The 72,089-nt window shown below is 46.2% G+C and overlaps 1 protein-coding gene across 1 annotated transcript; it reads right to left on the minus strand.

Moving 5' to 3' along the window:
• Nucleotides 1-9,844: 9,844 nt before the first annotated feature.
• Nucleotides 9,845-34,549, minus strand: LOC309553080 (thialysine N-epsilon-acetyltransferase-like; the record flags this gene model as incomplete). Its single annotated transcript, XM_082253979.1, has 6 exons — nt 9,845-10,045; nt 14,093-14,133; nt 14,481-14,582; nt 16,833-16,919; nt 26,489-26,540; nt 34,484-34,549. The coding sequence occupies 6 exons, from the start codon at nt 34,547-34,549 to the stop codon at nt 9,845-9,847; spliced, it is 549 nt and encodes a 182-aa protein (XP_082110105.1).
• Nucleotides 34,550-72,089: the final 37,540 nt, after the last annotated feature.

The raw sequence follows: 72,089 nt of genomic DNA on the forward strand, positions 1-72,089 counted from the left end.
GATAAAAATCTGCCCGTATAGATGTCCTCACAGCGCCCTTAGCAAGGCAAACTTTCTTCCAACAGGTAACCAGGAATAGGACCAGGAGAGAATAGTAACTGTTGTCACTCGAGGTATGCTCCCATTGTACCATACAACAAAGAAGGGCTTGATAGTGTAATAAAGTCACACAGGTACTGTATAAGCTGTGGATAAGCCGGCTGGCTCACAATAGCCCGTCCTCTGGGCAGCGTGGTGACGTCAGCACGCCATACCCTACGCGCTTGTCTCAACAGACATAGCCATAGACACTGTCATGTAGCCATTATTTGGGAAATTATGTCACCAGCATCTCTGTCCCTTTGTTACACATGGCTGCGGGGCAGGGAGCTTCCTCAGTGCAGCTGATTGGTGACCTTCTATCATCTGACAGTTCCTTGTGTTCACCCCAAACCCTAGCTCCTTATGAATTTTAAACAATGTTTTCAGTACAACTAAACGTGTGATTATGGCTCCTCAAAACCACTGCCAGGTTATTCATGTTGTCTGTGTCCCCACTGGTGGAGATTCAACCTTTTTAATTGTTCTGGTGACCATTGTTACTGAGACAGGAAGTGATGAAAAAGCCAAAATTTTGCAGTTGCCACCAGATGAAGAGAAGTTGGGAATTTAAAAAACAAACTGGATGGCCGCAGCACCGATCCCATCTGCATCTGGGTTAATAATCTATAGAAATTATATTGAAAGCCATGGGAGGCTATCAGCTGACCCAGGGAGGAGGTGTAGATCGAGAATAGAAGAGGTCCGAGAACAGAACCTTGGGGGACCCCAACCGAGAAAGAAAGAGGAGAGGAGGAAGTAGAATTGTAAGTGACACTGAAGGTGCGGTGGGATAGGTAGGATGAGAGCCAACAAAGAGCACAGCCACGGAGGCCAAAGGAGTGGAGTTTTTTGAGGAGGAAGGGGTGGTAAATTGTATCAAAGGGGGCTAAAAGGTTAAGAAGTAAGAGTACAGAGTAGAATCCATTGTTTTTTGCTGTTAGTAAGTCGTTTGTGAGTTTTTAGGAGGGCAGTTTCTGCCAAGCCCGGGGTGGATGTAAAAGGAGGGTTTAGGGGTATGCTTCAGAAAGTGGTATATACGTATATAAAGAAAATAGTCTGATGGTGGTATATTAGAAGTTGCACTTAGATCTGAGGTTTTAGGTTTATTATCAGCTAGGAGAATTTCTACCCAACTTATTACTGCTTCAAGCCAGCTGTACCGTGTAATTGATGATGGCTGTATATCATGGGGCATTTTTTAAACTAATTTGGTAAAAAGTATATTTTTTATTTACTATTTACATATTATGTGAATGAGTGGGGAATACAAGTCTGACAGAGGATCCCAAGTTTCTCTAACCAAAAAAAAAAAAGTGGGTTTTGGTTGGAGTTGGGTTTTAGTCAGACACGGGACACGTGAATTCTTTCCAACATCTCTATCTATCCTCTACAGAGAAACAGAGTATGACCAGTTCCTCCAGCTCAGAGAGGTGTTTTGTTCTATTGCATTCATAGCATATTTCTTTATCTCCAATGCAGGATCCCTAGAAACTAGAAACTTCCTTGTGAGGGCTTCACTCAAAAAATATGTATCAAGGTCACCTGAAGGTCTTTCCCTCCCAACCTTACTTTCTGTTCATTTAACCACTTGCCGACTGCCGCACGACTATTTACGGCGACAGTCAGCCCCTCACAGGCAAAGTGATGTAGGGGTACGTCACTAGCCTGTGAGGCTCTAGGGGGCGAGCGCACGCCGCCGGAGGCGCGCTCCCATCCCCGCTCGCTCCCTAACTTCCCTGCGCGTGTGACCGGCGGACCCGATGTCTACCGGTCACTTGCTATCGTCCGTTACAGAGGGAGAAAGGCAGGCGGCTAATGTAAACAAAGCCGCCTGTCATTCTCCCCTGTGTAAGTGCAGAGATCATACGGTCCTGCTATGTAGGATCGTATATCTCTGTAGTTACACAAACAGTCACACCCCTTTACGGTTAGAAGCACGCCCCTAGGGACACACTTAACCCCTCCTTCTCCAATAAAGTTAACCCCTTCCCTGCCAGTGTCATTTTTACAGTAACAGTGCATATGTATAGCACTGATAACTGTAGAAATGTCACTGGTACCCCCAAAAGTGTCAAAAATGTCAGTCAGGGGTCCGATCTGTCTGCCCGAAATGTCGCAGTCCCGCAAAAAAAAAAAAAAAAATCGCAGATCACCACCATTACTCGTTAAAAAAAAACAATAAAAATGACAAAAATCTTTCCCTTAGTTAGTAAACGCAATAACTTTTGCACAAACCAATCAAAATACGCTTATTGCGATTTTTTTTTTTTACCAAACATATGTAGCATAAAACAAATTGGCCTAAAATGTTAAAAAAAAATTATTTTTACATTTTTTTGGGGGGGAATTTCATATAAAAAAATGTGAAAAATATTGTTATTTTTGCAAAATTGTCGCTCTTTTTTTTGTTTATAACGCATGATCAAAAAATCGCACAGGTGATCAAATACCACCAAAAGAAAGCTCTGTTTGTGGGAAAAAAGGACGTCAATTTCATTTGGGTACAGCGTCGCACGACCGCGCAATTGTCCATTAAAGTCACGCAGTGCCGAATCGCAAAATAGGGCCTGGTCAGGAAGGGGGTAAAATCTTCTGGGGCTTAAGTGGTTAACTACTTTCTGTTAATCTGCAGCAAATTTTGTATCCTAATTTATTTCTGTATTTTTTATTTTTCATCTACAGTATATTGTGCAAAACGTTACCTGTGGTGTGGAGTTCGGTGGATGTGCAGTGTCACCAGGGAGTTCAGCCAACTAACAGGCAGGACAGTTGAAAGAGAGGTCAGAGGAAACAGAAGAGAGTAGCAGTCAGCAGGCTGGTGGTCAGATGACACAAACCATTGTCAGAGTGATAACTGTTACAGTGGTAAAGATGTGGAACTCTCTTCCATTGTTACACTATTTTGCCAAAAGTATTGAGACACCTTTACACACACATGAACTTGAATGGCATCCCAGTCTTAGTTCGTAGGGTTCAATATTGAGTTGGCCCACCCTTTGCAGCTATAATGGAATGGAATAATTGGAAGGCTGTCCACAAGGTTTAGAAGTGTGTCTATCTAAAGTCGATGTCTTGTAATGCTTTATGATGTTTTATCTCAATAAAAAACTTTTTGTGGAAAAAAAAAAAAGCGTATCTATGGGAATGTTTGACCATTCTTCCAGAAGCACATTTGTGAGGTCAGGCACTGATGTTGGACAAGAAGGCCTGGTTCACAGTCTCCATTCTAATTCATCCCAAAGGTGTTTTGTTGGGTTGAGGTCAGAACTCTGTGCGGTCCAGTTAAGTTCCTCCACCCCAAACTTGCTCATCCATGTCTTTTTGGACCTTGCTTTGTGCACTGGTCCAAATAATTTGGTAGACGGGGGATTAGGGTGTGGGGGTGTTTTTCAGGGGTTGGGTTTGGCCCCTTAGTTCCAGTGAAGGGAACTCTTATGACGTCAGCATACCAAGACATTTTGGACAATTTCTTGCTCCCAACTTTGTGGGAACAGTTTGGAGATGACTCATTCCTGTTCCAACATGATTACGCAGCAGTGCAAAAAGCAAGGTCCAAGGTATAGGAGCCAAGCCCATCCCCTGAAAAACAACCCCACACCATAATCCCTCCTCCATCAAAAAAGGTGCTTTGGGGTGGGGAGGGGGCAGATCTGCAGACCAGCACAGGGGGCAGTAAGGAATCCAGGAGGATAATGGGAGTTGGACAGGACATCATCAGCATAATGGGACATCCTTTATGTTGTCCAAGCAGTAATAGTACAGTGAGCGGAGTTGGGAACACCTGTACTCTCCCCTTTCTTTTTAATATGCACCAGATGCATTTCAAAGTTTAATTTTCACCTTTGGCTGGAGTTAACACTTAAAACCATAAAAAAAGTCCATATAGAAAAATAACCAACCATTCATAAAGTGCAATTTTAGTAGTCTTTATCAAAGATTTAGAAACACCTACAGGGGGTGAATACCTACTACCTCTGCCCAGGGCCGGTTTTAGACAAAGTGTGGCCCTGGGCAAACCTAAAAGTGGGGCCCCAAATTTTTTTATATTCTTCCAAAAATATAGGTGCATTTAATCAATTTAGCCAAATAAAACATACAACTACATAAAAATATGCTTTAATTAAATAACATTAAATTAATTATAATCATAATTATAATCACATCAATTATAATATTCTATTATGTTTACTGCTCCTCACCGAGATCTATTATAAGTAGGCCTGGGTGAGGAGCAGCAGAGCCATATAAAGAACATACACAGCTCTGCACATAGCGCTACTCATTTACACTAAATAGAAAGCCCCAGGGCAACAAATATAGAATAAAAACTCTAATACTATCACCAATGATGGATTACACTGTAAAAAAATTGCGTGACCAAACAATCATTAGGTTGGTTCAAAAATGACCAGCATGTCCCCATTCAATGCTCAGTGACCAGCATGTCCCCATCAATGCCCAGTGACCAGCATGTCCCCCGTCAATGCACAGTGTCCAGCATGTCCCCCATCAATGCACAGTGTCCAGAATGCCCCCATCAATGCACAGTGACCAGCAAGTCCCCCATCAATGCACAGTGACCAGCATGTCCCCCATCAATGCAGTGACCTGACCAGCATGTCCCCCATCAATGCACAGTGACCAGCATGTCCCCATCAATGCACAGTGACCAGCATGTCCCCCATCAATGCACAGTGACCAGCATGTCCCCCATCAATGCACAGTGACCAGCAAGTCCCCCATCAATGCACATTGTCCAGAATGCCCCCATTCAATGCACAGTGTCCAGCATGTCCCCCATCAATGCACAGTGACCAGCATGTCCCCCATCAATGCACAGTGACCAGCATGTCCCCCATTCAATGCACAGTGTCCAGCATGTCCCCCATCAATGCACAGTGACCAGCATGTCCCCCATCAATGCACAGTGACCAGCATGTCCCCCATCAATGCAAAGTGTCCAGCATGTCCCCCACCAATGCACAGTGTCCAGAATTCCCCCATTCAATGCACAGTGTCCAGCATGTCCCCCATTAATGCACAGTGACCAGCATGTCCCCCATCAATGCACAGTGACCAGCATGTCCCCCATCAATGCACAGTGTCCAGAATGCCCCCATTCAATGCACAGTGTCCAGCATGTCCCCCATCAATGCACAGTGACCAGCATGTCCCCCATCAATGCACAGTGATCAGCATGTCCCCCACCAATGCACAGTGTCCAGAATGCCCCCATTCAATGCACAGTGTCCAGAATGCCCCCATTCAATGCACAGTGACCAGCATGTCCCCCATCAATGCACAGTGTCCAGCATGTCCCCCATCAATGCACAGTGACCAGCATGTCCCCCACCAATGCACAGTGTCCAGAATGCCCCCACCAATGCACAGTGTCCAGCATGTCCCCCATCAATGCAGTGACCTGACCAGCATGTCCCCCATCAATGCAGTGACCTGACCAGCATGTCCCCCATCAATGCATAGTGACCAGCATGTCCCCCATCAATGCACAGTGACCAGCATGTCCCCCATCAATGCACAGTGACCAGCATGTCCCCCATCAATGCACAGTGACCAGCATGTCCCCCATCAATGCACAGTGACCAGCATGTCCCCCACCAATGCACAGTGTCCAGAATTCCCCCATTCAATGCACAGTGTCCAGCATGTCCCCCATCAATGCACAGTGACCAGCATGTCCCCCATCAATGCACAGTGACCAGCATGTCCCCCATCAATGCACAGTGTCCAGAATGCCCCCATTCAATGCACAGTGTCCAGCATGTCCCCCATCAATGCACAGTGACCAGCAAGTCCCCCATCAATGCACAGTGTCCAGAATGCCCCCATTCAATGCACAGTGACCAGCATGTCCCCCACCAATGCACAGTGTCCAGAATGCCCCCATTCAATGCACAGTGACCAGCATGTCCCCCATCAATGCACAGTGACCAGCATGTCCCCCACCAATGCACAGTGACCAGCATGTCCCCCATCAATGCACAGTGACCAGCATGTCCCCCATCAATGCACAGTGACCAGCATGTCCCCCACCAATGCACAGTGTCCAGAATTCCCCCATTCAATGCACAGTGTCCAGCATGTCCCCCATCAATGCACAGTGACCAGCATGTCCCCCATCAATGCACAGTGACCAGCATGTCCCCCATCAATGCACAGTGTCCAGAATGCCCCCATTCAATGCACAGTGTCCAGCATGTCCCCCATCAATGCACAGTGACCAGCATGTCCCCCATCAATGCACAGTGACCAGCATGTCCCCCATCAATGCACAGTGACCAGCATGTCCCCCATCAATGCACAGTGACCAGCATGTCCCCCACCAATGCACAGTGTCCAGAATGCCCCCATTCAATGCACAGTGTCCAGAATGCCCCCATCAATGCACAGTGACCAGCATGTCCCCCATCAATGCACAGTGTCCAGCATGTCCCCCATCAATGCACAGTGACCAGCATGTCCCCCACCAATGCACAGTGTCCAGAATGCCCCCATCAATGCACAGTGACCAGCATGTCCCCCACCAATGCACAGTGTCCAGCATGCCCCCCATCAATGCACAGTGTCCAGCATGTCCCCCATCAATGCACAGTGACCTGACCAGCATGTTCCCATTCAATGCAAAGTGACCAGCACAGCATGTCCCCCATCAATGCACAGTGACCTGACCAGCATGTCCCCCATCAATGCACAGTGACCTGACCAGCATGTCCCCCATCAATGCATAGTGACCAGCATGTCCCCCATCAATGCACAGTGTCCAGAATTCCCCCATTCAATGCACAGTGACCAGCATGTCCCCCATTAATGCACAGTGACCAGCATGTCCCCCATCAATGCACAGTGACCAGCATGTCCCCCACCAATGCACAGTGTCCAGAATGCCCCCATTCAATGCACAGTGTCCAGCATGTCCCCCATCAATGCACAGTGTCCAGAATTCCCCCATTCAATGCACAGTGTCCAGCATGTCCCCCATCGATGCACAGTGTCCAGCATGTCCCCCATCAATGCACAGTGACCAGCATGTCCCCCATCAATGCACAGTGTCCAGCATGTCCCCCATCAATGCACAGTGACCAGCATGTCCCCCATCAATGCACAGTGTCCAGCATGTCCCCCATCAATGCACAGTGACCAGCATGTCCCCCACCAATGCACAGTGTCCAGAATGCCCCCATTCAATGCACAGTGTCCAGAATGCCCCCATCAATGCACAGTGACCAGCATGTCCCCCACCAATGCACAGTGTCCAGCATGTCCCCCATCAATGCACAGTGACCAGCATGTCCCCCATCAATGCACAGTGTCCGGCATGTCCCCCATCAATGCACAGTGACCAGCATGTCCCCCACCAATGCACAGTGACCAGCATGTCCCCCACCAATGCACAGTGTCCAGAATGCCCCCATTCAATGCACAGTGTCCAGAATGCCCCCATCAATGCACAGTGACCAGCATGTCCCCCACCAATGCACAGTGACCAGCATGTCCCCCATCAATGCACAGTGTCCAGCATGTCCCCCATCAATGCACAGTGACCTGACCAGCATGTTCCCATTCAATGCACAGTGACCTGACCAGCATGCCCCCCATCAATGCACAGTGACCTGACCAGCATGTCCCCCATCAATGCACAGTGACCTGACCAGCATGTCCCCCATCAATGCACAGTGACCTGACCAGCATGTCCCGACTCCCTGGTGACCATGCTGCTCGGGAGTCGACTTCTTCCTCCTCCATGGCGTCACGACTCGGTCGGACTGGTGTCCTTCGACTGGACACTGGACTATTCTTCCTCCATGCACGCCGCCCACTGCCTCTTCTCTGACGGCGGGTGGGAAGGTGACGTCGGGATGGGGGGGGGGGGGGGGATAGGTAGTAGTGAATGATCAGGTCTGAAGGGGATCGCATATTGGGATGGGGGGGATCACAGTGTTGTGTTGAATTTGGGGGGAGATCATATATTGGTGCGGGGGGGGGCAGTGCTGAATCATCAGCCCCGAGTGTCAGTGGTGAATTGTGTGTTGGGGAATGAGAGCAGTATTGAATTTGGGGGAGATCACATTTTGTGGGGTGTAAGGGGGGGGGTGACACAGCAGTGGTGAATTTGGTGGGGGATCACATATTAGGGTGGGGGGTGTCAGTGGTGAATTGTGTGGTTTTGGGGGGGCTACACCACCATTGTATCATACCCCCCCCCGCACACAATTCACCGCTGATCTCCTCACCAAATTCACCACTGCTTTGTCATTCCCTCCGAATGACAAAGCAGTGGTGAATTTGGTGAGGAGATCAGCGGTGAATTGTGTGTGGGGGGGTATGATACAATGGTAGTGATTGGTGAATTTGGTGGGGAGATCACATGTTGGGGTGGGGGGGGTGTCAGTGGTGAAATGTGTGGGGTATGACACAGCAGTGCTGAATTTGGTGAGATTACATATTGGTGGGGGTGTCAGTGGTGGTAAGGGGGGGGGGGGGGGAATGACACAGCAGTGGTGAATTTGGTGAGATTACATATTGGTGGGGGTGTCAGTGGTGGTAAGGGGGGAGGGGGGGGATGACACAGCAGTGGTGAATTTTGTGGGGAAATCACATATTGGTAGGGGGTTTGTGCCACAGACCCCCTACCAATATGTGATTTCCCCACAAAATTCACCACCGCTGTGTCATTCCCCCCCCCCCCCCCTTACCACCACTGACACCCCCACCAATATGTGATCTCCCCACCAAATTCAGCACCGCTGTGTCACCCCCCACCCCCGACACCACACAATTCACCACAGAGTCTGAGTCTAAAAAAAAAAGCAATTCCAGAGAGAGAGAGGTTGGAATTGCTTTGACAAAATTTGTTTCCCACCATATTAAGGGCTGCTTCCAAAGCCTATGTAGCACACTGACACCCCCCTCCCCTTGCTACTGTGCTTCAGAATCGGAACTTACACAGATAAGCACAGTAGCAGCCAGCAGACTCTTATCTCCATTCTCCTGCACGAACTTCACAAACTTCACAGATAAGCACAGTAGCAGCCAGCAGAGCAGACTGTAAATCTCCACCTACCTGTCACAACCTGTGGGTGGCTGCCGGCTGGGCTGGCTGAGAGATGTCTTCCGCTCTCTTCTCTCTCTGCACTCTGGCTGCCCCCCGCGGCGGGAACGTGTGGCCCCGCCCCTCAGCTGAGCAAGAGTGTGTAGGCACCTCCAGGGACAGACTGCTGTGGGCAGCCCCCCCCCCCTTAACCACGGGGCCTCGGGCAGTGCCCGACTGCCCGAATGATCAGTCTTCCCCTTGCCCGCCTGCATATAGTGTCACGCTGCCTCCGCTCCGCTGACAGGGGGCGGCTGGGGGCCCCTGGACACTCGGGGCCCTGGGCAGTTGCCCAGTTTGCCCCCCCCCCCCCTAACGCCGGCCCTGCCTCTGCCCATCATTGCCACTAGCCAGTTAGAGATTCTGAAGGAACATTCCACCCATAACTAATACATTTAGTCTTCAGTGGACTCCCCCAGTAGCTTTTGATTAGTTCCCATTGTAGTGGCGTCATGAGGTAGTTAGGCTGTACAGGTGAAGTTCCCGAGAGATAAAAGAAGCCAGCGAATCAACTCACCCTCATTTCCTTGTAATAGATAATAAGAGGCAAAGTGGGGGTGACCCCCAGCATCCATACTGTACTTGTAATGTCAGCTTTGGGTGGAGTGCTCCTAAATTCCTTGTGGGAAAACAAGGAAGGGGATCTGCATTAAATTAGGACAGTCCAGGATTTCTCGCCAGCTCAGCATTCTTGGAAATTATCTGTTGTAGGTCATCCGGTAGGAACCGGATGATGCGCCACCCTTCCTCAATGGATATGTTGCGTCCCCCATGGGACTGGTAGAATGAGATGGCCGGCTGGTTCCAGTCCAGGACAGCCAGCTGCAGGCGAGTGCAACCCAGAGATAGGCACAGCTGAGAAGAGAGGATAGACACAATGAGGACCAGCACAGCCACAATTATATTATAACATCAGCTAAATTCACAGTGGTCAGAAAATAGAAACCCCCCACTTAGTAGGGCCCTTACCACCACACTAAGTAGGGGGCCTCACCACCTCACAGAGAATGAAGGAAAATCTCCCTGTGGGATCCCCATGATCAAGATCCGAGGGGCAGAGCAAAACAAGTTGGGGGCGTGGCCTGGTTGGAGTCGAGGCTATGGTTGCCACATACTATTGGTGGACAGGACTGTTCAAATGTGTGACCACAGGGAGATTTTCCTTCATACTCATAAAGTGAGTGCAGGAGCCAGGATGACCTCCCCCCCAGACCAGCACTCACAGCGGTGGATGTTAAGGACTTGCACCCCTTCTGACAGTGTGAACCTAACCAAACACCTATTGGGTCTTTAGAGGCCTCACCACCACACTAAGTAGGGGTCTCATGTCCATCGAATTTTCACTGCATCCAATTTGCTTGACATGCGAGTGTGATCAGCTCTCAATGGAGCCGGTTCACACATGTCTGGGGCGGCCGCAGTGTGGATTCCAAAAGGATCCTGTGTGTTTATGGGTCCAATTCAGGTCCAAATTCAGGCAACATTTTGGACCTTAATCGCACCTGAACCGGTGAACAGGAACACACCGGATCCCAGGCTGGAAACCATGACCACACAAATGTGAACCCGGACTTACTCCTATGTCATTTTCAGCTCTTTGTGTAGAAGCCCAAGCTGGAACTTGGTGGAACTCAGTTCCCCCACCTTTGGCTCAGGCCCTCTGCTCCCTGCTCATCACTATCACTCATAAACACAGAGGTCTGTCTTCCTGTGTTTTCCAAGTGCAGAATGGGGACAAAGCAGATGCCGATGCCTGGGGTTCAGTGTGAATGCCGACACCCCCACTGGATGATCTCCCTGCAAGTGAGAGAGGCGAAGCCATCTACAGTGTGAGGGGAGGTACTAGAGAAGAAGAGGGGTAAAAGTGAGATGTGGATGGGGGATGCAGAACTAAGCAGCTGTGGAAGAAGGCTGAACTCTGTACTCTGTGTGTAGTGCACCCCTGAACTCTGTACGCAGCACACTCCTGAACTCTGCACTGTATACGCAGCACACTCCCGAACTCTGCACGTAGCACACCCCTGAACTCTGCACTCTGTGTGTAACCCCACCGAATTCTGCACTCTGTACATAATGCACTCCTGGTATTTGATGCCCTTATAAGACCCTCTCACTGTTAGTGAAATTTTGACCAGTTTTGGGAGGGGGTTTTTTTTTTTGGGGGGGGGGGGGTTGTGGTTGAGTTCCTGCACCTTTTTTCTGAGAAAAAAACCCATGAGAAGCCCCACCATGTTCTATGATCCTGAAGAGTTAGGGTTTCCAGTTATAATGTGGGCGGGCCTATCACATAGGAAAAGTGTCCACAACTGAATCCATTCTTTTCAGGTCAGTCTGTCCACTGTCTGGGGTGCAGCGCACTTAGGGTTGTCTCTTATTATCCACTACTTTTTTAACAAGGATGCTGATTTCAGTGGCCAACACACCAGTTGTTGCGCCCTCTGGTGGCCATGGGATGACCCCACCCCTTTATGTACTTTAGCGACCAGACTGAATGACAATTCTGTTTCTCCCAGTACTGTCTCTGTCGGGTAGAGTGTCCAGGACTACAAGAGTTAATGTCTGTCAGGGTACCAATGGCAGGGGAAGGACTCCAGGACCCAGCATCTGTCAGGGTACCAACAGTAGGAGAAGGATTCTAGGACCCAGCATCTCCACCAACACTTCACATGGGCCTTTATAAGGAAGCCTGCTAAGTTGCTAAATTGATCTTAAGCTTGTTACCTGTGTTCCTTAGTTACCGAACCAGCTTGTTCCTGACCTGTCTCTTGCCTGCTTCAGTCCTCGACCATGGCTTGTCTTTCGGATACCCTCTGCCTGCTTCTTGTGTTTGATCTTGGCTTCCCACCTCGCTTTTGGCGCTTTTCCACTGCATGGAACCGTACCGGTTCGGCACGCTTTTGTGCTTTTCCACTGCTGGTACTGCATGGTATAGGGTCGGAACGGTTCGGTACGGTACGGTATAGGTTTGCTTTTCCACTGCATGGAACCGAACGGTACGGTACGGCTCTGAAAAAACAGTACCTACTCGATTGTGGTTCCAACAGGTACCAAACTGGTACCATATCCCACAATCCTTTGCATGCAGTCACTACTAGCCACTGATTGGTCAGAGAATCCCACCCACCCCGTTGTTATCCCACCCACTTAACTTTAGTACTACTTTAGTGGAAAAGCAAACCTATACCGTACCGTACCGAACCGTTCCGACACTATACCATGCGGTACCAGCAGTGGAAAAGCAAACCGGGCCGAGTAGAGCCGAGCCGGTACGAGCTGGTACTTGCAGTGGAAAAGTGCCATTTGTCTGCTCTGTTACCCACCTGGCTCCTGATCCTGGCTTGTACCTACTTTCCTTCTGACACAGTGATTCTACAGACCTGTCACACCTCACAGGCGCCATCTGCCTGCAGCCTCTGCTCAATACATCAGAAGTATCCCTGAGTCCTCCTGCAAGCAACTCCACAGGCGACCTGTGCTACTTTGTGCCCGACTCCTCCTGTCTCACCTCCAGGGGAGTCCAGAACTTAGCCGTAAGGGAAGCCCTCTCTCCATTGGCCTCCAGCACCTAGTACCCAATAGTTTTAATCAGCCATCATGTCTGAGGCAGAGAGAGGTGGTTCCGCGCTGGAAGCTCTATGTCAACAGATTATTGCCCTGACACAAGCAGTCAAGAACCTGCAAGATAGCTACTTCCAGCTTGATGGGCATTTCCATACCCTCACTGCTTCCATGACTGCTGCTGAGCCAAACCCAGCCACAAGCTCCTCCCCTAGGACAGCACCTTCCAGTTCAGCTGCTGCGGCTCCACCTGCTGTGGTTCTGCCTCCTCCAGAACCCAGAGTGCCCACTCCTGAGCACTTTTCCGGAGACCGATGGAGGTTTAGGGCCTTCAAGAATGCCTGTGAACTTTACTTTGCCCTGCAATCCAGGACTTTTGTACTAGAGACTGTTAGAGTGGGGTTTATTATCTCCCTCCTATCTGATTAACCACAATCATGGGTTCATTACCTGCTTGAACAGAAGGATGAGGTGTTAAACTCTGTCACCACATTCTTTGAAGCCATGTCGGCATTATATGATGATCCACAGAGAACCACCACTGCCAATTTGGCCCTTCATTCCCTTGTGCAGGGACCAGTGGAAGATTACATCAGAGAGTTCCGTAGATGGGCAGCCAATACTGGTTGGAATGATGTGGGTTTAAAATACCAATTCGGTCTAGGCCTTTTCGAAACCCTCAAGGATGAGCTGGCCACGTCAGAGGCTTGCGCTACACTCGAGGCTCTACATAAGAAATAGTTTTAGCTCTCATAAATTCCTTTCATTCATGACAGCTTTCTTACTACTGTGATCAGCTACAAATAATCACATGGTACAGGGTGCTGTGTTTGGCCCAGGTACCATGTGATAGCTGTAGGCCAATCATAGCATCACAATAGTAAGCAAAACAGACCTGAAAAGAAGCTATTTGTGACCCTTTAGTTTACATTGTAATTATGTGATTGCTGTGATTGGTCATAGTGATCACATTGTACCCGATACCCATCACCATTCACCATGATCACAGCTGCCATGGGTTTGCGGTGCCACCTGCCCCAGGGGGGGGTCAGTGTGCATGTGCTCAGTGACATACAGGTATATCGCTGAGTCTGTAGTCGCTGCCCGCTATCAGTAAATTCACTGCTATTGGGCGTCAAGTGGTTGAAAAAATGGACTGGAATGGTTGGGGGTGTAAACTGATATAAAACTGATGATCATCCATTTACATCCCTTTGTCGTAGGAGTGCATTGCTGTCCATTTTTAATCCATCAATGGACAGATGAAAAATGAAAAGACTGAGCACCCGTGTGAAAAGAGCCCAAGTGTGTATGAAGCGCGATGTATAGACCACGTGTACTCACGTCTGATGTAGCCACTAGTAGCTTGGAGCCGATGCCTTTACCTGTTGGAGAGAAGAGGGGGTCAGAATATGGAGGAGACGCACCAGGTTTGTATTTATCTATAGGAGAGAAAGGCGCCTATAAGGATACAGCTATCAGTGCTGCACACAGGGACCCTGGGAGAAGAGGGGGCCATCATGTCATCATACTGTTCTACACAGCTTTTCTACAATCCCATGACTATTTCCTGTCCAAACTTATGGAACATGAAGAGGAATTATCTATCTACCATTTTTACATTACACTATGACATCTTAAATTGTGGTGACTGAAGAGCGTAAATCTAGACGGGTGATCACGTGTTCTTGTTGGCTCTCCCCCTCCCCATCATGAATCCGGTATACTCCACCTCTGTACTGCGGCATGACATAGATATCCTCCAGGTACAGCGATCGCCCCTTCCATGTGCTGTAGATGTAGTGAGACAGGGCGAAACCCACCAGCCGCGGGCCTGAAAACATAAGAATGGACCCAGTTTATATTTATTAGCCTGTGAATGGGCAACTGGAAACATTTTTTTTTTTTTTGGTAAAAGAGATTTTTTAAAAAGTAAATAAAAAAAAATGTATATTATTCTTATTACTTTTTTATCTTTGGTAGAAGAGCTTTTGTGTGCATATACAGTATCTCACAAAAGTAAGTACACCCCTCACATTTTTGTAAATATTTTATTCTACCTTTTCATGTGACAACACTGAAGAAATGACACTTTGCTACAATGTAAAGTAGTGAGTGTACAGCTTGTATAACAGTGTAAATTTGCTGTCCCCTCAAAATGGAAGGTGGAGGAGCGCAAGGTCTCTAACATCCCCCAGCTCTGTGATGTCATCATGGAGGAGGGGAAGAGGACTCCAGTGGCAACCTGTGAATCTCTGGTGAACTCCATACCCAAGAGGGTTAAGGCAGTGCTGGAAAATAATGGTGGCCACACAAAATATTGACACTTTGGGCCCAATTTGGACATTTTAACTTAGGGGTGTACTCACTTTTGTTGCCAGCGGTTTAGACATTAATGGCTGTGTGTTGAGTTATTTTGAGGGGACAACAAATTTACACTGTTATACAAGCTGTACACTCACTACTTTACATTGTAGCAAAGTCTCATTTCTTCAGTGTTGTCACATGAAAAGATAGAATAAAATATTTACAAAAATGTGAGGGGTGTACTCACTTTTGTGAGATACTGTATATTTATATACAGCACATAGCCAAGATCAGAGTCAGGGATTGGAGTACCAAGAGGCAAGTATTCTGTAATGTACAAGTATATTGTGGATGCTTCATGGCAACACCACCCCAAGCCCACTTTACACCCCATGGCTCACCATTCATTTCACACGGAAAAAAAATTTAATTCAAACCAATTTTGTCAATTTTTAAACCTGCTCTGGACAATTTGTGTTCAGTTTTTACCATCCGATAAAATAATCCAGACAGATATCTTATTGATGGGCCACGCCAAAAAAATCTGCACTTTTTTGTCTGAGGATTTTAAAGATAATCAGCACCCACTGAACCGTACATCAATGATGGTTGTCACTGGGGAGATGCTGAATGTCACTTGTGCAATCAGTAAGATGCATTTACTAAAGTGCAATGTTTGACCTTGGTGGTCAGCTAATTATGTCATCAGTTGAATAATCAACTACATTTATAGTCTTCATATAAAAAGGAGTTTACTTGATTACATGTGGAGAGCCACCCCAATGATTCCCTTTTCTTGGGTGACATACCTGTAAAGGGGACCTATCACCACTTTGCAAATATAAGTATTGATATAATTATTTGGAAATGTACAATCTAAAACCTGGTTTTAAACAAAACGGTACAGAGGTGAATTAGGGAGCTATGGCTGGAGAACAGAGGTGAGGTGGGGAGCTATGGGATGGAGAACAGAGGTGAGGAGCTATGGGATGGAGAACAGAGGTGAGGAGCTATGGGATGGAGAACAGAGGTAAGGAGCTATGGGATGGAGAACAGAGGTGAGGTGGGGAGCTATGGGATGGAGAACAGAGGAGAGGTGAGGAGCTATGGGATGGAGAACAGAGGTGAATTAGGGAGCTATGGCTGGAGAACAGAGGTGAGGTGAGGAGCTATGGGATGGAGAACAGAGGTGAGGAGCTATGGGATGGAGAACAGAGGTGAGGAGCTATGGGATGGAGAACAGAGGTGAGGTGAGGAGCTATGGGATGGAGAACAGAGTTGATGTAGGGAGCTGTGGGATGGGGAACAGAGTTGATGTAGGGAGCTGTGGGATGGGGAATGGAGGCGATGATGGGAATGCGATTTCATTCTTGCATGATTTGCAAATCTATATTGTTCTGCTTGTATTAGAACAGAATGATAAACTGATAATGCTGTTTTACACAGCATTCCTCATAACTGATACAAAGTTGTTCTCTAGGCAGATTCCAATTAGTTTCATTGTTGATTGATATTATTGATATTCTTCTGTTAATAGGTTTACATGAATGCAACTTTGTATCAATTATCAGAAACTTCTTCTGAATGGAGAAATAATGGAAAGCTGCCCTCTACTGGACAGAAGTGCAAGAAGAAGCAAGAAAGAATATCCTCCCACAATGGGGAGATCTCCCTGCAGTAGTTTGTGTCTCTGCGTCTCCCACAATGATGAGACCCCCCCCCCCGTAGTTTGTGTCTCTGCCCCTCCCACAATGGTGAGATTTGACCCTCCTGATACCTTCTACTCTTTTCTGTTCATCTTCTTCCTCGGCTACCAGGCAACGGAATAAAGGGGAGGGTTCCACAAAGCCGTCACGCCGCAGACCTGTGAATAAAAAGAACAGGGATTGAAAAATATGGATGCCAACAACTAAATTAACTCTATGCAAAGAGTGATGCTTGTATATAAAAAGCTACCAATAGGGCAAAGTATTAAGGAGGGGGTAGGGTAGCTCAGGGGAAAAAAGAGTGGCACATGGGGCAGAAGGTGCAGGGATAGGATGGCACATGGGGCAGAAGGTGCAGGGATAGGACGGCACATGGGGCAGAAGGTGCAGGGATAGGGCGGCACATGGGGCAGAAGGTGCAGGGATAGGAGGGCACATGGGGCAGAAGGTGCAGGGATAGGATGGCACATGGGGCAGAAGGTGCAGGGATAGGACAGCACATGGGGCAGAAGGTGCAGGGATAGGGCAGCAAATGGGGCAGAAGGTACAGGGATAGGACGGCACATGGGGCAGAAGGTACAGGGGTAGGACGGCACAGGGAGCAGAAGGTACAGGGATAGGACGGCACATGGGGCAGAAGGTACAGGGGTAGGACGGCACATGGGGCAGAAGGTACAGGGATAGGACGGCACATGGGGCAGAAGGTACAGGGGTAGGACGGCACATGGGGCAGAAGGTACAGGGGTAGGACGGCACATGGGGCAGAAGGTACAGGGGTAGGACGGCACATGGGGCAGATGGTACAGGGATAGGGCGGTACATGGGGCAAAAGGTACAGGGATAAGGCAGGTAAAGTTGTTCCCTGAGGTAAAAAGGGGTCCAAGGCAAATCTTACCCAACCCCCTTCCCAATTTTCCTGATGAGCTCATTGGACGATCGGATTATCCCAAATATATCTGCAGAAACCCATTTTATTATTCTGTATTTGTAAAAAGAATATTCCTCCCTCTCCATGCACGAGGGGATCAGTAGCAAGCCACAGACCGGAAGTAACATCACATCATGGCCAGTGGTGTATTATGGTTCTATGTAGCTTCCTCATCAGACCCTGAGACATAATTTGTCCAAGTGCCACATACTGTACGTGTTCAATGGAGCAGGGGATGGAGTCAGCGGGACATAGGATGGAGTCAGCGAGACATAGGATAAGGTGGCACTGGTGGGCACTGATGAGATGGTACTAATGAAGCTGAAATGATAGGCGGCATTGATGGTCACTTGGGAGGAGGCACCGATGGGCAGCACTGATGGGCACTTGTGGGGGGGGGCACTGATTATCAGAGCACACGTCTCCTTTTATACTTGCCAGTTACCGGCTTTCTGCCGATATCTGGCAAGTGTGTTTAGATCGTGATCAGCTGTGATTGGACACAGCTGATCATGTGGTAAAGAGCCGCTGTGATTGGCTCTTTACCCTGATCTGTGATCAGTTGTGTCTGAAGGACTCCGCAATTACAGATTGAGCCAGTTGCACGCCGCAGTGGGCATGGTTCGGGAAGGGCATCAATAGAGGTCTTTCCAGAACTGGATGACTGGGCTGTAGCCATCATTCTGCTATAGCCCGGTCTGCTATAGCCCGGTCACCTGGGGGGGGGGGGGGATATTGCCCCCCTGAAAATTCTGCCAATGGAAAATGCCTTGCAGCAGACACGCCCCTAAACATGGCTATGGTAACCTGGTAGCTTGCCTCTCAAGTGAGAGGTCTTGGGGGCATGACCTGGTAGGGGGTCCAGGCTGAGACTGCCACTCACTATCATACAGCAGGTCTTGACTTAATGTGCAGCGCCCGGGACACCTATCACTTTCTACCATTACCTGGAGCATAGACAAGCTCCCTTCTGTGGAGTGGCTGTGGCTTGTGGCGTCTTCCTGACCCTCTAGCAGTTTCCGTTAGGTCACTTCCGGCCCATTGTGATGTCACTTCCGGTCTGTTGGTTGCTACTGCTCCCCTCATCCATCTTCATCCTTGAAAGAACCCCCTAGATTTCTCCTTGGCATAACACTCATTGGACTACACACCAACTGTCCTCTCTGGCGTCCTCTCCATTTATGGGCTGGTATCTACGTCATCTCTTGCCAAGACGCCACCTCTCGTATCCCCAGATGGGAGGCGAGCTCCATGATAGCAGACTGGGATGGACCACTTGAGATACGCACAGGACACCCTGGTCAGACTGACTTCCCATAGTCACACCGGCATATGCCAGCCCAACAGGAGGACACTACCAGGGATTGTCTTTACATCCCTAAAGTACAACGGCCCAGGATTGCAGCGGCCCTCCACGAAGGACTGTTTAAACCTGGGAGGGTAAAGTAACTTTGGATTCCAAGTGTATGTTCAGCACTCCCTATACGCAGCAGTGCCACACATGTGCCGATCTGCAATACACATCGTATAATTTCCGTGGCAGCTGAATATTACTTATGGTGTCATCTCTATCAGGACTATCTAGTAATCACACCTACACCTGTGCACAACTTCACTATTGTTGCCTGAATTTTTGATGATGTGAAATATTGTAACAGAACCTGCGACCCACACTGTGTTTGTTGGCTTCCGTCAGTATACGGCTTCCTCCAGTCTTGAACATAGATATCAGGTATTACAGCCGCCCTACATACAAAACAAGCCTGAACTTAGCTTGTATAGAACTGGAACATTTATTGAACAACTCACACCGAATATATACAGGATGGTCATCCCCCTTCTGATCAGATTACCCCACCAGGTCAGGTGCCTGATTACATTATCCTATGAAGATGAAAATTTGTACAGAAATATAATTAACATATCTAAAGAACAACCAACACAAACCGTATTCTACTTTTCCACCTGTAACTAATAAATGACAATGATTCAATCAACTTGAGCTAATTAACTAGCAGACTGCTGTCCTCGAGCTCCTGAAATACAATACACATTATCATAAGTGTAAACACAGGACCCATAGTAGATAACAGGTGAGTAAATCAGCATATTCAACAATGTGTGGAGGACAGGTGGTTGAGCTGATGATATTAGCATCTGCTAGGAGTCTGACTGTGTCAAGATGTCTTCATATGTTTCTTGAGATATATGGTAGATAAATATTACTGTCCCATTTGAAGTAATCCAAACCATATTCTCAGTATCCATTAAGTAGCTGTCCATCATTTCCTTGGTCACCCTGTGTCCCTAACAGACACAGGGTGACTTACACATAATAGGGGCCTAGGGGGCTGAGAGAGGGATTTCCCAGCCTCTTTAAGGTAAGCTGTGTACCACGGGCCCCCCAACTAAAGTGACTCCCGTAGCAAATATACATATAGTACTTCAGTAATCACAAAAATTCCTTAACATCTCTATCCGTTTATCAGGATGAACTTTTCACTGGATATACCTGTAGAACGGTTTACCACTGGGATTACCATACGGCCATAAAACATTCATTGACATTAGGCCATGCCGTAGTGCAACACCAGGGCGTTCTTGAAGATCTTCATGGTCCACATAACCCCCTTTTTTCAGTCACCAGCCTCCCCAGCTTGAGCTGACAGGGGTCCAGACAGGGGAATTCCACATTTACCTCACATTTGATAGGATACACATACGTCTATTGCCGGTCGGAATCATCTCTGGCGTCTGGACGGTCAATTTTTGTTCCCTTTTTATCTTGTTTCATGTTTTGTGTTTTTCTTCGTCTATTGTGAGTTTGGTTACATGCATATATGTGTCCAAGTGAGTCTGGCTATGTTCCTGTCCGGGATATTTTTGATGTTATTATATTCTACTTAGATATGTTTCCATTGTGAACAAAGTATCATTAAAGATAATTTTTATAAACAGTACCCCTTCACAACTTTTTGCCAACAAAATAGCCTTCTTCTTTTCCTGTGTCTATACAGGATATATTTCTTGAGATATGCTTTACAGCAGGCATGTCCAAAGTCTGTCCCCACGGGCAGCTTTAATACAGCCACACAGGTAATTTGGAAAAATGTTGGCCCCTGTGAATCCCGAGCGCTGCTCAGGACCCCTGGGATCTCTAGATCTTTCAACGCCACGGGACTGCACGTATGCCATATTAGTTCTTTTACCATTTATTTTATACATCCTCTTATATATGCTACTGTTTAGAATTACTTCTACTCAAAGTGATGGTCCATCCCGGCCCGCTGCATCCAATTCCGGTTTTTCCTGTGTAGCACCCTCCTAGGTAGGTGCTAGAAAAATGTATACATGGCCATGTCAGGGAGCCTGAATTGTTAGCTAGCTGTCACATGTTTCCAGGTATGTCTGTTGAGTCTGGGGAGTCTCCCTACTGTGTCCAATGAGGGATCTTGTTGGTCAGTGGAGGAAACCTAGCCAATAGCACACCAGGGTTTATGACTTTATGTCTCAGTGGGTTGGGTTTACTGCAATACACCCTGGGATTGGATATAAATCTGTGGGGAGCATGTGACAGAGCGTCTTTTGGCGGGAGCATTAGTCCCAGGAGGATGCAACGGAGGTTGAGATGGGCTGCAGAAAGGATCCAGAGTTGCTGACCAAGTGGAGCTGCGTTGCAGAGGTCTCCATGAAAACAGTGTCGTGAGTACTTGAGACCTGCCCAGGGGTCTGCCTGAGAGGGGACCACTCCAGAAGGTCAAGGGGATCCAGGAGCCAGCTAACCAGTGATTGTGGCAGTGAAAGGGGGTGCCAAGTATTAAATTCCTGAAGATAGGGGAGTAAAGGGGGTGCCAGTGTGGGCCATGAAGCGTTCAGCAGTGCAGTTAAAGTGTACAGTCAGCTTCCTCAGGAAGGAGTACCTCAGGGAGCTAAAAAGTACTTTGACAGTCAAAGGCAAAGTACGTGTCAAGTCAGCATTAACAGGCATTCAGCCAACGTTAACTAGCGTCAAGCAGCATTTTCTAGAGTCCCTGCCTAATTGTGTATAGTTTAATTGTTGGAGTATCCCACTCATCCCTTCTCCCATCCAAGTTCCTAAATAAACCTAAAAAACCCAAAGATACTGGACTGGTTCTTGTCTCAGTGCTCACACTTGGAGAAACATGTTCAAAGGTACTTTTGTTGCACCCGGTGACCCAGAGGAACCCACAGCCAGCACCTATGCTGGGAATTCTGCTACATTTGGGGGCTCATCCGGGATTTCACCCTGGCTTACCAGGCTGGTTGCTAATGGCAACGGCTGCAACAATTGTGCAAAATCTCAATTTTTGTGTCCAGAACTGTGTTCTGATGTCCAAGCCAAGTGTGAGGCCAGCTCTATAGGAGACAGGGAAAGTGGGATGAAGATTAAAGTGCACTTGGATGGTTGCCCGTGGCAACACAAATGTTCCAGTCAGTTCTGCAAAATGGCTGGAACCTTCCACCTCAGTTATGAAATGTACTCTGCTATCAAGTATTGGAGAGCAGGAAAGAGGCCTTTAACTGTAAATAAAGACTGTATCTGCCTGACAGGAAAAGGTCCAAGTGTGGACGGAGAAAATGACGGCCAGGGGCACGTGGGGCGGAGTTAAGCAGCATTTTTTAGAGTCCCTTCCTAATTGTGTATAGTTTAATTGTTGGAGTATCCCACTCATCCCTTCTCCCATCCAAGTTCCTAAATAAACCTAAAAAAACCCAAAGATACTGGACTGGTTCTTGTCTCAGTGCTCACACTTGGAGAAACATGTTCAAAGGTACTTTTGTTGCACCCGGTGACCCAGGAGGACTCACAGCCAGCACCTATGCTGGGAATTCTGCTACACCTGTTACTTGTAAATACACTATTGTTAACACCCACCGTCCGCCCCCGCCAGCTTTATATCCCTTGTCCAATATGGCCTCGGACTTAGCCTGATTAGGAAGTGCTAAAAAACACAAATAAATCCGGCGCTAATATGACAGGACCTGTGCCCTCTCTATAATTGGATTAACACCTGGGGGTGAAGTAGCAGCTATTTGGGAACAAAACACACCAGGAGGGATGTTCAAAAGTATCAGTTGCACAAGGGTCAACCACATATAAGCGCTATATCAACCCACCGAAGATGATTACTGATGTCATGAATGATGCCAATGTAGTAAATAGAACATTGAAAAGTTGTCAGGACAACCATACGAGAAGCAGGCACTCCTCACGCTCCCCTGGCTCCACTGCATTGGGTCAACGCACATGCTGCTCACCACGAGCGACCCTATGGCGGTTTAAGCCTCATTTTGGTCCTCCATCTCCTGGAGTTTGACATCACATCTGGGTCCTCTTCCCGGTCGGCACTCATCGTGGGTGATCGGAGCGGCCACAGACGGTGATCCTCCTTGCAAATACTCCAAAAAAGAAAATTGTGATGCTGAGCACCCTGCTCCCGTGCTCAGAACCAGGTCCTCAGGCTGCCTTTGCTGCCCTCTACGACCGGGGTGGTCAACAAAACACTGCAAATAAAAACAAAGAAAAGGGCGCACCAGCCTAGCGCATTATCCTCAGTGGGCTTTTAATGAAACAAGTTTTAAAATCAGCTACTCACAAACATGCGAAATATTCCTCCTTGCCTCCTATACCGGCCATTGTGTGACCCCTTTTCCACCATTCCCTGTCCAGGATTGAGGCATTCCGTTATCATCTCCTCACAGCCCAAGCAAGACACAACTGTCCATACTGCTGGATTGTTCCTGGCTGGTTTTATGCCTTCACACACACTGGATGGTCACCAAGCTGTGAGTTTTCAACCCCTCATTTTGGCTTCACCATTGCAGATCCAGCAGGGGTCATTGTACAAAGTGTACTGCTGTTTTATACATACGGAACTGATTTTGAATAAAACTTTTCAATGTTCTATTTATTACATTGGCATCATTCATGACTATCATTGCTGCCATCATTATTCATCATTGGTGGGATCATATATATCGCTTATGTGTGGTTAACCCTTGTGTGACCGATTAGGGAGCACGCATGTCAGTTGGTCTAAATCAGTTATAAATATATTTGGACACAACATGTATACTTGATGTTATGTTCTTATTCATATTTTTTTAACTTAAAAGTTGACAGACAAAACTTTATAACCAATGTAGCAAGGTTTCCAGGCCTGTGGCCTGATGTGGGTCTGCCATTAGTACCAGTAATCCCTCCAGCCCATGTAAGCTGTGACCTTGGGTGTGACAACTGAAGCAGCGACAACTCCGGCATATTTGTTTGTGGTTTTTTTATTGGAATAAAGGGGATGGGAGAAGGGAATAAGTGGGATACTCCTTGAGGCTTAAACTAATTATAATTGGGACTTTTACACCTGAAATGCCCGTTGACGCTTCTTTGACACCAGCCGGTGCCAGCCAATGCTCTCTGACACTGAGAATATTCTGTAAACAGAAGAAGTGCTGAATCCTCGACTTTTAGTCCAGAAGATCCAAGACTAAGAACTGTAGAACTCCTGACACTGTTGCACTGTGAAAGTCACTGAATACTTTCCCCCGCCTGGCACAGCTTGAGGTAGTATATAGTAGAACTCTGTATAGCGGTCTCTCTAACTGGCACTATGTGACAGTATTCACCGTCACTGGAAGTTAAAAACAGATAATTAATGGTTTGAATTGCTTCAGATGGGACGGTCATATTTGCCAGCAATATCTCCATATAGGAATATAAAGATTTATTCCCATTTGCCATGAAATCTGTTCTTCCTGAATGCTGTGTATATTACATATCTTTCAATGTCAGACAGGTTTTCCTTTTGTTTGTTTATTGTGAGGGAATGTGGATTGCCCTGTCTCATTGTTAAGTGTTAATGACTTCCCATTGTTCTGTCTGTCTGCGTTAAGAGACACTTATTATGGGATGTATATAGGTATGTGGATTGGATGCTAAGGGGGAGGGGGGATTGTCCCACATTGTATATTTTTATGAACACTGTATGAGAGTGTAAAACTCTGTTCCTATTGGATTGTGAATGTTACGTCCAGTCTTCAACAAGGTCCACCTGGGTGGTAACCTTGTGGGTAAAAACTGTATATAAGTCTGTTCAATAAAGTTGTTCTAGAGTTACTTCACCCTCAATCTAGAGTCCTGTCTCTTATTAGGGGAATATGCTACAAGGGATTGCTATGGTCCTCCATACTCCCTTGGATAATCACTAAGCTCTTATAAGAGCTTGTGTAAGAGCTTGTTCTGCTGCACTCTCTGGGGAAAGAGAGGTTCACCCACGGGAACCTGGAGCCTTGTCATAGGTCCAGGGTGGGTAGGAGATTGCGAGACCCTAACCAAGCTGCAGCGGTTCGTGGGGTCTGAAGTGGTTACGGTGTCTGGTGGAGTGCTTGGAGCCCTCGTGAAGCACTAGGAGCATATGTCAACGGAGGTACCCAGTCAGGGGTGCCCTGTTCCGTTACACACGCTCTGTACAATTCAGGGCCCAAACTGCAGGTGCCCCTGTTAACCTCAAACTCTTCAGGGTCCACTGACTATGTACCCCTTCTGTAGCTTCAGGGTCCTCAACCTAGGTACCCCCTTTGCAGCTAGCTGACACTGGATCCCAAAACCTCTCCCGGAGTGGTCCCCTCTGACTTCAGGCAGACCCCCAGGGGCAATCCTCAGTACTCACGACCTGTGTAAGCTTTCCTGGGACTGGACCCCTCTCTCTCTCCGCAGGCTCTCGGCACATCGGATCCCCTCAGCTCACTCAGCACTCTCTGGATTCCCAGGCGACACCCTGAGACATCCACCTTCCTCAGACAGGAGGAGAGACAGCCGCACTCTCCTTCCTGGGACTCTGCTCCCGCCAAAGACACCGTGTCACGCACTTCCCCCCCAAACTTATACCCACTCCCAGAATCCTTTGCAGCCTAATCTGCCTTCTGGGGTAGCTACAAGCTGGGATGTGTCCCCTGATTGGGCTTACCACACTGCCCTATGAGAAGCCTCTCACAGGAGCCAGTGGGGAGACTTCTCCCCTCAGCAGACACATCTGGAAGCCCGGACACCCTGACTAAATAAATTCACAGCCCTGCTGTTAGGCAGACAAGGCCCACTATACATTTACCTAGCACCTACCTGTAGGGTGCTACACCAATAATATATAATGTACTTTACAATGTTCCCAACATATATTTCAGCTTCCTAGATTCTTTCTTTTCATCTGGCCTTCAGATATGAATGTGATTTAACACCTGTTTAGATTTGTCATCCATGTGACAAAATGAAAAGTATGCCGTTTGGAATAAACTTTGCATAAAAAAGTTAATTTGCATTTAATTTTAATGGTCCAAAGAATGTCAGGCAAAATGGTCGGCCCTCACGCATGTTCACTTCATCAAATCTTGCCCTCTTTGAAAAAAAAAAAGTTTGGACACCCCTGCTTTACAGGCTACGTTGACAGACACCATATGGGTGAAGGCAGGATTGGGTAAATTTCATACACTATTAGCCTTAATTTGAGATTGTTGTGGTATGTAACATCCATCGGTTATTGCCTCCACTATTCATGCTTACGCAAGCTCACCCTCGTGAAATATTTTAAAGCTTATGATACCATTTTTCGAATTCTCAGTAAACGTTTTACCTTGGGATAATTCGGACACATGCTTTGATTTGTGAGATCCAATTACAGAGAACTGATATATTGACACATTACAGCACCATCTTGTGGTCACTTTCCATATAGTGATCTGGTTTGTGCGTTTCTTTTTAAATACCGAGATTGCAGCGCCACCTACCTTCCGCTGTATTATTCACCTGATCCGCCATCTTCTCATATTCTGCCAATTCCTGCAATATAAAAGACACAATAAGCACAACACAGCACACTCTACTGGCTGTACTGATCACTGCTACTGAGAATTACACCCGGCATACAGGACAGGAGAAGTAGTACTGTGCAGAGTCCATACATACAGAATAAGAACAGATACTAAGAATTACACCCGGCATACAGGACAGGAGAAGTTGTACTGTGCAGAGTCCATACATACAGAATAAGAACAGATACTGAGAATTACACCCAGCATACAGGACAGGAGAAGAGGTACTGCGCACAGTCTATACATAAAGAATACCGAGCATTACACCTGGCATACAGGACAAGAGAAGTGGTACTGTGCAGAGTCCACATCTATATATAGAATAAGAACACAGTCTGTAGCGTCACATCTTTTCCTCTAGTGGGATTTCTGGTGTAGTTCTCACTTTCTACCACTAAATGTTCTCACCTGTCCTTAATTCAATATGGCACCAATGTGTACTCTGCCATGGGCTCCAGGTGCCACAGCCAACTGGACAGAGTTCCCTGGAGATCTGGGCAGCAATCTTTGGGACAGAGGGGATATATAGCTTTGTTGTGTCATTGCTCTTGTAGGAGCCCTGCAGTTTGGGGTAGCAGGTAAGATACAGACACACACTATGAGGGAGAGATGGGCTGAGCTTAGGCACAGGTTCTTCTGGAGAAGGGACAGTCTAGGGACATTCCAGACACCTCTTGTTTGTACTAGGTGTTGGAAAGAAATATTCTCCGGTATTTATATTGCCGGTCTAGTGTGAGCCTCACACTGATGGGACAGTGCAGAATTCCTCTCTGCAGGTCATAGTTATTGACCACAAGCAAATTTGCTCAAGGAAGAAAAACTTTGGCCACCTACTGACTGTAAGCAGTGTATGCCCACTGCACCACTAAATCTTATGTCTGATGGGGGGGGGAGGTGTTTGGTTGCTAAAGTTGGTTCTAGAAATATGTTTAACCTTGTTTTCCACTGCAGATTACAGTAAAAGAACGTTTTAAATAAAAAACTTAGGTCACCCGATTCCTCTGGACTATAGCCAGACATAAGCCCCTCCCACATTTTGGCATATCATCCCATGTGGCAGGTGTGGCGACAGGATGACCATGGTGCCTTATGGAGCCACACTGGCATTATCCCCAATATTTAATGGTACAAAATTTCCCCTGACAGAACAATTGGAGAGCTCTGCATACCTTCCTGGTTCACCTATAATTTTGCTGGATGGCAGGACCCGTCTGGTGGAGTTATCTGTCTCTTTCTCTGGCAAGACTATCAGCAGCCATAATGACTGCTTGGAAATCCAATATTGTAAAACTTCTTCCATGGTGGAACTCAGGGGAGACTTCCTCACTATGCACATACAGGAACTCTACAAGCACTTGAAATTCAAAGATGGACCTGGCTGGGTATCCATTATTAAAACCCAGATCTTGTGTTTCATGGCCAATTGTTTTCCAGGGTCCAGTTTGGGCAGCTGAAAGAGGTCTTGAAGGACCAAAAAAGCAGAAAAGAATTCCTCCATTCTCTAGGAGGCTAGGGACAGAATTAAGAGGATAAAGAAGTATAGGTAATAGCTGTCCAAAGGGTTGTGAAATCTATGACAATGGACGAGACCCCCCCCCCCCCTTTTACCTTGTCTGTGTTGGGAGGAGGCCATCAAAGAACTGAAAGCATCCATGACTGCCATTTGGCAGGAGGTGTCAGCTGGTAAATGGGAAGTCACCCAGTTCTTGCATGAAATAATTCCATAGGAGAAGCCACAGCATGGGTCAGATGTGTTGGCATTGTGGCTATCTGGGTCATTTCAGGAGAAAGGTATGGAGAGGCAGCAAAAACAACCAAGATACAATGTGACGGCCATGTCATCTAAACAGAAAGGAATTTCTCCAGGTTAGACCGACTGGAACATGCCACTTAGGCAACACCCTATGAGCAGTGAAGCCCATATGAGGGTGGACATCTGCCTTCTCCTGAGTGATTGCTTGTATCTAAGGGGCAAACTTGACCTTGCATGTCCTTACTAGGGATGATCGAACGGTTCGGGTCGACCATCGGTTCGACCCGAACATTGACTGTTCGAAATTCGGCCGAATTCCGAACTTTTTGCGGTAAAAGTTCGGAATTCGGTCACCAGAACCGCCCAAAATGCAATGGGACAGGAATTGGGCTTTAAAAGCCCGTGATTGGCCCAGAAACATCAGTAAAAGCCAATGAGGGGGGCAGGAGTCTGCTAGGAACGTGATTGGAGTGACTACGGGGTCCAGAGGCCAATCAGGAGTGAATACGGCCCACAGTATATAACATAGCCCCGCCAAATCTCTAGCACTGTGATACAGAGACTTTTGAAGAGAGTGGAAGCATTTGTGTTTCTCCTGCTGCTTGTAAAGCTCCAGTGTCATTTCGAAATTATCTTCTGCTGTATGGAGCTGTTCTTTTAGTGTGAGGAAAGGGATATGCAGTGTAGTTAGGGTACTATATACCACTATAGTTAGATTCAATAATCTAGTTTTTGTAGTGATACTTTTAAGTGCCAGCGTGACCGGAGTTTAGGGTGACCTGACTCTGCCATGCCTGGGTGACCGAAACTCTGCCATGTCAGGGTGACCGTAGTGTAGTTTAGGGTTACCTGACTCTGCTATGTCAGGGTGACCGTAGTGTAGTTTAGGGTGACCTGACTCTGCCATGCCAGGGTGACCGAACTCCTGACTCTGCCATGTCAGGGTGACCCCACTATGCAGATTTTGGGTTAGGGGTATACATATATATATATATATATATACACCCCTATACAGAAGTTCAGATGTCATGCCTGCCTCCAAACGCCTTCAAAAAACACACCAAAAAACGCCTGAAACAAAAATGCCCAGTTGTGAAAGAGGGTAACACCATCCCTGCGCTACTGAAATTCTAAGAAAAATAATCTGTTTTTTTTTTCTCCTGGTTCTGGACATGCTACAGAGCTGAAACTTCACAGGTACACTTTTTAGACCCCCCAGACACTAAATCCAAAGAAATCTCTTTTTTTTTTTTTCAATAATTTTTTCAATAATTGGCTGAACTTTTTTTTGCCTGATTCATAGTCCCTGGGGCATGGCCCAGAACCCTAGGCACTTTTTAGGGGAATTTATTGGGTTTTAGGGCTTCAAAATGGTGTTTTTTGATTCCCGAAGTTTGGGTCCCATTGATTTCAATGGGGTTCTGGAATCCGAACCAAACTTTTCAAAAGTTCGATCATCCCTAGTTCTTACACTTATATCTGATCTGTCCTGGTGCGCTCAGTGTGGACACTTTCCTAGTGAAGCTCAGTGAGAATGGAATCTTCCTCTGAGAGAGGACTTCCAGGAAGCCCTGATTTTCCTCTAGAAGATGGGTAGTCCTTAGACACTCTAACCTGCGAGGTGACCTACTAAAGGACTCATGGCGATCAAGTTATCATATTAATGTGTCTTGAAATGTTTGTTTTTTGTTTATATAGTGTACAGTCTGCTGGTCATACTGTAATTCCAAGGATGGCATCCTTTAAGACGGAGGAGTGAGGTTGTGTAGCAGGGCATCAGCCTCACAATATTTCCCTCTAGTGAAACTTCTGGTGTAGTTCTCACTTTTTACCATTAGATGTCCCCCCACTTGTTCTTAGTTCATTAATTAGAATCAGGTTTAGGTGAAGTACTTCTGCTTTGTTCAGTCATTCTAAGACAGCCTTTTTCAACCAAGGTGCCTTGAGGTTTCCTCAGAAGTACCTTGGCAAAATGCCTAAAAATTGCCCAAAATTTGTATACAAGCTGGCTTGTGGATAAAGGCTGCCATTTAGTTACACAAAGTCACATGTTTTAATTGTGCACCATTACGACTTTCTAGCCACCGGAGTCCTAATGACCAATGGCATCACCGGTTGATAAGGAGGATACCAGGTGTCTGCATAGCATCCTTGCTTGACCCTCCCCTTACCCCTCTCCATCAGCTTTGAGGGTACCTTAGCTGGAGTGATGGAGAAAAACTGAGGAAGAGGAGAAACATTGGAATACTAGTCAGTACCAGTTTGCAAAAGTGTATTTGCTTTGGAAGAATTCACCTCCAATGTTGTGTGTCCTACTTGTGGATATTTCTGCATTATGCAAAACTATTTGAATAGTTTTTTACATTTTAGAATGGGGTGCCTCGAGACTGTGGATAATTTTTAAAGGGTGCATCGAGACTGTCCGTAATTTTTAATGGGTGCCTTGTCTGAAAAAAGGTTGAGAAACAGTGCTCTAAGGGAGACATCAGGCATGCAACCAGTGGGTCCTCTGCCATGGACTTGGGCGAGCTTGTGTCTGACTGGACAGACTTCTCAGCCAAAGTGGTCTTATAAAGCCCCTTGCAGGGTCATTTTTTTGGTCAGCCCTGCAGTGCAGGAAAAGTAGCTGGGTACAGACACAGGCTTATGAGGAAAGATAGGCTGAGCCTTGGCATAGCGGAGATAAGAGAATCTAGAGACTTTTGAGACACCTGTTTGTACCCAGTAATGGTAAGAAGGACTTCTCTGCATCTAATCAGCAAACTGGTATGGAGGGAGGCTGCACACAGTACAGTGACAGTGCAGCTGATTGTACACTCTGCATATCTACTGCAATACTGCGCCTGACATGTCTGCATAGAGAGAAGAGTCTAGTTTCTTATGTTTATTCTGGAAGCATAGGGGGAACCCTTCATAATGGGTACAGCAGGTGTACAGACCGGAGAACTTGGCACAGGGATGATGGGAACCCCTCATAATGGGCACAGCAGGTATACAGACCCGGGAACTCAGCACAGGGATGGTGGGAACCCCTCGTAATGGGCACAGCAGGTGTACAGACCCGGGTACTCAGCACAGGAATGGCGGGAACATCTAATAATGGACACAGCAGGTGTACAGACCGGGGAACTTGGCACAGGGATGATGGGAACCCCTCATAATGGGCACAGCAGGTATACAGATCCGGGAACTTAGCACAGGGATGGCGGGAACCCCTCGTAATGGGGACAGCAGGTGTACAGACCCAGGAACTCAGCGAATGGATAGAGGGAACCCCTCATAATGGGCACAGCAGGTGTACAGACTTGGGAAATCAGCACAGGGATGGTGGTAACCCCTCATAATTGGCACAACAGGTGTACAGACCCGGGTACTCAGCACAGGGATGGCGGGAACACCTAATAATGGGCAGAGCAGGTGTACAGACCGGGGAACTTGGCACAGGGATGATGGGAACCCCTTATTATAGGCACAGCAGGTATGCAGACCCAGGAATTCGGCACAGGAATGGTGGCAACCTCTCATAATGGGCACAGCAGCTGTAAAGGTCCGGGAAATCAGCACAGGAATGGTGGAAACCCCACCTATTGGGCACAGCAGGTGTGTACAGACCCGGGAACTCAGCAGAAGGAATCTGTGAACCCCTCATAATGGGCACAACAGGTGTACAGACCCAGGAACTCGGCACAGGAATGGTGGCAACTCCTCATAATGAGCACAGCAGGTGTAAAGACACTGAAACTCAGCACAGGGATGGTGGGAGCCCCTCGTATTGGGCACGGCAGGTGTACAGACCAGGGAACTTGACACTGGGATGGTGGAAACTACTCATAATGGGCACGGCAGGAGTACAGACCCTGGAACTCAGCACAGGGATGGTGGGAACCCCTCATAATGGGCACGGCAGGTGTACAGACCCAGGAACTCAGCACAGAAATGGTGGGAACTCCTCATAATAGGCACAGCAGCTGTACAGGCCTGGGAAATCAGCACAGGAATGGTGGAAACCTCTCATATTGGGCACAGCAGGTGTACAGATACCAGAACTCAGCACAGGGATGGTGGGAACCCCTCATTATGGGCCTGGCAGGTGTACAGACCCAGGAACTCAGCACAGGGATCTCACCAATAGAGTCCATGAGAGATAGAAGAAACTGTGGATGATTTACTTCTCCACCATACAGCCGGATATCAGTTGAAGGAGGAGTTGAGGACCCCATAGAAGATCCATAGACCCTAATAATCATACGGGGCCTCCATATCACATTTCCAGGGGCAGACTGTCTCCGACTCTTGTTGGTATTCCATTCACACCTCCAGCCATGCCTGGGGAGGCAAAGTTGCCCCGTCATCCCTTTAAACCCGGACACGTATTAATTACACAGGTTCTGTGACTGATTATGGTGGTAATTATAGTGCAAAGTATTCACAGCGCCTCACTTTTTCCACATTTTGTTATGTTACGGCCTTATTCCAAAATGCATTAAATTCATTATTTTCCTCAAAATTTGACAAACAAAAACCCAGAACGACAACGTGAAAAGACATTTGTTTGAAATCTTTGCAAATTTATTAAAAATAAATAAAAAAATCACACGTACATTAGTATCTCAGCCTTTCCCATGTCACTCAAAATTGAGCTCAGGTGCATCCTGTTTCCACTGATCATCCTTGAGATGTTTCTACAACTTGATTGGAGTCCACCTGTGGTAAATTCAATTGATTGGACATGATTTGGAAAGGCACACACCTGTCTATATAAGGTCTCACAGTCAACAGTGCATGTCAGAGGACAAACCAAGCCATGAAGTCCAGGAAGTTGTCTGTAGACCTCGGACACAGGATTGTATGGAGGCACAGATCGGGGGAAGGGTACAGAAAAATTTCAGCAGCATTGGCGGTCCCAATGAGCACAGTGGCCTCCATCATCCATAAATGGAAGATGTTTGGAATCACCAGGACTCTTCCTAGAGTGGGCCGCTCGGCCAAACTGAGCGATTGGGGAAGAAGGGCCTTAGTCAGGTAGGTGACCAAGAACCCGATGGTCACTCTGACAGAGCTCCAGCATTTCTCTATGGAGAGAGGAGAACCTTCCAGAAGAACAACCCTCTCTACCAATCAGGGCTGTGTGGCCAGACGGAAGCCACTCCTCAGTAAAAGGCACATGACAGCCCACCTGGAGTTTGCCAAAAGGCACCTGAAGGACTCTCAGACCATGAGAAACAAAATTCTCTGCTCTGATAAAATAAAGATTTAACTCTTTGGCCTGAATGTCAAGTGTCCTGTCTGGAGGAAACCAGGCACCGCTCCTCCCCTGGCCAATACCATCCCTACAGTGAAGCATGGTGGTGGCAGCATCATGCAGTGGGATGTTTTTCAGCAGGACAATCTGGGAGACTAGTCAGGATGGAGGGAAAGATGAATGCAGCAATGTACAGAGACATCCTTGATGAAAATCTGCTCCAGAGTGCTCTGGACCTCAGACTGGGGCGAAGGTTCATCTTCCAACAGGACAACGACACTAAGCACACAGCCAAGACAACAAAGGAGTGGCTACGGGACAACTCTGTGAATGTCCTTGAGTGGCCCAGCCGGAGCCCAGACTTGAACCCAATTGAACATCTCTGGAGAGATCTGAAAATGGCTGTGCACCGACCCTCCCCCATCCAACCTGATGGAGCTTGAGAGGTCCTGCAAAAAATAATGGGAAAAACTGCCCAAAAATAGGAATGCCAAGCTTGTAGCACCATACTCAAAAATACTGGAGGCTGTAATTGGTGCCAAAGGAGCTTCACCAAAGTATTGAGCAAAGGCTGTGATACTTATGTACATGGGAGTTTTTTTTGTTTTTAATATTGATGCATTTGCAAAGATTCCAAACAAACTTCTTTCTCATTGTCATTATGAGGGATTGTTTGTAGGTTTTTGAGGAATATAATGAATTTAATCACATTTAATAACAAAATGTGGAAAAAGTGAAGCGCTGTGAATACTTTCCGGATGCACTGTAAGCTCACTTAGTGTCTCGTGTGCATTATATTACCCTAAGAATCTGTATAATTAATTTGTGTTCAGTTTTAAAGGGATGAGGGGGCAACCCTGGCTGTTGGGGGGTCATCTGCTACCTTTCTATAGGAATAGAAATTCCATCATCCCACCTGGATCATCCGCATGATCTCCTCGCAGTCCCCCGACTCCGCCGCTCGCACCCTGTATCCGGCCATCACGTCGCTCACATACGCCGTACGCACGCTGATTCCCTCCTCCTCCAGCTGAGCCCCACAGCCATCTGTGTTCAGATTCCATGCAGACTGCCGGGGAGTCTCACTCCTCCTGTCACAACCTGTATTTGATGAATTCATTGAGATTTAACTCTTTTTGAGATCTAACTTTTTTTGGCAGCCACCTGATCTGAGATCAGAGCATAGAGAGCGAGTGTGAAAGAGCAAACAGTGTATCCTGTGCTCTGAGTGCAGCCCCTCCCCCTATGGAGAACTTAACCTCTTGTCAGCAATTCACTGCTGGTGAATCTGCTGGCAACGAAGCAGCCAGGGATTCTAATCATCTATTTCAGACCGATATCCTACATGACAATCTGATTCAGATGTTGATGCTGGACCCCACAAAAAAAAAAATGGTGTGGGGTTTCCCCCCAATAAATATACCAGACCCTTATCTAAGCATGCAGCCTAGCAGCCCTGGAATGGAAGGGGGGGGGAGCATGTGCCTCCCCCCTACTGAACCATATCAGGCCACATTCTCTCAAAAAGAGGGGTACTTGTAAAAGGGAGCCCCCTGTCCCTACATTGATGAGGACAAGGGCCACTTCCCCACAACCCTGGCCTGGTGGCTGTGAGGGTCTGCAGGTAGGCGGTGTTTCTGAATCTGGAAGAACCCTTTAGTGTTACGGGAGCCCCTAGTACCACTCCCCAATGCAATAGTAAATTGTAAATAAGGACAGACAGTTTTTGATTAATTCTTTATTTACCAAAAAAAAAGGCCCATGGCATGGTGTACATCCATCATCCATCCCATCACCCAGAGATACAGATTTATGTCAATCATGATGCCCACCCACAGGCTGAAAGAAAAGATAAAGCCGACCGCCGACACGTCTGTTCCCGTCTCATCTGTTGAATGACATTTTTGGTGGAAGACACCTGTTGTAAACAAAGGGACAGGGTCTCTCAGATCACATCATTGACCATTTGTGGATATGACCATTGTAACGGAACCTCGACCCACACTGTAGTTGAGGACTTCCGTCAATATACGGCTTCCTCACAGTCATGAACATAGATATCAAATCCTAGCCGCCCTCATACAAAGCTAGCCAACAACTTAGCTTGTACTAGAAATCTCCCTTAATTGAACAGACACACATAATTTATATACAGCATGGACCCCCCCCCCCCCCCCGATCAGATTACCACACACAGGTCAGGGGTTGCCTGATTACATTATCATATGCAGATGAAATTGTATACAGAAATATAATTAATGTATCTAAAGAATAACCAACACAAACAGTATACTATTTCCACTCAGCAACTAACGGAGGACAATTATTCATTCAACCTGGGCCAATTAAGGTGTGTGTGGCCGTAATCATTTCCCATACCCCTGAATGTTCTGATCCTTAAGATGTACAATGTTCTCATTGTCTGTCTTTCAGATTGTTGAATTATCTTTCAAAACTGTTTTTGTTTTTCTGTATAATACATTATATTCATTGGAGTACAAAGGCTCTGATTTAGCTCATGGGTATAGCGCCACCTGCAGGGGTAATACACTAGCTAACTGAAAAAAAAAAAAAAAACAGAAAGCTTAAGGGGCAGCCCCTGCTTGTGGCCAACCTCGGGTGTAGTTATAAAAAAATTGCAGAAATATTTCTCCTGCGAAAAAGCATGCACACTAAGTCCACGAAAATGGGCGCAAAATGAAATGTTAAGCTATTTTATTTATTATATAAAGCTTTGCTCTCCTCCTCTGCTGGGCTCCGCCTCCCATTTTGCACCTCCAGTGGTCAAACCAGTTAACCTTTTTAACAAGAGCAATACATTCCTTTTCAAAGGATGAAAACAATCCTCAAAGTGCAGATTTTCTGGACTATAGTTTAAAGACTAATTTGCTTCAATTATTTGACTTTTTTTAAATTAATGTATTATACTTCTCTATGACGCCATTGTCTTTTTTTTTTTATTGTATATCTTTTATGTATATTTTTTTGATTGTACATTTTCATTAAAATTATGCATTCAAGTGAAATATAACAAATATATACAGGTGCATCTCATAAAATTTGAATATCATCAAAAAGTTAATTTATTGGAGAGCTCTCGGATTTTAAGATAAACCCAATAAAATCAGAAGTTTTGAATATAGGGCTGAAAAAGGAAGAGGAACGAGACATGGAAAAGTGTTTCCATTTTACCTGGGTAAAATCAAGATTAAAGTATTTAGGGATATATATAACTCCCTTAATAAAAAAATTACATCAAATTAATTATCTACCCCTACTAAATGAGATAAAAATGGACATTAGAAGAGCATCTAATCAACATAAAGACAATTCTTCTGCCCAAGGTTTTATATAAATTCCAAATGTTACCAGTTGATATTCCGCCTATATTTTTATAGGATTTTTAAAACAATGTTATTGAAATATATATATATGGCAAGGAAAGAAGCCCAGGGTGCAGTATGCGGTTCCCACTAGAAATAGGTGTAGCACTGCCCCCTAGGGAGCTGCTGAGAATTACACTTCTTGGGATCCCCTGGGTTACCCGTAGCAACAGCCTGTAGGAACTTATCCATTTAAATACTTGGCTTAGACAATGAATAGTCCAGGGGATTGGGTTTATTTTAGAACTGGGATGGGAGAAGGGATGAGTGGGATTCTCCAACTATGAACTATGCACAATTCTGAGGACAACTATCTGTAGTGTGCGGCAAGGCCGCTGCTTCACTTTGCCACTGAAGTGAAGATAAAGAAAGTGGACTCTTTCTAAGTTACTCTTCAGAGTCTAACTTGGCACCCTCTTTCTCACTGGTTGTGTGTGCTGAACTCCTGTCCACTGACACCTCACTGGAGTGGTCTCCTTCCTGGGCAGACCCCTGGCAAGCTCCCTGATACTCACCGACACTGTTTTTCCTCAGGTTGTTCTGCTCCCAGCTCCACTTGTCAGCTTCCTGGACCTCTTGGCTCAGCACCACACTCTGCCTCACTAGGCCGACTGCCTGTGACCACCTTCCTTGCTGACAGGAGGTGAGACAGCCGTCACCCTCCTCCTGGGACCTGGCTTCCCACCCAAAGACGCCCTGTCACATCTGCCCTTGGCTTTTATCACCTATCCCAGGATGCACCACTTCTGTGCCAACCCTATGGGACAGCCACAAAAGCCTGTGTGCCACTGGCTGGGTTTCCTCCACTGTCCAACAGGCTCCCCTACTGGATACAGTGGGGACACTACCTCAGACCAAGGGAATCACACATGTGGCACTTTTCCACTGCAAGTACCGGCTCGGCTCCACTCGGCACTGCTTGGCCCAGCTCGGCTCAGTTTGCTTTTCCACTGTGTGGTACGAGTCGGCACCTTTCAGCACTGTATAGGCTCTACTCGGCTCGGTTTGCTTTTCCAATGTTGTAGTACTTAGTACTAAGTGGGTGGGATTACAACAATTCTCTGAACAATCAGTGGCTAGTAGTGACAAACAATCAATGCTGCATGCAAAGGATTGTGGGATATGGTATCGGTATAGCCTGCTTGGAACCCCAACCGAGGTGGTACTGTTTAAGTGAGCCGTACCAATGCCGTACCATGTAGTGGAAAAGCACCAAACCAAGCCGTTCCATGCAGTGGAAAAGCACCAAACTGAGCCGTTCCATGCAGTGCAAAAGCGCCAAACCGAGCCGTTCCATGCAGTGGAAAAGCGCCAAACTGAGTCGTTCCATGCAGTGGAAAAGCGCCCATGGACACATGCAACAGGCCTAACTTCTGTTCAGGTTCCCCTGATAAGCAGGCAGAGCAAAGCTATCCTTTTCCTAGAACCTACCTAGGAGGGTGCTACATAAGTCACGGGGGGATGGGTACGGGGGGGGGGCAGATATAGATAGGTATTACAAAACAGTAATAATTTCATGAATGATTGCTCGGACAAAGGGAAATTCAGGAAAAGGGTGGACAGAAATTGAATTCACACAAAATAATACTCAACTAGATAAAACTATATGGATTCCACCAAAATTCAGAGAAACACAGCCAGATACATTCGAAATTCACAAACGTAGTTTATAAGATTTGGGATAGGGTTATTAAGCAATTTAAATGGGAATATAATTCACCTTTTGATATCACTAAATGGCACAAATAATTTTGCTCCGAGGAATGAGAAACATTTTAATAATTGGATAAGGGACACGTAATTAAAAGATATTATGCACGTTCAGGAACACTACGCCGCTAAGGTAGAAAGAAAGAAGGGAATCTCTCCGTTTTATAATAAACTAAATGGGAAAGCAGTTTTCCATAAAACTTCCCCCATGCTGAAATGGGAAGCAGACCTAGATAGACAATTTACTCCACAACAATGGCTCCAAACATTCAAAGCAACTGGGGAGGGTTTTTTGGTGCCTCAGGCCAAAGGGTGGGACTTTAAGGGCATGTGATCATGTACACAAGTTATACATAAAATCAGAAGGTAGTTTATTCTGTAGTTTTAAACATATATTCAAAAATAAAAACTTATATAGATAGTGTGAATGAGTGTTGGGTTAAAGACCCAAGGTGCGCAGGTTAGAAAGAAGGTTCGGAAAATTTCCAAGACAAGTGTGAATCTGGCGACTTAGTCTGGATGTAGTCTCTGTTTTTCCATGCTGGGGGCTTGGAAAGATATTCACAGAGGTCATCCGGTAGTTATCCGACGCGTTTCGGCTAAGTTGTAGCCTTTCTCAAGGATTTTATCACCAAGTATTCTTTTGCCTATTCATGTGTGCTTCCTTATGTCGTTTAAGACTCGCAACAGGAACCATTGGACGCGGCAGTGTGTGCTGCAGAATCGCATTCACAGTAGTACTCCACTCTGTTGGGGGAGCTTCTTAAGGTCCTTTTTGTTTGTAGGGATAATAGTGTGCTGCAGAATTGCAGTCACAGTCGTGCTCCACAATAAGAGGGGGGGGCTTCTTGAGGTCCTTTTTGTAGTCGGGGTAAGTGTGTGCTGAAGGAATCGCAGTCACAGTCGCGCTCCACAGTGAGGGGGGAGCTTCTTGAGGTCCTTTTTGTAGTCGGGGTAAGTGTGTGCTGCAGAGTTGCAGTTACAGTAGTGCTCAACACTAGTGGGCGATCTTCATAAGGTCCTTTATTTAGTGGGGTAATAGTGTGCTGCAGAATCGCAGTCACCTTCATGCTCCACAATGACGGGGGAGCTTCTTGAGATCCTTTTTGTAGTTTGGGGTAAATTTTGGTGTGTGTAGTTTCTGAGTGGTTCCAGGCAGCGCAATCCTTACTGTCTCTCCAGGTCCCTCTCTCACAGATCACTGCCTCTCCTCCTCTGGCCCGACTCCCGCTGTGTCTGAATACAGCGGGAGCGAGCCTCCGGCGGCGCGCGCGCGCGGCGCTGAGAGAGGGAGGGATCTATCAACGTATGTCTACGTCGCTGGACCCGGCCAAGCCGCTCTGCTGCAGTAGCAGCAATGTGAGCGGTCGGCAAGTGGGTAAACCATGAAATACAAATGGTACTGAGGGCCGCACACTGCACCGCAATGGATGTTGGTTCTTCTGAACAGAATTATAAATGTCTGTCCAGATGGTACATAACACCAGTAATAGCACATAAGTTTCAACCAGAAACAACAGATCGATGTTGGAGAGGATGTGGGGTGAAAAGGGGATGATGCTCCACATTTGGTGGGATTGTCCCATGATTCGAGAATACTGGTTAAATGTTCGACAAATTTTTAGGGAGATCAGTGGAATGGAAGTTCCAGATGACCCATGGGGGTGCTTGTTCCATAAAACAATGACCCCATTAAAACAATATAAATCCACACTGGTACCAATCTTATTAGATGCAGCCAAAGGAGCCATTCCGAAAAAATGGATGTAAACAAAAAGCCCTACTCTGATAGAACGGTGTAATAGAGTCGATCATGTTTATAATATATAATATCGGGGGAATAGGGAAGAGGACCTACCAAATAATCTATCGGAAAAATGTAGTAGATGGACAGATTTTAAAAAATCCAGTAATTATTTGGAAATTTTCATAATGGACCTGTCATAGAGAAGGGAACAGAATTTGAAAAGGTAAAGAGAAAGAAAAAAAAAAAGGGTAAAAATTTGAACATAGACAGTGGATAGAAAATAACATCAAATTGGAAGTCGTAATGTGTTTTTAGATGAGGGGGCATGGAATGAGGTAGGAGGAGGGATAAGGGACGGTGGTAAATGGGATATTGATAATGTTATATGAGATTTCTATTTTTCTTTCTTTTTTTATATTTGTTAATTACTAATTAAATTTAAGAAGAAAAAAAAAAGTTGATTTATTTCAGTAATTCAATTCAAAAAGTGAAACTCATATACAGTATCTCACAAAAGTAAGTACACCCCTCACCTTTTTGTAAATATTTTATTTTATCTTTTCATGTGACAACACTGAAGAAATGACACTTTGCTACAATGTAAAGTAGTGAGTGTACAGCTTGTATAACAGTGTAAATTTGCTGTCCCCTCAAAATAACTCAACACACAGCCATTAATGTCTAAACTGCTGGCAACAAAAGTGAGTACACCCCTAAGTGACAATGTCCAAATTGGGCCCAATTAGCCATTTTCCCTCCCCGGTGTCAGTTACTCGTTAGTGTTACAAGGTCTCAGGTGTGAATGGGGAGCAGGTGTGTTAAATTTGGTGTTATCGCTCTCACTCTCTCATACTGGTCACTGGAAGTTCAACATGACACCTCATGGCAAAGAATTCTCTGAGGATCTGAAAAAAAGAATTGTTGCTCTACATAAAGATGGTCTAGGCTATAATAAGATTGCCAAGACCCTGAAACTGAGCTGCAGCACGGTGGTCAAGACTATACAGTGGTTTAACAGGACAGGTTCCACTCAGAACAGGCCTCACCATGGTCAACCAAAGAAGTTGAGTGCACGTGCTCAGCGTCATATCCAGATGTTGTCTTTGGGAAATAGACGAATGAGTGCTGCCAGCATTGCTGCAGAGGTGTAAGGGGTAGGGGGTCAGCCTGTCAGTGCTCAGACCATACGCCGCACACTGCATCAAATTGGTTTGCATGGCTATTGTTCCAGAAGGAAGCCTCTTCTAAAGATGATGCACAAGAAAGCCTGCAAACAGCCCACAAGCAGACTAAGGACATGGATTACTGTAACCATGTCCTGTGGTCTGATGAGATTGACTTAAACTTATATGGTTCAGATGGTGTCAAGCGTGGGTGACGGCAACCAGGTGAGAAGTACAAAGACAAGTGTGTCTTGCCTACAGTCAAGCATGGTGGTGTAGTGTCATGATCTGGGGCTGCATGAGTGCTGCCGGCACTGGGAAGCTACAGTTCATTGAGGGAACCATGAATGCCAACATGTACTGTGACATACTGAAGTAGAGCATGATCCCATATCTTCGGAGACTGGGCCACAGGGCAGTATTCCAACATGATAGACACCATCAAGACGCCAAACACATTTCCACAATGGCCACTGATTTGCTAAAGAAGCTGAGGGTAAACGTGATGGACTGGCCAAGCATGTCTCCAGACCTAAACCCTATTGAGCATCGGTGGGGCACCCTCAAATGGAAGGTGGAGGAGCGCAAGGTCTCTAACACCCACCAGCTCTGTGATGTCATCGTGGAGGAGTGGAAGAGGACTCCAGTAGCAACCTGTGAAGCTCTGGTGAACTCCATGCCCAAGAGGGTTAAGGCAGTGCTGGAAAATAATGGTGGCCACACAAAATATTGACACTTTGGGCCCAATTTGAACATTGTCACTTGGGGTGTACTCACTTTTGTTGCCAGCGGTTTAGACATTAATGGTTGTGTGTTGAGTTATTTTGAAGGGACAGTAAATTTACACTGTTATACAAGCTGTACACTCACTACTTTACATTGTAGCAAAGTGTCATTTCTTCAGTGTTGTCACATGAAAAGATAGAATGAAATATTTATAAAAATATTTACAAAAATGTGAGGTGTACTCACTTTTGTGAGATACTGTATTTTATATAGCTGTGTTACACACAGAGTGATATATTTCAAGCATTTCTTTCTTTTAATTTTGATGATTATGGCTTACAGCGAGTGACACCCCAAAATTCAGTATCTCAGAAAATTTGAATATTACATAAGACCAATAAAAAAAAGATTTTTAATACAGAAATGTTGGCTTACTGAAAACTCTGTCCATGTACAGTATAGGATGCACTCAATACTTGGCTGGGGCTCCTTTTGCATGAATTACTGCATCAATGTGGCGTGGCATGGAGGCGATCAGCCTGTGGCACTGCTGAGGCGTTATGGAAGCCCACATTGCTTTGATAGCGGCCTTCAGCTCGTCTGCATTGTTGGGTCTGGTGTCTCTCATCTTCCTCTTGACATTTCCCCACAGATTCTCTATGGGGTTTAGGTCAGGCGAGTTTGCTGGCCAATCAAGCACAGTGATCCCATGATCATGTGACCAGGTATTGGTAGTTTTTGGCAATGTGGGCAGGGACCAAGTCCTACTGGAAAATGAAATCAGCATCTCCATAAAGCTGGTCAGCAGAGGGAAGCATGAAGTGCTGTGAAATTACATAGTAGAGGGGTGCTCTGAATTTAGAATCGATAAAACACAGTCGACCAACACCAGCAGATGACATGGTTCCCCAAATCATCACTGACTGTGGAACATTTTGCATTTCATTTGGAAATCAAGGTCAAAGAGTCTGGAGGAAGAATGTAGAGGGGGGAGGTAGTCCACATGGCTGTCATAGGACAAAGATGAATCCATTGAGTGGTATTGGTGAAGCTGTTGTCAGAACTCATCTGCCTGGATGCACTGTAACTGCACAGTAGTAAGAGGGGTGTTTTGGGGATGGATATTTTGGTTACACCCTGCACAAATTTGATTATTTGGTCCCAGAAAGCAGAGATCGAATGGCATTGCCAACATCTATGAGTTAACACACAATTGTAGCATTAACCCCCACAAGGGCTGCTAATTTTGTCCTGGGTTCCTTTCCCAAATATGTCCAACCGCAGCCAGGCACATAGCAACTTCCACTCTTCTGGCTCAAGAAATAGTCTAAGGTTTGCCTTTTCAATGTTTATTGCTGGATAACTGGGATAGGGCAAGTGGGATGCGCTGAACAGCAATCGAAGGAAACGCTTTCTTCTGCAGTTATGCCTTAGAACAGTTTTTTTTTAGCAATAGCTCATGGAATGGACAGCATTGGGACACCGTAAACCAGGGGTGTAACTACAGGGGTTGCAATTGCAACCGGGCCCCATGCTCCAGGGGGCCTATGCGGCTCCCTGTACCCCTGGATAGGAGAGGGGGGGGGGCAGCATGTAGAGAAATCACTGTCCTCCTATTTCCTGCAGCTGCAGGAGTAAAATGGAGGAGATTGGTTCCTCTGTATGCTGCCCCCGCCACTCCTCCTATCCAGTATCCAGTTTACTTGTGTTCTGCTGTCTGTGGGCCCCTGTGTGCTCCCCTGGTCCCCCCCCCCCACTGGGCTCCCTCCCCTCTCCTCCTGTCCCGCTGCAGGACCGTAATAAAGGGCTCCACAACGAGAGTAAAGGGCCCCAAGATCAGTGGGAAGAACCCCAGGCTTGAAGGGAAGGGCCCTGGCCAGGGGTCCGGGGGGCCCTTCATGGTTTCTTGCACCGGGGCCCTGAAGGTTCTAGTTACGCCTCTGCCGTAACCAATGTTCTAGGCCAGGCTAGTCTTTGTCTTAGTGCACCAGAGGTTAACAATCACCCAGGGCCTGCCCTTAGGTCTGTACTCACAAGTCCTTGGATGCCTCCCTCAGAGTCAGGCAGATACTTTCCTGGTGGACTCTCCAGACTGGATCCTAGGTGAAATCTACTGCTCACACCCAATCCATCCCCTTTTTCAGCCACTAAGTCTCTGAGAAAGTAGGCCCCCCAGTTCTAGCATAGCTGGGACCCTAATGAGCTCCTAAGAAATATCAGCTGGGCTGCCTAGGTTGGTTACGACTAAGCGGACGTTTCCGTGAAACGCGTTAACCGCTTTGCTCTTTTTTTCATGTCTCTGGCTGTTGTGGTCATGTTTTGATATGCTTTTATCCTTTGGACTTAATAAACCTGGACTTTTATACTCTATAACTCTAACCAGAAGTGCGGCTCCTTGTTTGTTCTCTACTATCATTTCCTGGACTGCGGATCTTTGCCTGCACCTGTATTGGAGTTTTTGTGGGATTATCTCCTCACCAGAGCGGTTCTTGTTCTCTTCGATTAGTTGCCTAGGAGGGCAGCAGCCTTCCAGGATGGGAACTTCCCCTGAACAAGAAACCTGACTTCTCTAGCCCCAGACTATTTATGTGCTCTGCTGCCACCTACTAAGCACATCTCTCCGGGGATTAGCTGGAGCCTCATAAATATTCAGGCTGCTCATTTGACCTGCTCCACTCCAATGTTCTGGGACTTTCCAGAAGGCAGGGAGAAGCAATTAAGTCTGCAGCCTGTGGGAACCTGATCAGTCCAAAGCAGCCATCAACTGCTCCACTGATTACAGAGGAGCTCAAAATTTACCCCACAGCCCAGCACCTAACTAGGATTGTGCTACATCAATAAAACATGGCACTTTATTTTCTTAGGATAAAATAACTTCAAAGAAAAAATAAAGTCCTTTGATTTCTATCAGGTTGGCTTTGTATAAACTGGCCATGAGGGGTGGCGTTCCGGTTCTCATAGGATCCTGCCTGTTCCTGGTTTGCATTCCAGAAAAACTGTTTAACTATACCTGAAGCAGCATCTGTTGATGAGAACAAAGGCCTCTTTCCCACAAGCATGGCCGGTGGTTGTGGGGGGTCTGTAAATGAGGGGTTGTAAGAATCGGTGATGAGTTGAGCTGCCCTGGTTTGGCAAACTTTGGAAACGCAGTTCAGATGCCAAAACCAAACCCCATAAAATTCAATGGAAGCCAAATCCGTCTGTGGTGAAGTCCCAGGTTTGTATTTTCATTTTTTTCTGTATTATACAGTATAAAGCGTTGCTGCTCCCCTTTACTACTCTGCTGGGCTCCTCCTCTTGAGTTGGCTCTGTCAGTGGATAAACCAGTTTAACATTCTACTCCTTTTTAAGGTTTGGAAAAGATCCTCAAGGCAAGTATTTTCTTCACTTTAAGTCAAAGAAAATTGGCTTACACAAATATTCTACATTCTTTTATTAACCACTTAAGTCCCGGAGGCTTTGGCTGCTCAAAGACCAGGCCCTATTTTGCGATTCGGCACTGTGTGATTTTAACGGACAATTGCGCGGTCGTGCAACGCTGTACCCAAATGAAATTTATGTCCTTTTTTTCCCACAAACAGAGCTTTCTTTTGGTGGTATTTGATCACCTATGCGATTTTAATTTTTTGCGCTATAAACAAAAAAAGAGCGATGATTTTGAAAAAAATAACAATATTTTTCAAATTTTTTTATATGAAATTCCCAAAAAAAAAATAAAATGTAAAAATCAACATTTTTTAACATTTTAGGCCAATTTGTTTTCTGCTACATATTTTTGGGAAAAAAATCGCAATAAGCTTATTTTGATTGGTTTGTGCAAAAGTTATTGCGTTTACTAACTAAGGGAAAGATTTTAGTAATTTTTATTGTTTTTTTTTAACGAGTAATGGCGGCGATCTGCGATTTTTTTTGTGGAACTGCGACATTGTGGCGGACAGATCGGACCCCTAACTGACATTTTTTACACTTTTGGGGGTTCCAGTGACATTACTGCAGTAATCAGTGCTATACATATGCACTGTCACTGTAAAAATGACACTGGCAGGGAAGGGGTTAACTTTATTGGAGATGCAGGGGTTAAATGTGTCCCTAGGGGCGTGCTTCTAACTGTAAAGGGGCGTGGCTTTTCATGTAACCACAGAGACATACGATCCTACATAGCAGGATTGTATGATCTCTGCAGTTACACCAGGGAGAATGACAGGCGGCTTTGTTTACATCAGCCATCTGTCTTTCTCCCTCTGCTGCGGACGATCGCGGGTGGCCGGCGGACATCCGAGACACCGGTCACTCACACAGGGATGACAGGGAACAAGCGGAGGTGGGAGCGCACCTCCTGCGGCGCGCGCTTGCCCCCTATTGGCTCGCGGGCGAGTGACGTATATATATATGTCACTTTGCCCAGGAGGGGCTGACCGCCGCAGTATATGTACTTGCGGCGGTCGGCAAATGGTTAATTTATGTTAGTTCTTCATGACACAAATGAATTTTACATTTTAAAATACCTTCAAGGAATAAAAGCAAAGTTCATTGTTATACAAAATCAGTTGTATAAAATTGGCCGTTAGGTACGGGGTTTACATTCATGGCAATGCAGAGTTTGCTCCGAATTCTGCCTGCTCACAGTTTGTGGTCCAGCTGAACTATTTGTCCTTTTTACTTGCCTGAACCCCTTGCTTGAAGCAGCTGAAGTCATTCATTTATTGGTTGTATATTGTCCCCAAATTGGCAAACTCCTGCTGTGAAGGCTGCCAGCATCATTGGTTCCTTAGTGAACGCTATCTCACTGAAAGCTTTGATGTCATTGACCCCAAAATCCACACCAGACCCTTATCTGAACATGCAGCCTGGCTGGCCAGAGAATGGAGGGCACAGTGAGCGTGGACCTTCCCCCTCCTGAACCATACCAGACCACATGCCTGCACCTTGTCTCCATGTTGAGGAGAACCAGGACCTCTTCCCTAACATCCCTGGACTGGTGAATGTTGGAGTCTATAGAGAGGGTTTTTTGTGATTTGGAAATCCCCTTCAAAATACGGGAAAACCTGTCTATATTGCACCCAAGGGCATGGGCGACCAGTGCCATAAAGGTTGGGGACTGCTGATTTAGATTTATACTGTGAATAATTCTATGAAATAACACACGGGTGGTTAGTTGATTGCACTGCACATTATTTGCATTCATTATTTGGGGTGTGGGAACACATCAGTGACGTAGGCTCTTTACCATGTGACCAGCTGTGTCCAATCACAGCTGGTCACATAGTAAATAGGAAGTGCCGTTGATCGGCTTTCCTTAATTCGTGCCTGACAGGCACGAGTATAGGAGAGCCGATCGGCGGCTCTCCTGACGGGGGGGGGGGGGGTGTGGTCTGCACTGGTAATCAGAGCATTGATTTCCAGTGCAGATCATTAGGGGGGGTAGAACCACCAGGGATGCCCACCCATGACCCCAGGGATGCCCACCCATGACCCCAGAGATGCCCACCATGGCCACCAGGGCCCACCAGTGCCCTCCCCATCAGTGCTGCCCGCCAGTGCCCTACCCATCAGTGCTGCCCACCAGTGCCCATCATTGCCATCTGTCAGTGCGCCCCACCAGTGCCACCTATCAGTGCCCATTAGTGCCCATCAGTGTCGCCTATTAGTGCCCATCAGTGGCACTAATCAGTGCCCATCGGTGCCATCTATCAGTGCCCATCAGTGCCACCTATCAGTGCCCAGCAGTTCCGCCTATCCGTGCCCACCAATGCTGCATATCAGTGCCACATATCAGTGCCCATCAGTGCTGCCTATCAGTGCTGCCTATCAGTGCCGCATATTCGTGCCACCCCATCAGTGCCACCCCATCAGTGCCCCCTCATCAGTGCCTGTTAGTGCAGCCTCATCAGTGCAGGAAAAAACGTATTTATTTACAAAATTGTATAACATAAACAAAAAAAACTTTTTTTTTTCAAATTTTTCCTTTTTTTTATTTGTTTAGCAAAAAAGAAAAAACCTTGTGGTGATCAAATACCGTCAAAAGAAAGCTCTATTTGTGGGTAAAAAATTATATAAATTTGGTTTAGGTACAGCATTGCATGACCGCGCAATTGTCATTCAAAATGCAACAGCGCTAAAAGCTGAAAATTGGCCTGGGCAGGAAGGGGGTGAAAGTGCCCTGTATGGAAGTGGTTAATCTTAACTCAAACCCTAGCCCTAATTCCAACTCCAACCCTAACCCCCAACCCTAACCATAAACCCCTAACCCCAACTCGAAACCCAACCCTGAACCCCCCCCCCCCCCCCCGTATGGAAGAAAAATGTATTTCCAATATATTTAGGGAAACATTTTTAGAAATATATTGAATATGGCCAAAATTGTAGCATTTCAAATATATTTCCAATATATTTGGGGGGGAAAAAATGAATTTTTTTAAAATTATATTTTAAATATATTTTTCTTCCATGTGGGCCAACCCTAACCCCAAACCCAATTCTAACCCTAAATCCCAAACCCTAACCTTAACCACTTCTGGACCAGAAGGTTTTACGGTAGGAAAGCCCATGTGAAAGGACCCTAAGAAAGGGGAAAATTTCCTCAGGTGCCCTTCCCACTGACAAATTTGGCTGCGTGCTCAGTTTTTGTTTATAAGATTTGGTGAAATGTTTGAATGTGCCTGTGCATCATGTTATTGGATGTACAGTTTACCCCGCCCTGTGCCTCGTGTTATTGGATGTACAGTTTACCCCGCCCTGTGCCTCGTGTTATTGGATGTACAGTTTACCCCGCCCTGTGTCTCATGTTATTGGATGTACAGTTTACCCCGCCCTGTGCCTCATGTTATTGGATGTACAGTTTACCCCGCCCTGTGTCTCATGTTATTGGATGTACAGTTTACCCCGCCCTGTGTCTCATGTTATTGGATGTACAGTTTACCCCGCCCTGTGCCTCATGTTATTGAATGTATAGTTTACCCCGCCCTGTGCCTCATGTTATTGGATGTACAGTTTACCCCGCCCTGTGTCTCATGTTATTGGATGTACAGTTTATTCCTCCCTGTGCCTCATGTTATTGGATGTACAGTTTATTCCTCCCTGTGCCTCATGTTATTGGATGTACAGTTTACCCCGCCCTGTGCCTCATGTTATTGGATGTATAGTTTACCCCGCCCTGTGTCTCATGTTATTGGATGTATAGTTTACCCCGCCCTTTGCCTCATGTTATTGGATGTATAGTTTACCCCGCCCTGTGCCTCATGTTATTGGATGTACAGTTTACCCCGCCCTGTGTCTCATGTTATTGGATGTATAGTTTACCCCGCCCTGTGCCTCGTGTTATTGGATGTACAGTTTACCCCGCCCTGTGTCTCATGTTATTGGATGTACAGTTTACCCCGCCCTGTGCCTCATGTTATTGGATGTATAGTTTAACCCGCCCTGTGCCTCATGTTATTGGATGTATAGTTTACCCCGCCCTGTGTCTCATGTTATTGGATGTACAGTTTACCCCGCCCTGTGCCTCATGTTATTGGATGTACAGTTTACCCCGCCCTGTGCCTCATGTTATTGGATGTATAGTTTACCCCACCCTGTGTCTCATGTTATTGGATGTACAGTTTACCCCGCCCTGTGCCTCATGTTATTGGATGTACAGTTTACCCCGCCCTGTGCCTCATGTTATTGAATGTATAGTTTACCCCGCCCTGTGCCTCATGTTATTGGATGTACAGTTTACCCCGCCCTGTGCCTCATGTTATTGGATGTACAGTTTATTCCTCCCTGTGCCTCATGTTATTGGATGTACAGTTTACCCCGCCCTGTGCCTCATGTTATTGGATGTATAGTTTACCCCGCCCTTTGCCTCATGTTATTGGATGTATAGTTTACCCCGCCCTGTGCCTCGTGTTATTGGATGTACAGTTTACCCCGCCCTGTGCCTCATGTTATTGGATGTACAGTTTACCCCGCCCTGTGTCTCATGTTATTGGATGTATAGTTTACCCCGCCCTGTGCCTCGTGTTATTGGATGTACAGTTTACCCCGCCCTGTGTCTCATGTTATTGGATGTATAGTTTACCCCGCCCTGTGTCTCATGTTATTGGATGTATAGTTTACCCCGCCCTGTGCCTCATGTTATTGGATGTATAGTTTAACCCGCCCTGTGCCTCATGTTATTGGATGAGCAGTTTACCCCACCCTGTGCCTCATGTTATTGGATGTACAGTTTACCCTGCCCTGTGCCTCATGTTATTGGATGTATAGTTTACCCCGCCCTGTGTCTCATGTTATTGGATGTACAGTTTACCCCGCCCTGTGTCTCATGTTATTGGATGTATAGTTTACCCCGCCCTGTGCCTCATGTTATTGGATGTATAGTTTACCCCGCCCTGTGCCTCATGTTATTGGATGAGCAGTTTACCCCACCCTGTGCCTCATGTTATTGGATGTACAGTTTATTCCTCCCTGTGCCTCATGTTATTGGATGTACAGTTTATTCCTCCCTGTGTCTCATGTTATTGGATGTACAGTTTACCCCGCCCTGTGCCTCATGTTATTGGATGTATAGTTTACCCCGCCCTGTGCCTCATGTTATTGGATGTACAGTTTACCCCGCCCTGTGCCTCGTGTTATTGGATGTACAGTTTACCCCGCCCTGTGCCTCATGTTATTGGATATACAGTTTACCCCGCCCTGTGCCTCATGTTATTGGATGTACAGTTTACCCCGCCCTGTGCCTCGTGTTATTGGATGTACAGTTTACCCCGCCCTGTGCCTCATGTTATTGGATGTACAGTTTACCCCGCCCTGTGCCTCGTGTTATTGGATGTACAGTTTACCCCGCCCTGTGCCTCATGTTATTGGATGTACAGTTTACCCCGCCCTTGCCTCTATGCAAACAAGGAGGGGGGGATTGTCCCCAGGGATATGTATACTTGTGTCTGTCCTTCAATAAAAGTCTTATGCATCTTACCACCCTACATTGAGTTACGACTAGTGACTAGGTGGGCTAAGGGACCTTGGATCATGCTGGTGCTGGGCAAGGGAAGCCTTTTATGGCGGACATACTTCTCTTGAGTATGGGGGTCCATCACAATATGGATTTTTAGGAAACTGTATTTCCACATGGAATTTATGATGTAATTATAACAAGTCAGCTTGTCTGCATGGTATCTGTATATGATATGCTATTTTTCATATGCTATTTTACCATTGATGTATTTCTCAATAAATGTCTATACCTTTATTCAACATTTGGGTGTTGCCCCTTTATTCAAAGTCCCACAGGCCAATCTTTGTTTTTCTATGATTATGTTTAGGGATGGAGGCACATTACAGGGTGATATTACAGGGTGATATAAACCACACATAATTCTTTGCTTACAATAACTGTCTTCCACAAAAAATATGATTCAACTGAAGTGACCGGAAAAGATGTGTTGGTAGTCGGGTTTTCTTTCATCGTGACAGCGGACATCATGATTGACATGGATCTGCATCACTGAGCAATGTGATGGATGATGGATGTACACTAGGGTACTTTTTTCTTGGTTAAATAACTTGTCAAAAACTTTCTGGCCTTATTTACACTTTACATTCACATTGGGGGCAGTATCTGGGGGTCCTTTACTGTTAAAGGGGGCTTGCAGATTCTGAAACACCCCCTGCCTGCAGACCCCCACAACCACCACGTCAGGGTTGAGGGGCAGGGGCTGTTGTTCTCATCAACATAGGGACAGGTAGGGTTTCCAACTTTTCTTCAAGCCAAACCCAAACACTTTAGCAGCGTGCAGCAATTTAAAGTAGTAGTAGTATACAAAACAAATAAAGCACCCTCTTAGGTAGGTGCTAGAAGAGAGAATAAAGTTTTTGGATCTTTTCTGCTTGACAGAAAGATTGCCGGGTAAATTTATATTGCTCTGTGCCTTCCAGAGAGAAGGATCTGCTAGTGATTATAGCATTAGCATTATAGGATACTGTATAAATGTCAAGGGCACATGTGCTTGGGGTCTTTCAGCTGAAGAGCATGGTTCTGGAGGGAGGGGTGGCTGTCCCTCCTCTGTAGAAGCTGCCATGCGACCTCAGGTGGTCAACCTGAGGGCCTTAGAGTCAGAGAGGAACTAATCCCAGAGGTCCTACAGAGCTGACTGGAAAGGATCTGATTCTGCTTACAGTGAGTACAGATCTCTGTCGTGAGGCCTGTCCTGTGACAGCCACTGCCAGAAGAGTCAGTGGATGGGTGTTAGTGAAGGGGATACTAGAGAGTGTCCTGAAGATAATGTAGTCGCATCAAGTCTGCTGCTATAGAGAGCAAGAAGACTTAATTCTTCCATACAAGTGGCAGTATGGTCAAAGCAGCGTGTCTGCTCTCACAAATAACCTGGTGAGGACAAGTGAGAGTCGTCCTTATCAACTGTGAATAGTTCTAGTTGGAGTATCCTACTGTTCCACAATAAATACCAAAAAACAAAACCCCTGGACTGTTTATTGAGTAACGAGCCATCGGGAGTAAGGAGGGATGAGTGAACTGTCCCCTAGTGACTTGTGTGTTGGTAATCAGAGGTGGCCCAACAAGTCATCACACAGCAAGCCCTATGGGGACAGTGCTGCACAAATGAAAAACAAAATGTAGTACAAAAAAGATGTAAAACCTGTATAACCTTTTTACAAATTGTGCTGCACCAAAACAAGTGGTAGTTTGATACGTTTTGCGCAGGTGAATGAACACAAAAGCATGGTGTGTGGTTGTCCCATTAGGACCTAATAGCACCACTGCACACCTGTGAAAGGGCTCTGTGTGATTTTTTTTCTGCATTGCAGGAATGCACATAATTCTGTGCACATTCCTTCAATGCAAAAATGTCCACCTAGGGGAACGGTCAAAGAGAACTGGCTGCTAAAATCTTCTTCCAGCCGAGGTCTGAATTACTCTCTAAAATAACATAAAAGTAGGCCAATCACATCCCCTCAGGGTCCTTCCTTACAGCAGGTGTCCTCATCACAGTCTCCTACACATTTGATGTCCCCATCAGAGAGCTCCCTTTCTTCTGGTGTCCCCATCAGTGCCCCACTTACATCTGGTGTCCCCACCAGAGCCCCCCTTACATCTGGTGTCCCCATCAGAGCCCTCCTTACATCTGGTGTTCCCAACAGAATCCCTCCTTACATCAGGTGTCCCCATCAGGGTCCCTCCTTATATCAGGTGTCCCCATCAGAGTCCCTATTTACATCTGGTGCCCAATCAGAGTCCCCCCTTACATCTGGTATTCCCATCAGAGCCCTCCTTACATCTGATATTCCCAACAGAATCCCTCCTTACATCATGTGTCCCTCCTTATTTCAGGTGTCCCCATCAGAGTCCCTATTTGCATCTGGTGCCCCATCAGAGTCCCCTCTTACATCTGGAGTTCCTATCAGAGCCCCCTTACATCTGGTGTCCCCATCAGAGTGCCCCTTTACATCTGGTGTCCCCATCAAAGCCCCCCTTACATCTGGTGTCCCAATCAGAGCCCCCCTTACATCTGGTGTCCCCATCAGAGTCCCCCTTACATCAGGTGTCCCCATCAGAGCCCTCCTTACTAGGGATGAGCTTTGAGTTCAAGTCAAGGCTACGTTTGACTCGAACATCGGTCGTTCGATCGTTCGTCGAATGACGAACAAATGTGCTTCTTCGAGGGAAATTCAACTTTCCCATAATGCACTGCACGCGCACCGCTCATGCAGCGCATTATGTGATTGGCCAAAGCATGCACCCTGACCTCATGCTTTGGCCAATCAAATGATCTCTGCCATGATTGGACTAAAGGCAGGCTGCCTTTATCAAATCATGGCTCAGGGGCCAAATACACGCCCCACACTACATAAAGGGCTGCTCGCACAGCCGCAGCGTGTAGTGTCATTGTGCGGCGATCAGACAGGGTCAGGCACGCGATTCAGGCAGGGAGAGAGTAGTTGTTTTTTTGGAGTCAGACAGTGCAGAGAGACATTTCAAGCAGTGTGGGGAGGGCGAGGTTCCTGTGTGAGGTAGGGATAGATTGATTTCTTTACATCAGATACCGGTACCAGTATTGTTCATCGCTCAGTTTCTGCAACATTTTAAAATCTTTATAGACATCACTGCAGATATAAGCCACAGTAACCTTTGCTCAGTTGTGGTTTTATCTATAGGGGTCACATACCTGTAGGAATAGAGATCACTACAGATATCAGCCACAGTGACCTTTGCTCAGTTGTGGATTTATCTATAGGGATCACAGATCATCCATCTATAGGATTATAGATTACATCAGATATCAGTGAGAGTATTGATAATCGGTCAGTTGCATACATCTATAACCACCATAGCTCATCTATAGGGCTATCAATTACATCATATTCGGTCATTGAGTATCTATTGGTCAGTTGCGTATACCCTATATTGATCTGTATCAACATCATGTCCTAAAGGCCGACAAGGAGAGGCCGACGCTCACAGGCCACGAAAAGAGGGCAAGCAGCCTCTGTGTCGATTGTGAAAAGTGGTGGACACAATCGACATAGTGCACCCACTGCAGGCGGGGCACGCCAGTCCTTTATTTCCAGTGCTTCCCATGCTATTCATCCACAAGATGTGGAAGAGTTGGTGGAGTGGATCAATAAGCCATCCTCATCCTCCTCTTCCTCTGACACCCACACTCCCAATAGTTGGCCTTCCACCGCAGCTACCAAAGCGGCCCGATCCACAGGCTCCTTCTCCACAGCTACTCCTTCAGTTGCCCCACCATCATGCACGGAGGAGTCACCTGAACTATTCGATCATAGTGTCAGTGACATGCTCCTGGAGGATACGCAGCAATTTGACAGCTGTGATGTTGTTTCCCAGGTTGATGAAGGGAATAAAAAGAGTTTTTTTTTGGTGCAAAGCACCAGTTCCCTGCGCTCAGAGAGATGTAGTTACTAGTCCACCTTATTAGGGTCTTTCTACTGTTTCTGGAGCTGTGGACTTGGCAACCCAGGATAATGCTGCGACCTTGCTGCCCTTTAACGACCGGGGAAGTCTGGAAATACTGCAAACAACAAACAAACACAGGGGCGCACTGGCCTAGTGCATTATCCTTTGATTGGTTTATTTAAAAGAAGAAAGATTAAAAATACTCACAAACGAGTTCTTGGTTAAAAGCATATCACATAAGGAACGCAGTCCTCAGTCGTGTGATCCGAGGGTAAGTTGTCCCTTGAATTTGTAATGGCTAACGCGTTTCGAGGCTTGGCCTCTTCCTCAGAGCCTAGAGAGGCATATCTAAGCCCTTGCTTAAATACTAAAACAATGACATTTGAAACAAAGACACATATTGAGGTCAGACCCTCCTCCTGTGGGGCGTGTATAAACAGTCAAAGTCAAAAACAATAAAAAATGTAAATATTAAAAACAGCAATCATAATAATAATAATAATAATAATAATAATAATAATAATAATAATAATATAATGATGGTAATAGAAACCATATAGTGATTTTTAAAAATTGGTAGTACAACTGAGAAGATAGAGAAGGGTACAGAGGGTTTCTTTCAGAGAAGTAGATGGATGCAGTTATACATTATATAAACCTAGAAGGTATATGGTCTTGGCTTTTAGATGCAGACAAGTGTAGTCATAAAGACGGTGTGTGGTCATGGGGGTTCATACTCTAAGATGCTTTATATGCAGTTAAAGAGCTATGCCTGTAGTCAAAAAGCAGCAAGCCAAAAAAGATCCCCAGTGCACACCATACTTGCTGCTTAGAGAGGGCAGTGGGCATAGTGTGCAAACACCAGAATATATAGCATACTGGCTATAAAAGATCCAGATCGGGCAGTGTGTGTGTGCTAGGCATTTATTGTTAGTTCCCACCTATAGAGGCTAGTCATTTTAATTAGGGTGGAGGGACCACCTCCCAGTGTGTATATATATATATATATATATATATATATATATATATATATATATATATATATATATAAAAAGAAACATCGGTCCAGTACCTTTTAGGAGTTACAGGTCCCGAGGGGGAGACGAGGGGGGGGGGCCCACTTAAGAGTGGATAATCCGGATCCTTCAGAGGTCTGCATTCTGCGGGTTGCTGTAGGGTGGAACGCACGCTATCCACCACCAACAAGCTCTAGCCATTCTAGAGGATCTGTTTCAGGAAGGGTGTTGTGAAGGTTTGGAAACCGAATTCGGGAACCTTGAGGAATGGAACAGGAGTATGATATATACTGATTTTAAGCCCAAATCAACATTTTTCCCTCATTGGGCCAAAGGCACCTTCATTCCAACCTTCTATGAGGTAGTCCTGGAGGAATTTAGAAACATCTGCCAAACCCAGGACCCTGCGACAACTAGGTCAAGTGGTCACCAAAGAGCCCCTAGAGACGTGGAAATGCTAAAAACCATCAAAAGCATTAAAGATAAAGATCAAGTGGTTATCAGGCAAGCGGATAAAGGCGGAGGACTGGTCATACAGGATAGAGCAGCCTACTTGGCTGAGGCTAAAAGGCTGCTAGGCGATACTAACACCTATGAGACCCTCCCCAGAGATCCACTACCGGAGTATAAAAACTCCCTTAAGGTGATCCTTGACGGTGCAGTCCACAACAAAACAATCACAAAAAATGATCAGTTTCTATTCAAAACGCATTCGAAGACCCCCGACTTAGGCCATATGCTAGATATATTGACAGGGATATAGTGGCGCCATGGATACAAATGGGTATCCTTGGATGTGGCGTCACTCTATACATCCATCGAGCACAAATATGGTCTTGAAGCAGTAGCCCACTATCTTGGTCGTAGCAACCTTCATCCCTTGCAGACTTCCTTCCTCATACAGGCAATTGAATATATTTTAACGCACCACTACTTCACCTATGTTGGCAAATTCTATAGGCAAGTTAGAGGGACCGCAATGGGAGCTAGATTTGCCCCAAGCTATGCAAATCTATTTATGGGTCTATGGGAGGAGAAGGCGATTTGGAACAACAATCCATATAAGGCCAATCTCAGAGTATACGCTAGGTTTATAGATGACATTCTCATTATCTGGGATGGATCAACGGAACAGCTGGAGGGATTTGTGCGACATTGCGAGACAAATGCCCTTGGGATCACCTTTACACACATCACGAGTGACACTAACCTGGTTTTTCTGGACCTAGAACTTCGAGGAGAAGATGATGGGAGCATAACATCGAAAACCCACTTCAAACCAAGTGGAGGGAACTCCTAGCTGCATGCCAGCAGCAACCGTCACCCAAGATGGATAAAAAACATCCCGTTTGGCCAATATTGCAGGCTGCACAGGACCTGCACAAAGAGACTGGATTATGAGGAACAGGGGGAGCTCCTCAAGAAGAAGTTCCTGGAAAAGGGATACAAGGAAGGTGTGGTAGAAGAAGCTTTAATGAAATACTGGCTTCTCTACAAGGATGACGGTACCCATGTAGTGATGTCGCGAACATAAAATTCGCTGTTCGGGAACGGCGAACGCGAACATCGGCGAATGTTCGCGAACCAGCGAACATTGCGAACCGCCATAGACTTTAATAGGCAGGCGAATTTTAAAACCCACAGGCACTCTTTCTGGCCTCAATAGTAATGGAAAAGTTGTTTCAAGGGGACAAACACCTGGACTGTGGCATGCCGGAGAGGGATCACACAAAAAAAAGTTCTTAAAAATTGTAATTTTTTTGATAGAGAGCCAATTATTGGAAAAATTAAAAAAAAATAAAAATAAAAAATTTCTTTGGATTTAGCATCTGGGGAGTCTAAAATGTGTACCTGTGAAGTTTCAGCTCTGTAGCATGTCCGGAACCAGAAAAAAATAAGAATTAGGGCTAGGGTTAGGGTTAGGGCTAGGGTTAGGGTTAGTTTTATGGCTAGGCTTAGAGGGTTAGGGTTAAGGTTAGAGGGTTAGGGTTAGAGGGTTAGGGTTAGGTTTAGTGTTAGGGGCTAGGGTTAGGGTTACGGTGAGATACTTAGGGTTAGAGTTAGTAGCCCTACCCCTACCCCTCTAACTCTAACCCTAAGCACTAAAAATAACCCTAACCTTAGCCCTGACCCTAACCCTAACCCTGATTCTATTCTAGGTACACTTTTTAGACCCCCCAGACAATAAATCCAAAGAAATTTTTTTTTGTTAAGTTTTTTTTTTTTTTCCAATAATTGGCTCTCTATCAAAAATGACAATTTTTAAGAACTTTTTTTGTGTGATTTAGTGTCTAGGGGGTCTAAAAAGTGAACCTGTGAAGTTTCAGCTTTGTAGCATGTCCAAAACCAGAAAAAAAAGATAATTTTTCAGTAGAGCAGGGATGGTGGGAACCCCTTTTACACCTATATGATCTTTTTTTTCTGGTTCTGGACATGCTACATATATATATATATATATATATATTAAAAAAATACTCAAATACCAGCCCTCAAAGGGGCTTTTGGGGACTATATATATATATATATATATATATATATATATATATATATATATATATATATATAATCACAGAACAAAAAAAATTAACACAAATACCAGCCCTCAAAAGGGCTTTTGGGGACAATAGATATATATATATATATATATATATATATATCACAGAACAAAAAAAATTACACAAATACCAGCCCTCAAAAGGGCTTTTGGGGACAATAGATAGATATATAGATATATATATATATATATATATATATATATATATATATATATATATATATATCCAAAAAAAACCTCAAATACCAGCCCTAGGAAGGGCTTTTTGGGGTGCTGTCCTTACAGCAGGAGTGTACCAAGAACACTGGCTAACAAGACCGGGAACTGTCCCCAGCTATAACAGCAGCAGCAGCACTTTCCCTGCTCTCAGTAACACAGAAATGATCTAAGATGGATGCTGCCCTTGCTTATTTATAGGAGGTGGGAGGGTGTGGGAGGGAGGTATGCTGATTGGCCTGGAATGTGTCTGCTGACTGTGATGTTCAGGGTCAAAGTTTGCCTCAATGATGATGTATAGGAGGCGGACCGAACATCGCATATGTTCGCCCGCAGCGGTGAACGCGAACGTTCGAAGTTCGCCGGGAACCGTTCGCCGGCGAACCGTTCGGCACATCTCTATACCCATGATGTAAGTGCACTCTCCAGGAATTCCCACACAAAAATCAACAATTCAAGGGGTGGTCAAGCAAGGATGCAAGATGGTGGAGTGAGGTTCAGCACTACTTACAGCACTAAGGCATTCGAGATTCAACGAGTGTTGGAAAGAAATTGGCGAATTTTGAGACAAGACCCAGTACTGAAGGACACCCTGCCTGACAAATCGGAGGTGATATTCAGGAAGTCCATGAGTCTAAGGAATAGAATCGCACCTTGTAGGGTGCGGATGATACAGGAAACGAAAAATATCCCCACTAACAATCCCTGGCATACACTCTTTGTCCAAACCGGATGTTACAAATGCGGTGTGAGACAATGTGGCTGCTGTCCATATATCTGGCACAGGAAGCGAGAAACATCGGGTCTGGATGGCCGTGCCCACTTGATAAAACAATTCATCAACTGCGGAACAAACTATGTAGTGTATGGGCTTCTATGTCCGTGCGGTCTGCTATATGTGGGCCGCACCATACGCCCTTTGAGAGTGAGGTTCGGTGAACATAAGAATAACATCTTATGCAAAAACGATAGTAAAAAAGAACGTACCAGCTATTCGGTCCCTAGACACTTCAGACAATGCCACAATGGAGATCCCACTGGACTGAAAGTCTTTGGAATCGCGGCAATAAGTAAACACCAGGATGATGGAGCCAGATTTCAAAAGCTGTGCAGGAGAGAAACTTACTGGATCTTCACTTTGGGGTCTTTGGCACCTGGAGGACTGAACAAGGACCTCAAAGTTCATGGGGTCTTATAACGAGCTCATAGACCCTCAGTCCTTAAAGTTTTTTTGGATCTAGGTACACTCTCTTTTACCATAAATGTATTGGACTAGGTGGGACTTTAGATGAGACCCAAGCTGGTGTTGCCCGGCGTCTCCATCCCTATAACGAGAAACAAAATTAGGTTGAGGGATTGTAAGAGGTGCATGAGAGTCAGCCAGCCCCCAGTCTGATGTACTCACCCTCCAGTCTGTCACCAACCAAATAAAACCTGTCTCTTGGTACAAAGAACAGGGGTTTAGTTGACACACATTTGCAAACGCATGTGAAAGCTGCAGAGCCACTTCAAGGCACCCTGTTTAAATCTGCAGTCCTAACTCTTAATTTAGTGTCCTCACACTGGAGGCACATGGCCGCTAATGGGTGGATGGGGAACAGGTGAGAGGGAGACAGCCCAACCTCCCCCAACCCATCCCCATGCACGACTGGCTGTTGTCTCAAAAGCTCAAATGATTAGGTTATAATATAACCATGGTGCAAACTGGATAAGACCAGCTGAAAAGCATTACACCTCCATCCCCTTGGTGGATGCAGTATATGGATAGGAAGGGATTTTATGTATAGGGCATGGCCTGTAAAGCACACTGCCTTTGAAATCCCTAATTTCCTTTGGGACTTTATATGAGACAAGCAGGTCATGCTATTGGTCTCCATCCCTGTATACGGAAAACACTAGGGTCAAATCAAAACTGCATCCACCAAAAACGCACGAAAATCGCACGGTGGGACTTTAGATGAGGCACCAAGCTGTAAGCAAGGCGTCTCCATCCCTGGTTGCTTTAAATGTATTGGACAAGGTGGGACTTTAGATGAGACCCAAGCTGGTGTTGCCCGGCGTCTCCATCCCTATAACGAGAAACAAAATTAGGTTGAGGGATTGTAAGAGGTGCATGAGAGTCAGCCAGCCCCCAGTCTGATGTACTCACCCTCCAGTCTGTCACCAACCAAATAAAACCTGTCTCTTGGTACAAAGAACAGGGGTTTAGTTGACACACATTTGCAAACGCATGTGAAAGCTGCAGAGCCACTTCAAGGCACCCTGTTTAAATCTTAGTCCTACACTCTTAATTTAGTGTCCTCACACTGGAGGCACATGGCCGCTAATGGGTGGATGGGGAACAGGTGAGAGGGAGACAGCCCAACCTCCCCCACTCTCTTTTACCAGACCTTACTAGTCTCTACCGAGGCCTCCGGGTCCAGGAGCTCAGGCCTGCATTATTTAGATGTCCAAACATGGGCACTCAATGCATACACATTTACTTTGGCCTAATAGGCTTGGGTACACACCCTCTAGAGGCCCACTTAATGGATTTTTTCAGTGGAATTCACTTGATCTAGAAATATATAGGAGTTTAAGAGGGGGAAGGGAGGGCTGTGATCCCGCCAATAGCCCTCCTATGATCAACCCTAGGGTTTCTATTTTTTTTTTCCCCCCTACCATCTCTGGTGTGCCGGTGGCCTGACCCTCTACTTTCTGGACATAGACCCCATGGTTACTTCCACTCTAATAATACAATAAAACAGGGGGCCGTCTCCTAAAACACGCACACATGTACAGTGCATTGCAAAAGTATTCGGCCCCCTTGAACTTTGCAACCTTTTGCCACATTTCAGGCTTCAAACATAAAGATATAAAACTGTAATTTTTTGGGAAGAATCAACAAGTGGGACACAATCATGAAGTGGAACAAAATTTATTGGATATTTCAAACTTTGTTAACAAATAAAAAACTGAAAAATTGGGCGTGCAAAATTATTCAGCCCCTTTACTTTCCGTGCAGCAAACTCTCTCCAGAAGTTCAGTGAGGATCTCTGAATGATCCAATGTTGACCTAAATGACTAATGATGATAAATAGAATCCACCTGTGTGTAATCAAGTCTCTGTATAAATGCACCTGCACTGTGATAGTCTCAGAGGTCCGTTTAAAGCGCAGAGAGCATCATGAAGAACAAGGAACACACCAGGCAGGTCCGAGATACTGTTGTGGAGAATTTTAAAGCCGGATTTGGATACAAAAAGATTTCCCAAGCTTTAAACATCCCAAGGAGCACTGTGCAAGCGATAATATGAAATGGAAGGAGTATCAGACCACTGCAAATCTACGAAGACCTGGCCGTCCCTCTAAACTTTCAGCTCATACAAGGAGAAGACTGATCAGAGATGCAGCCAAGAGGCCCATGATCACTCTGGATGAACTGCAGAGATCTACAGCTGAGGTGGGAGACTCTGTCCATAGGACAACAATCAGTCGTATACTGCACAAATCTGGCCTTTATGGAAGAGTGGCAAGAAGAAAGCCATTCCTAAAGATATCCATAAAAAGTGTCGTTTAAAGTTTGCCAAAAGCCACCTGGGAGACACCAAACATGTGGAAGAAGGTGCTCTGGTCAGATGAAACCCAAATCAAACTTTTTGGCAACAATGCAAAACGTTATGTTTGGCGTAAAAGAAACACAGCTCATCACCCTGAACACACCATCCCCACTGTCAAACATGGTGGTGGCAGCATCATGGTTTGGGCCTGCTTTTCTTCAGCAGGCACAGGGAAGATGGTTAAAATTGATGGGAAGATGGATGGAGCCAAATACAGGACCATTCTGGAAGAAAACCTGATGGAGTCTGCAAAAGACCTGAGACTGGGACAGAGATTTGTCTTCCAACAAGACAATGATCCAAAACATAAAGCAAAATCTACAATGGAATGGTTCACAAATAAACATATCCAGGTGTTAGAATGGCCAAGTCAAAGTCCAGACCTGAACCCAATCGAGAATCTGTGGAAAGAACTAAAAACTGCTGTTCGCAAACGCTCTCCATCCAACCTCACTGAGCTCGAGCTGTTTTGCAAGGAGGAATGAGTAAAAATTTCAGTCTCTCGATGTGCAAAACTGATAGAGACATACCCCAAGCGACTTACAGCTGTAATCGCAGCAAAAGGTGGCACTGCAAAGTATTAACTTAAGGGGGCTGAATAATTTTGCACGCCCAATTTTTCAGTTTTTTATTTGTTAAAAAAGTTTGAAATATCCAATTAATTTAGTTCCAATTCATGATTGTGTCCCACTTGTTGTTGATTCTTCACAAAAAATTACAGTTTTATATCTTTATGTTTGAAGCCTGAAATGTGGCAAAAGGTTGAAAAGTTCAAGGGGGCCGAATACTTTCGCAATGCACTGTATAAGCTTGAACACCTGTGCGTCTTGGAGAGACTAGGGGATAGGTGTGATAGACACCTGATTTGTTCAGTCTTCCTGTGAGGCTACAATAGTATGGTACATCCCGCACTTTTGGCATGTTTCCATATGTTATGACCACACCACACTTAGTATATTTGTATGGTCATCTAATCTTCTATATTACCATATTAACGCATACATTTAGCCAAGTGGTCTAGTAAATATAGACTACCCTTTGTCCACTGAGCTTGGCCACCTGCACTATGTATGTATGTATACATATGTTTGCACCATTAGCCAACCTTCAAAGTTTTGTGGTTATGGGGTCACAATTCTATTTATTGTAATCTATTGCAATTTTACGGTTGCCTGTCCCAGTATATTTAGGTTTACATCTATGGGCATAAGCTGACATCCACCCTTACAATTACGGATTTATTATATGTTATGCATCCAGGTTTTCTCTGGCATTACACTAATTTGTAGGCATCAGCATGGGAGACATAGGTAGATATACAGAATTTCCACTAGACTACATGTTAATTCATTTTCTCTTTAGTAACATATTCATGAGTAGCAGACAGGTTTTGTTTTTTCCCCAGCAGTTGTCTCGGGTTGTGGCCACGCCCCTCCCGGGCGGGCTGATCGGAATACTCCTCTGGCCGGAAGTATCGTTGGAACGCAGGGGATACGTTCCAGGTCCCTGTGTGTGTCTCTACACACATACAGTCAACGAGCACCAGCCCCGCCTACATGGGCGGGACCGGTGACGTAATACACTCAGCGCTAGGTAACTAGGTGAGTGAGGTGGAACGCACACATGCTTCCGAGGTGGATAGCGTGCGTTCCACCCTACAGCAACCCGCAGAATGCAGACCTCTGAAGGATCCAGATTATCCACTCTTAAGTGGGGCCCCCCCCCCTCGTCTCCCCCTCGGGACCTGTAACTCCTAAAAGGTACTGGACCGATGTTTCTTTTTATATATATTGTAGCAGGGTGCTGGTAAAACAGCTCCAAATGGCTGGGGAAGTGGTTGATGGGATCTATGTTCCTCCACGGTTTCTTAGATTTTTCAGTCTAAGGTAAAATCAGCAAAGACATTATGGTAAAGAGTGCTAGTCTTTACCCTTTATTAGTAAGGTCTGTTCCGGGGCTGGTTTTACTGGGAATCTGATAGTGCTCTGGGTGGGACAGATTCCCAATTCCGTGGACCACAGTTTGTTGGTCTCTGGCTAGGCCTTGATTAAGGCAGCTGGACCTGGATCTCAGAGAGAGTGTGGATGCCTCCATTACAGGAAGCAAATGGGAGCATGGCTGCTTGTCTCTGAAACCTGGGATATTATCGTTTGTTCCAGAAAGGACACTTACCTGAACAAGGACTTTAAAAGGACTACAAACACAGTAAGGCTCAGTTGAGCAGAAGTTTATTTAGTTTGTTTGGCCAGGAGCCAGTTTCTTTTGTTATGAACTTTTGAGAGTGCATTAAACCTGTCCTTTTCTAAAGAAACTGTGAGCGTGTCCCTGCCTTGAGTCTGATCCCCTACAATTGGTGGCTTGGAGCGGGCACAAGACCCAGAGACTGTACCTCTTGCAGTGACATTTTGTTATAAAGGTGAAATATATATAGCCAGCACTCTTAAAGGGACAGTATACTGGTGCAAGTAAAAATGGAGAAACTATTGAAACAGTTGGTGCAAGCACGCACTGAGCAACAGGAAACAAATCGTTTGTTTGCTGCAGCTTCCCAGGTGGCCATGCAAGAACAAAAAGAGTTCAATAAGCTCATACAGAGACAGTTACAGTCCCTGGCTGACAAGGCTCTACAAGTGGACAATGTTGCAGATATACGCAAGCGAGTGCAGGCGGCACTACAGAAAATGACAGCCGAGGACGACATGGAGGCTTTCCTCACGGTATTTGAGAGGGGGGCAGAGCGAAAAGGGCTTTCCCAGGACCTGTGGGCTGAGGTCCTTGCCCCTTTTCTGACCGGAGATCCCCAAAAGGCCTATTTTGATCTGAGTGCTGCTGAAGCCCGCAAATACCAGAGCCTTAAGACAGAGATTTTGGCCCGCCTTGGGGTTACAATGGCCTTGAGGGCCCAGCGCGTCCATGCGTGGCAGTACAAGGTGGACCAACCTGCAAGGTCCCAGATGTATGACCTCATTCATCTCACACAGATGCGGTTACAACCAGAGGTCGCCACTCCAGCTCAGATCGTGGAGAGAGTGGTAGTGGATCGCTTTGTGAGAGCCCTTCCCATCCCTATACAGCGGTTTGCCGGGCAAGCGGATCCTAAAGATGCCCATGAGTTGGTGGCCCTCGTGGAGCGGTACTTATGTACTGAGGACTTTCTTCAGGGGGTAGCACCCAAAGAATCCTTCTCCCAGAGACAAAAGCCCACCAACATGGGAAAAAACTGCGCAAGGCATAAGGAGGTCAAATCGCCAGAGGGAGACCCGACAGGACTGGGGACCTGTAGTGTGCTGGCGGTGCCAAGAACCAGGACACCTGGTCGCCAGTTGTCCCCTAACCCAGGAACCTATGGATTGCAGCGTGACCCAGAAATGCTCATTTGTTGCTACACCCGGGGACACATCACAACAGCCAGGTGGCTCTGAGAAACAAATTTGTGTGATTAAAGTGGATGGTTGCCAGATGACTGCCTTGCTGGACTCCGGCAGCCTCGTCACTCTAGTGCACGCCAGTCTAGTGAACCCCCACAAGTTGCAGCGTCAGCTAATAGGAGTGGTCTGTATCCATGGAGACACCAAGTGCTACCCCTCAGCCATTGTGTCAATTGAATCTTCCGGTGGCACCAGGGACCATGAAGTAGGAGTGGTCCCAAATCTAATGTATAATGCTGTCCTTGGGAGAGACTTCCCTCTTTTCTGGGATTTATGGGAAAATGCCAAAGAAGCCAGGCCCCCAGCTGGATCTGACCCGTGCTGCCCCGAACTGCTGGAGGAGCAGAATGAAGAGATGGAGTCTCCAAATTTTCCCCTGGAGGTCCTCGCAGGTGACACAGAGAACCCCCCGCCAGAGATAGACCTACCGGACCTCCCCACCACTCAGGAAAAGTTTGGCACGGCCCAGCTGAGGGATCCCACTTTAGCCAGGGCCAGGGAACAGGTAACAGTGGTAAATGGGGTTCCCCAAGAACCGGGGGAGGAGGCTATATTCCCACATTTCTCTATGGAAAATGACCTGTTATACAGAGTGGATGAGATACGGGGAGAGAGACTGGAACAGTTGCTAGTACCTCATTCCCATAGACGCATGGTACTAGATTTAGCACATTCTCATGTTCTCGGGGGGGCATCTGGGTGTGGATAAAACTAGAGAGCGAGTAATGCAACGGTTTTATTGGCCAGGCTTACACAAAGATGTCAGATTGTATTGTGAGTCATGCCCAGTTTGTCAACTCACTGCTCCGGTCTCCCATTTCCGGAGTCCACTGGTACCCTTACCCATCATTGAGGTGCCCTTTGACAGGATTGCCATGGATATCGTAGGTCCTTTGGTTAAGTCCGCTAGGGGGCACCAGTATATCCTGGTTACCTTGGACTATGCCACCCGATACCCAGAGGCAATCCCGTTGAGGAACCCCACGGCTAAGAGTATTGCTAAAGAACTTTCGCTTATATTTTCACGTGTGGTTATTCCCCGGGAGCTGTTGACTGACCAAGGCACTCCCTTCATGTCGAGGGTTACCAAAGAGTTGTGCAAATTGTTTAAAATTAATCACTTACACACTTCTGTGTACCACCCTCAAACGGATGGTCTGGTGGAAAGGTTTAACAAAACCTTGAAAGGAATGTTAAAACGAGTCGTAGCAGCAGATGGTAGGGACTGGGACTGCCTCTTGCCCTACCTCATGTTTGCTGTACGGGAAGTACCGCAAGCCTCCACTGGTTTTTCTCCATTTGAGTTGCTATATGGCCGACATCCAAGGGGCCTATTAGATATAGCAAAAGAGACCTGGGAACAAGAGGCAACCCCACTCAAAAGCGTGGTGGAGCATATTGCTCAAATACAAGACCGGATTGAAAAAGTCATGCCCATTGTTAAACTCCACTTGCAACAGGCTCAGCAGGCTCAGGCTAGAGTCTATAACCGTTCAGCCAAGATCCGAACCTTTAACCCCGGTGACAGAGTTCTTGTGCTGGTACCTACAGTGGAGAGTAAATTTCTGGCAAAATGGCAAGGGCCCTACGAGGTTGTAGAACAGGTGGGCGAAGTTAACTATAGGGTACACCAGCCAGGCAAAAGGAAACCCTACCAAATATATCATGTCAATCTATTGAAGCCCTGGAAGGACAGAGAGTCCCTTATGGTCCAAGTGCCCTCAACCATGTCTACCACAGGTCCTTCTTCTATGCCTGGGGTAGAGATCGCTGAGGCACTGTCAGTAAGCCAAAAGCAAGAGACCAAGGAATTTCTGCAAAGAAATAAGGAGTTCTTTTCTGATCTTCCAGGGATAGCTTCAATGTACAAGCATGATATTGTGACAGAGCCTGGGGTGAAAGTTAATGTAAAACCCTATCAGATCCCGGAAGCCCGGCGCCAAGTAGTCTCGGAGGAAATAAAGAGGATGTTGGAGCTGGAAGTGATAGAGGAATCCCATAGTGAGTGGTGTAGTCCAATCGTCCTGATTCCCAAGCCGGATGGAAGCATCCGATTTTGTAACGATTTACGAAAGTTAAATGAGGTATCAAAATTTGATGCCTATCCCATGCCCAGAGTAGATGAGCTAATTGAGCATCTAGGACATGCCCGATATATCACCACCCTGGATCTTACGAAGGGGTATTGGCAAATACCTCTTACAGATCGTGCCAAGGAGAAGACAGCTTTTTCTACTCCTGAGGGGCACTTGCAGTACAGGAGGATGCCATTTGGCCTACATGGGGCACCGGCCACTTTTCAGCGGATGATGGATCGTGTCCTTAAACCCCACCGAGCCTATGCATCGGCCTATTTAGATGACGTGGTCATTTTTAGTGCAGACTGGGAGAGCCACTTACCTAAAGTGCAGGCTGTTATTAATGCCCTCCGTGGTGAGGGTTTGACGGCTAATCCAAAAAAATGTGCTGTGGGATTAGAGGAGGCCTGATATTTGGGGTACATTATTGGCCGGGGGATGGTAAAACCCCAGGTCACAAAGATACAGGCCATCCAAAGTTGGCCAAGACCCCTCAATAAAAAAACAGGTGAGGGCCTTTTTGGGGCTAATAGGCTATTACAGAAGGTTTATCCCCAATTTTGCGACATTGGCAGCTCCCCTTACGGATCTTACCAAGGGGGGTAAGTCCTCAGCAGTAACTTGGACCCCAGAAGCCGAGAAAGCTTTTCTGGACTTAAAGACAGCCATCTGTAATAGCCCTGTCCTAATTTCCCCGGATTTTACACAGGAATTTATAGTGCAGACTGATGTGTCAGAAGTGGGATTAGGTGCATTACTGTCCCAAGTGGTGAATGGGGAAGAACACCCCATAGCATTCCTAAGTAGGAAATTGACCCCCGCAGAAAAAAGATATGCTATTGTAGAACGGGAATGTCTTGCAATCAAATGGGCTCTGGAGAGTTTAATATACTACCTGTTAGGGCGACAGTTTAGGCTCTTAACAGACCACGCCCCTCTCAAGTGGATGGCCCAAAATAAAGAGAAAAATGCAAGAGTTACCAGATGGTTCTTGGCTCTACAGAGTTTCAAATTTGTGGTAGAACATAGACCAGGTAGCCAACAAGCTAATGCTGATGCCCTCTCCAGAGTATACAGTTTGTTTGCCCAAGGTGCTCAACCCCCCGAGTTTGAGCAGAGGGGGGGGGGATATGTAGCAGGGTGCTGGTAAAACAGCTCCAAATGGCTGGGGAAGTGGTTGATGGGATCTATGTCCCTCCACGGTTTCTTAGATTTTTCAATCTAAGGTAAAATCAGCAAAGACATTATGGTAAAGAGTGCTAGTCTTTACCCTTTATTAGTAAGGTCTGTTCCGGGGCTGGTTTTACTGGGAATCTGATAGTGCTCTGGGTGGGACAGATTCCCAATTCCGTGGACCACAGTTTGTTGGTCTCTGGCTAGGCCTTGATTAAGGCAGCTGGACCTGGATCTCAGAGAGAGTGTGGATGCCTCCATTACAGGAAGCAAATGGGAGCATGGCTGCTTGTCTCTGAAACCTGGGATGTTATCGTTTGTTCCAGAAAGGACACTTACCTGAACAAGGACTTTAAAAAGACTACAAACACAGTAAGGCTCAGTTGAGCAGAAGTTTATTTAGTTTGTTTGGCCAGGAGCCAGTTTCTTTTGTTATGAACTTTTGAGAGTGCATTAAACCTGTCATTTTCTAAAGAAACTGTGAGCGTCTCCCTGCCTTGAGTCTAAACCCCTACAAAATATATACACTGGGAGGTGGCCCCTCCACCCTAATTAAAATGACTAGCCTCTATAGGTGGCAACTAACAATGTATGCCTAGCACACACACACTGCCCGATCTGGATCTTTTATTGCCAGTATGCTATATATTCTGGTGTTTGCACGCTATGCCCACTGTCATCTCTAAGCAGCAAGTATGGTGTGCACTGGAGATCTTTTTTGGCTTGCTGCTTTTTGACTACAGGCATAGCTCTTTAACTGCATATAAAGCATCTTAGAGTATGAACCCCCCATGACCACACACCGTCTTTATGACTACACTTGTCTGCATCTAAAAGCCAAGACCATATACCTTCTGGGTTTATATAATGTATGACTGCATCCATCTACTTCTGAAAGAAACCCTCTGTACCCTTCTCTATCTTCTCAGTTGTACTACCAATTTTTAAAAATCACTATATGGTTTCTATTACCATCATTATATTATAATTTATTATTATTATTATTATTATGATTGCTGTTTTTAATATTTACATTTTTTATTGTTTTTGACTTTAAAAATGTCACATGATTTCCACACTGCCCATTGACGAGGTGGGCGGGCGCTGTTTATACACGCCCCACAGGAGGAGGGTCTGACCTCAATATGTGTCTTTGTGTCAAATGTCATTGTTTTAGTATTTAAGCAAGGGCTTAGATATGCCTATCTAGGCTCTGAGGAAGAGGCTAAGCCTCGAAACGCGTTAGCCATTACGAATTCAAGGGACAACTTACCCTCGGATCACACGACTGAGGACTGCGTTTCTTATGTGATATGCTTTTAACCAAGAACTCGTTTGCGAGTATTTTTAATCTTTCTTCTTTTAAATAAACCAAAGGATAATGCACTAGGCCCGTGCGCCCCTGTGTTTGTTTGTTGTTTGATGAAGGGAATAACATGAGCCTAGAGAGAGGGGGTGACAACGATGGACAAGAGACCAGCAGTCATATTACCACAGCTGAAGCATATTGTCAAGTTTGCTCCAGTGACGAGGAGGGAGGGGATGATAAGGTCACTGACCGTACTTGGGTGCCTGACAGAATAGAGGAGGAGGAGGAAGGGGAGGAGGAGGGGGCAACTGCAATGAGGCAGGATGTGCTCCATGGGCCGGCCTAGCAGTAGCCAACCTGTTGCGTCACAGCACAGAGCTCCACAGGTGCAGGGTGCTTCAAAATCCCTGCGGACTCCAAAAAGTTCATTAGTGTGGGCTTTTTTCAGCACCTGTGCAGTAGACCGCAGCGTTGCTGTTTGCAGCATCTGTCTAAAGCGGATCAAGCATGGCCAGAACACCAGCCACTTGGGCACCACATGCTTGACAAAGCATATGACTTCCTGCCATGCAGTCTGTTGGCAACAGCACCTGAAAGAGGCACCAGATCAAAACAAGCATACATCACCTTGCTCTTCGTCTGCAATCTCTAAACCTACTATACCTCATGCCTTCTCAAATGCCAGCATTGAGAGGGATGATGGTATAGCAATGAGTGGCACAGAGACTTGCACCCAATCTGCTAGCAGTACACCACCGCTTGATTTGAGCAGCAGGCAGATGTCCCTACCCCAGTATTTGAACCGTAGAAAGAAATACTGTCCCACCCATTCACATGCTCAGCATCTTAATGCTAGCTTGGCCAAATTGCTAGCATTACAGTTGCTGCCTTTTCACCTGGTAGACTCGGCTCCCTTTCGCAAATTTGTGGAATGTGCTGCACCACAGTGGCAGGTCCCAAAAAGGCATTACTTTTTGCGTAAGGTCATTCCGGCTCTCTACCGTCATGTGGAAGGTAGTGTTTTGGCCTCGTTGGACAAAGCGGTCAGCAGGAAGGTGGACATTACTGCTGACTCTTGGTCCAGCAGGCATGGACAGGGACGTTACATTTCTTTCACGGCGCACTGGGTTACTCTGCTGGCAGCTGGGAAGGATGAAGGACAGGGTTCGGTCTTGCAGCTTGCTTTGATACCACGCCTCCAAAAAGCTGGTGCTGGTTCTGCCACATCTGGCTACTCCACCACCACCTCCTCCTCCTCTTCCTCCATGTCCTCTTCTGCACAATTCTCCTCTGCAGCAGCAGTGCTCCCTAAGCGTTCAAGGGACTACGCAAGCAGTCAGGCTAAAATATGCCATGCTGTGCTTCAGTTGGTCTGTCTAGGGGATAGGAGTCCCACCGGTGCAGAGATTCTGTCAGCTCTGCAGGGACAGGCTGAGAGGTGGTTGACACCATGGCAGCTTGAGCCATGAATGGTTGTATGCGACAATGGCACCAACCTTCTCTCCGCTCTC

This window comes from Pelophylax lessonae, assembly GCF_965119305.1.
Source record: "Pelophylax lessonae genome assembly, chromosome: 4".
Classification (NCBI taxonomy): domain Eukaryota; kingdom Metazoa; phylum Chordata; class Amphibia; order Anura; family Ranidae; genus Pelophylax; species Pelophylax lessonae.